Source organism: Bactrocera dorsalis, chromosome 1 (genome assembly GCF_023373825.1).
Source record: "Bactrocera dorsalis isolate Fly_Bdor chromosome 1, ASM2337382v1, whole genome shotgun sequence".
In the NCBI taxonomy this organism is placed as follows: Eukaryota; Metazoa; Arthropoda; class Insecta; order Diptera; family Tephritidae; genus Bactrocera; species Bactrocera dorsalis.
The window spans coordinates 33,133,433-33,205,521 of NC_064303.1; the positions used below are offsets into that span (position 1 = coordinate 33,133,433).

Below are 72,089 nucleotides of genomic sequence, written 5' to 3' on the forward strand. Positions count from 1 at the left end.
GCGCATACCAAGTTCAATTAAGATATCCATATTTTTATTAAAGTTACAGACAGTCACTCGGATTTCAACTTTTCTCGTCATCGTGATCATTTATATATATATATATAATATATATATATTAGGGTGTGTCATTCTGAGGCAACCTTTTTTTTTCAACTGAAAAACAGGCTCAAAACTTTCGAAAATGTGAAAAACAACGTCCCTCAAAAGATGAGCTCTTAATATTAATATTAAGAGGTGCCTCTTTCAAATTTTCTGTTTTCCATATAAATAACATGGGAAAAAAATCATTTTTTTTGTGGTGGTTATTGTGCGGAGGTTATTATATGTGCACGCGATGGTTGCCAGTGGGGATGGTAAACTCGATTCCCATTCTACTCGAGAATCGAGTTTTCTCGTAAAATAATCGATTTTTTGTAATCGAAGTCGATTAAGAATCGATTTTTGACATTCGAAAAATTGATTATTTTACGAGAAAACTCGAATCTCGAGTGTGTAGGCAAAACACACACACGCAGCAAAGGGGGTCAATAGAAACAGATATCATATGTCTGTGCAGAAAACATGTATGTAGTACACTTTAATAAACTAAACAAAGTATAAATACTGTAAATACTCTTGCGTAGTACATGAGTAAATTGTGTACACCACGCCCATTCGACACAAACATACGGTAGTAAACACTTCTAGTTCTAGACTACATACGTAAATCAACGAAACATTCAGAGGATCATTCGTTTAGTTGAACAGCCTAGAAGACTGCTGCACATCCACACATATGTACATGTATCTAGTGAACATAAAGGGAATTCACTTTATCTCTAATTACAATGTTATTTCACAAGCACTAAAGCCGGACTTTGCAAGTGCAAAATTTTTTTATTCGTACCTGTTGGTGGTTACAACCCGCTATACTCTTAAGCTTCGTTTTGGGTAATTTGTTCAGTTCTATCTCGTGCACCATTACCACAGAAGAGTGGAGTTAATTTGATAAAAAAAATTGAGATATCAACATTTAGCTTTATTAATAGCATAATTGTAACCAGACAGTTGAACTTTTATGTATGTGTTTCGCTGGTGCAATATTTTTTTGCTTGGGTGGCAAAATTTTTGGTCTACAACTGTTCGCAAGTAAGTTATGCAGTGGTTTGTTCTTTTAACTCTCTCTTTGTCCGCTTTATGTTTGTTTGGCATGGCTTCTTTCAAATACGAAAACACTAAATTCTTTGTTTTCTTGAAAAAGTTAAATTTTTTTGAACGAAATTCTCGTTGTAAATTATTTTCTATACTATTTTATTTTTTGCTTCGTATTTCGGGCATAAAAGTGCACTGGATGATAACCCATGTTATATTAAGGACTCGAAAAAGTTTTTTCGTATTTCTAAACAAACTTCAACTTATTTTTTTATATATATACCAATAAATAAATAAACAAATGTGTACCATTTTGATCGACCACTTTTTGCCATTTTTCTCCAAGAGACATTATCCCGTCAGTGTAAAGCTTTCATCAGTGTATATCGAAAACTCGAAATTTCCCGGAAGCGAACGAACCGTCTGCGTAAAGTTCACAAATATCATTGGTGGCTTGCGTGGTTGATAGCACTGGAGATATACGACTGCAAAAACATCTATTGGCAAAATACGAAAAGATTTTTCGACTACTTCATATAAAAAAGAGTATATTATAAAAATTCGGAGGTTATCCTTTCCTAATAATAGTATACCTGTATATTAAAAATGGGTTGAATCGGATAAATAATTTCCTTACTTTCTGTATACCTAACAAAAAGAGGTTCGAACTATCGTTTGACTATATACATATGTGGGTTTAAAATTGAAGGAACGTATTTTACTAAAAACAAATTATGTTTGCATGTAAAATGGATGAAATCGGATGATAACCCCACTCACTCCCCATATAAAGGTACTTTTAAAAATTACTAAAAGTACGATAAATGAATAGCAACATACGCCAGATACAATCAATTTTACGGTCAGACAGAACTTTCAAAAAGAGCGTTCGGCGTTCTACCTGTAACTTATTTTAACATAAATGATTTGATCAAGTCACTTTCCTTTTGCATTTTATTTCGAAACCATTAAGCATATTTTGAATTAAAAACTTAGTTTTTCTTTCAGGAAGGCTCAGGTCTCTATAAATACTTATGCATCACACACATATAAGTATAAGTAAGAAATATACGCCCTCAATAAAACTATCGTTGAAATTCGCGCACATTTAGATACGTTCGTTTGCATGGCGGTTGTGCACACATATTCATCCAAAATATCAGCCCGCAGCATTTGCCTTGTGCCACTTGATTTGCTCGTTTAAATTTGACATATTGGTGCGAGAAATGTAACGGTGATGTTGGCGGTGCCCACGATGTTATTGGTGGAAGCAGTACGAGTATTGGCAAAGAGGACATCGGTGGCGGTGCCAATTATATGTTCGTTTAATTTTGCAATCATAATACATGTCTGTTGAATTGGATTGTGCTGAACACTTTTTGGCCTTCCAACATGCTCGATATTGTGTTACTGTGCCCAAATTAGTGGTAAATAAACATAATGTGCTGAATTCTCTGGCTTGCAATTAATGAAGCTATCGCAATTTTCATTAACAAAAATAACAAATGTTGAACATTTCAAAAATTTTTTTAAAGTTGATAAATGTTTAGCCATCTTGATGAATATACATATGTATGTGCGTACTCGTGCTTACGATTACACATTGAGGCAACCGATTCGGTCAAACAGCAGGCGTGGTTTTGATTATATGTGAAAGCTATTTACTCACGAGTGAGCATGAAATCATATTTGCAGCTTTGAAACATTATCGTAAGCCCAGAAAATTGGAGTAGCTTTCATCCAGCGTGAACACCTAAAATTAGGCGACATTTCGAATGTGTTATTTTCTAGTTTTATTGAAAAATTTAGTTGAAAATTTCTTTTTTAACGAGCTAAATGAATCCAATCAAAACCACTTGCTCGCAAAAAACAATTATCTCCGAAGCTCTTTTCCAACATTCTGAATCTTACGGCAACAGATACTTGATTCCGCACACAAAATTGAATATAACTTCTTTTTTGAATAATTTGTCTCGTCGTAAATAACACTTTATGTACTTCAGAAAGACAAGCGTGTACTGAGTATGATTTTGCCGACAAAACCATTTGATCTGTTTTTTTGTTTTTCAAGTCCTGTTTACTTTGGAACACTCCTTGCAAAGGTCTACCAGAGCGAGATGCATTTTTCACATCGAAATTTCCAGAACGGAAGCGAGCGAACCTTTTTTATGCCACTTGAACTGATCGTCTCCGAAACTTCAAAAATTTCATAGGTGGCCTGCGTGATATTCTTCGCTTTTTTATATCAAAATTTCAAAATATAGCGGATTTCTTCATTATTTTCAATAATTTTGGAACAGCTGTAACTTTTTTTTTACCATTCCCGATTTTAATTTTTTGGGTAAGTGAAACTTAAAATCTCACCTTTTCAACACTACATATGTATATGGTATCACATAATGTGATTGGTAGGACTGGAGATATACGACTGCAACGATATCTATTGACAAAATAAGAAAAGAAGTGAACACAATCCAGGCGCTCTATCCCTCTCTTATAAACAAGTAAGTGCTTGGTAGCTTTGCGTACATGTTAACGTTCGACAATAGCAGAAAATGTTAATTTCTATTTTGTCTAGAGCGAAAAAATTCGGGTTTTCTTAAATAATTACCTTAGTGGTGACACTACAACAAGTAGTGCCGACAAATGTTTTGAGTTTTTCGGAAAGGAGGCTCTACTAGCACTCCCTTAATTCATTATTATACCGTGAACAGGGTTTATTAAGTTTGTCACAAAGTTTGTAGCACCCAGACGGAAGCGTCGGAGACCCTATGAAGTATATATGTATATAAATGATCAGTATGTTGAGCTGAGTCGATTTAGCCATGTCCGTCTGTCTGTCTCTCGGTATATATACGATCTAGTCCCTCAGTTTTTAAGATATCGTTTTGAAATTTTGCAAACGTCATTTTTTCTCCAAGAAGCTGCTCATTTGTCAGAACTGCCCATATCGGACCACTATTACACATAGCTCTTATGCAAACTGAACGATCGGAATCAAGTTCTTGTATGGAAAACTTTCGCATTTGACGTGGTATCTTCACGAAATTTGACATGGATTACTGCTTAGGGTAATAACATAATTTCCGAAAAAATTGTTCAGATCGGGTTATTATAGCACATAGCTTCCATACAAGCTGAAAACATAGTTACTAAAAGGAATGCACCTGTGAAGGTTATATTAGCTTCAGTGCAGCCGAAGTTAACGTTTTTTCTTGTTAGTTATATATTTGGCATGGCTGTTTATTATATAAATTAGACCAAAAGTTTCTTTTCAGTAGTATTGTCGTTAAATAAAAAACAAATTATATTATGTAACATTATTAAAACTTTAACAAAACTTAAAACAAGTGACCTCATTATTCTTTCACCAAGCTAGGATTTGCACACAAAGATTTAATACAACGAACTGAATAAACTAAAAAGTAGAAATTAATAATACCTCGCTATAATAAAAATAATTAGTTATAAATTTTGCATTACCATATTGAAAGCCAGAACCAAAAATAAACAGCATCAGCGAACAAAAAATTAATAAGGTTAACTTACATTTGTTAAGTAATAACGCTTGAGTTAGTAGAGCGGACCAAATGCTTAAAAATTACAGAACTTTGTAAAAAATTGCATTTTTAATGCAGGAAAGATAGCACAAATATAAATACATTAATATATTGATAAGAAGAGAGAAGAAAATATTTATACTTATACTTGTATAATATGAATGCCTGTCTGTATGAATCGTAAACTTCCATGGGCATTTTTCAGCATATGCACAAGTAATAAGTATACATGTATATATGCTTTAACATTTTAAACAAGTACACTCGTATATATAGCAGAAATGGCTTAAATGCATTACCGCCTCATTGAATTGTCCGGTATTCCTTTGTGCAGCACTTGGTCGACCAACTGCTTTGAGGTAATGCTATTGCTTCATACTGATTGACCTGGTTAAGCTTCATGTGTATGAGAATACCTGTATATAACGACAGTTGTCGGAGGAGAGGTAGTTTATTGCTCGTTGGAAGCTAGTTATAACTACAAGTATAAGCACATACAGGTCTAAGCTTTTGCTCTGTGTTACGTAGGTAACTTTATAAATGTCGAATTGCGGTATATGAGACATAACTCTGGGTTAGTAGGTTACTTATATTACAGTAGCGTGCTTATACAGAGAACTTTAACATTAAGTACTCGTTTTTATTCTCAACATTCGTGTCATACTCGGCTTTTCAGTTTCTTTTTTGCAGCTCGACCTATATTTACTAAAGTTATACTTTTTACATATAATTTAAAATGAAACAAAGTGGTTAGATAAAGCAACTGTGAAATTGGTGAAATTTGGTAGCGAGCATATTAAAAGTATTTTCACTTTCAAGTACGCTAAGGTTACTGTCCCTGTCTCAAATTACAAAAAATGAAAATTCATAATAGGTTGTTAAAAAAGTCTTGCGGTATTGTTATTGAATTTTCAATTGTTCATAAAATTGGTTACAATAATGCGATTCAAGTCAAATATGCGCCGTTTTGTTTGATGACGCGTTCCCAACGAGATGCCAGCTTCATAATGCCCCTCTCATAGAAGCTCGCTTCCCTATTGACAAAAAACTCGGAGAGCCAATTTTCACAGGACTCTCTTGTGGCCAACTACAGACTACCAAGCGCGTTTGCCATGGACAGAAACAGGTGGTAATCACTTGGTGCGGGATCCGGACTATACGGTGGATGCAAAAGAACCTCCCATCCGAGCTCCCGGAGCTTCTGGCGCGTCACTAAAGATGTGTGTGGCCTGGCGTTGTCATGATGGAAGACAATTCGGCCTCTGTTGATCAAAGATGGCCTCTTCAGCATGAGCGCTGCCTTCAAGCGATCCAGTTGTTGGCAGTACAGGTCCGAATTGAGCGTTTGGCCATAGGGGAGCAGCTCATAGTGGATTATTCCCTGCCAATCCCACCAAACACACAGAAGAACCTTCCTGGCCGTCAATCCAGGCTTGGCCACCGTCTGGGCCGCTTCACCGCTTTTCGACCACGACCGTTTGCGCATTACGTTATCGTAAATGACCCACTTTTCATCGCCAGTCCCCATACGCTTCAAAAACGGGTCGATTTTGTTGCGATTCAGAAGCGATTCGCATGCTTCAATACGGTCAAAGATGTTTTTTGCGTCAATTCGCGTGGCACCCATACATCGAGCTTCTTAGTGACTCCAAGCTTTTTCAAATGGTTTATAACGGTTTGATGACTACTATGTCGGTCTCTTTCGACCAATTCAGCGATTTTATCGCAATTTTCGACGACAGGCCTTCCGGAGCGTGGCGCATCTTCCACCACCTCTACACCAAAACGAAAACGTTGAAACCATCGTTGTGCGGTGGAAATGGAAACTGTATCGGGTCCATAAACTGACCCGATGCGACGAATAAAACTAGAACTACGCGCTTTCAGCGCCAACTAGCGAAAATACCGCAAGACTTTTTTGACAACCTATGTATTATGAATATTCTACGTCAAATGAAATCTTTTTCATTAACTATTGAGTTACATTTATTTTTGTACTTGTACTTTTACTTATACTTATACTTATACTTATACTTATACTTATACTTATACTTATACTTATACTTATACTTATACTTATACTTATACTTATACTTATACTTATACTTATACTTATACTTATACTTATACTTATACTTATACTTATACTTATACTTATACTTATACTTATACTTATACTTATACTTATACTTATACTTATACTTATACTTATACTTATACTTATACTTATACTTATACTTATACTTATACTTATACTTATACTTATACTTATACTTATACTTATACTTATACTTATACTTATACTTATACTTATACTTATACTTATACTTATACTTATACTTATACTTATACTTATACTTATACTTATACTTATACTTATACTTATACTTATACTTATACTTATACTTATACTTATACTTATACTTATACTTAACCTTATACTTATACTTATACTTATACTTATACTTATACTTATACTTATAACTTATACTTATACTTATACTTATACTTATACTTATACTTATACTTATAATTATACTTATACTTATACTTATACTTATACTTATACTTATACTTATACTTATACTTATACTTATACTTATACTTATACTTATACTTATACTTATACTTATACTTATACTTATACTTATACGTATACTTATACTTATACTTATACTTATACTTATACTTATACTTATACTTATTGAAAAGAACACTGATGTGAGCAGATAACTTCACTCTTTGAGCTGGTCGATTCGCCACCAAGATCGTGTGATATCACATCGTTAGACTTTTTCTCTAGGCATACATACATAAAATAAAGTCTAAAATATATGCGGACAATCGCGCTTCCATTCAGGTCTTGGAGCACATCACGCGTGCCATTCTCTAGTTACCAGTCGAAATGTTCGAATTTCTTCTTCTTTACTGACGTAGACACCGCTTACGCGGTTATAGCCGAGTTAGCAACAGCGTGCCAGTCGTTCTTTTTGCAATGTGGCGCCAATTGGATATTCCAAGCGAAGCCAGGTCCTTCTCCACCTGGCCCTTCCAACGAAGCGGAGGTCTTCCTCCTCCTCTGTTTGCCCCGTCTGGTACTCCGTCGAATACTTTCAGAGCTGGAGTGTTTTCGTCTATTCGGACGACATGTCCCAGCCAGCGTAAACGCTGTATTTTAATTCGCTGAACTATGTCAATGTCGTCGTATATCTCATACAGCTCATCGTTGAATCGAATGCAATATTCATCGTCAACGCCCAAAGGACTATAAATCTTTCGAAGAACCTTTCTCTCGAAACTCGCAACGTCGACTCATCAGTTGTTGTTATCGTCCAAGCCTCTGCGCCATATAGCAGGACGGGAATAAAGAGTGACTTATAAAGTTTGGTTTTTGTTCGTAGAGAGAGAACTTTACTTTTAAATTGCCTGCTCAGTCTGAAGTAGCACCTGTTGGCAAGAGTTGTTCTGTGTTGGATTTCCAGGCTGACAATACTGTTGGTGTTCATACTGGTTAGCATATCTGTTTTGTATGTATTATTCTGTCCGTATCTTGTAAAATTATATATGTCAACACACATGCTTTTTCTGCAATGCTTCACATTTCAGGCAATGTTAAGCAAATGCTGTGTTTTTATACTCGCGCAAAACCTAACCTAATGCTACATGACCTTAACTAAGTGAATAAAAAGTAGTTGTCACTTACTCTACTTTTAATATCGAATGCCTTTAGAGTAAAAATCCCATGAGAGTGAGTTCAAAGGGTAAACAGGAAAGAAACACACTCGTACATATAAATAATATTGATACCCTCACACGATTACATTGAACTTGAGACAAATAAAGCGATTCCTCAATCTGTAAATTTTACGCCTTGCTTCCGTGGGGCTTTTAACGATTTGAACACACACACAAACATATTAATGTAGGTCTCGGAAATTTACATATAATTTCTTTAGTTTAAAAATTTGCTTGCTGTTTTTGTGTGTGAGTATGCTTTGATTTACTTTTTGTAAAAAATCGAACGTTTTGATGGCTTTTTTATAGCTTAGAACGTGTGTTTTACCTAAACTTACTTTGCTTAATCCGCTTTCTTTACCTTTTGCCAACTTTATTGTGGAAAATTGAAATTTTATTGCTTATTTAGGCATCTGACACTATAATCTAACCCAACGTAAGCCTTTTTATTCAAAAACTCTTCTAACGGGTGATTTTTTTGAGGTTAGGATTTTCATGCATTAGTATTTGACAGATCACGTGGGATTTCAGACATGGTGTCAAAGAGAAAGATGCTCAGTATGCTTTGACATTTCATCATGAATAGACTTACTAACGAGCAACGCTTGCAAATCATTGAATTTTATTACCAAAATCAGTGTTCGGTTCGAAATGTGTTTTATCGACAAATTTTGTTCAGCGATGAGGCTCATTTCTGGTTGAATGGCTACGTAAATAAGCAAAATTGCCGCATTTGGGGTGAAGAGCAACCAGAAGCCGTTCAAGAACTGCCCATGCATCCCGAAAAATGCACTGTTTGGTGTGGTTTGTACGCTGGTGGAATCATTGGACCGTATTTTTTCAAAGATGCTGTTGGACGCAACGTTACGGTGAATGGCGATCGCTATCGTTCGATGCTAACAAACTTTTTGTTGCCAAAAATGGAAGAACTGAACTTGGTTGACATGTGGTTTCAACAAGATGGCGCTACATGCCACACAGCTCGCGATTCTATGGCCATTTTGAGGGAAAACTTCGAACAACAATTCATCTCAAGAAATGGACCCGTAAGTTGGCCACCAAGATCATGCGATTTAACGCCTTTATACTATTTTTTGTGGGGCTACGTCAAGTCTAAAGTCTACAGAAATAAGCCAGCAACTATTCCAGCTTTGGAAGACAACATTTCCGAAGAAATTCGGGCTATTCCGGCCGAAATGCTCGAAAAAGTTGCCCAAAATTGGACTTTCCGAATGGACCACCTAAGACGCAGCCGCGGTCAACATTTAAATGAAATTATCTTCAAAAAGTAAATGTCATGAACCAATCTAACGTTTCAAATAAAGAACCGATGAGATTTTGCAAATTTTATGCGTTTTTTTTTTAAAAAAAGTTATCAAGCTCTTAAAAAATCACCCTTTATATTATTATGTGAGAACAAATGGAGATAAACATAGAGTTTCATTGAGGTAACTCACATACTATTATCAATATATTTACATATACTGAGTAAAGTCAACTGGTTGTTTGAAAATTCTGATATTGGTTATATGAAGGCAAAAAGATGCGCCGTTATGATAAAAATACTTCCGTATAGTTTTATTAGGGTTGCTGACATATTGGGCGACATATACGGTGTAAAGTTAATCGGAAGTTTGAAAATATTTATATGCTTATTACTGCACTCCAACAGTGTGTTTGAGGAAAATAATTAATGTCTTTTTGGAAAGTACGTTAATAAGAACATTTGTGAACAAGTCCTACAATACTTTTAATTCGTTTCTGTTCTTAGTGACCAACCAATACTTATAGGTATGTATAATCGTATGCATGGACAAACTTGAACGGCTCTTAAAATTTTATTTCCATTAGCACACATACTTTGACGGAAGGGTCAACTATGTTTTCGCATATGAACTCTATGAAAAAATCGAACGTTTTTATGTCTTACTGCTTGGATGCATATAAATAAGCTTTAAACTTTCTTTCACTTTTTACTACCTTTAATTTACCTTCATATACTTTCTTGTAAAAATTGAAATTTTAGTGCTTACTTTACATAATGCTATTACTTCTCCTGCCGTAGACCCATTTATTTACTAAGTGTTTATGTATGTAAAGACGTTTTCATACATACACATATGTACATATATACGTCTTTTTTCTTCCTGTATTATATTGCATATATTTATAAGTACAACGTTTATAAGTGTTATGTTTTTCTCTATTCCCTTATGCTTGTATATTCTAAGTGCTGCCAAGGGACACGTTATTAAGGATATATGCTTAGTTGACATAAAATTTTGGAGTAAAGACAAAATGATAGAAATAAAATATGAGGGTTATAAAAAAATAAATTGAATCAAAAGGTCAAAAGGATTGAAAATGTTATAAATAAACTTTTTTTTACCTTCTGCCTAACTCTATTGTGTCGCTATCGAAGGTTTAGTAATAATCTTGCCCCATCGGATATAAGGCATACGCTTAATTACGAAATATTTTTTGATGACCCCACCGAAAAAAATGTGCCCGCGTTGGCAGTAAAACTCCTTACAGGATCATCGAAAGTGAAAAAATATGTGTTTTTGTTAAAATCTTAACTTAGAACTAGGACGACGAAAGTAAACTGAAAATTGGATTTTGGTAGACAATTTCAGCGAAAACTTTCCGACATTTTTGTTTTCAAATGTAATCGAAAAAAAAATCATTCATTAAAGTGTTTAAGAATTGTACTTCAAAGACCTGTGTAATTGGTTGTAATTGTCTTCAAAAACGCAGCTTCGAAAAAACGGGTTTAAAGACGGCGCACTTAGCCTGGCTAGCCCCGAGCGCACAATTTCCCAAGACTGTATCTTTGAAACTATTACTCGAATGAATTTGAAAATTTAGGACAATATTCTAGAGATGTTGGAGAATATAAGATAATAAAAAATTGATTTTTTTTTTAAGTCCGTAAACCCAGGTAACCCCTAAAACACGTTTATAAAGCGGTCATGTGAATGTTATATTTGTTTGAACATTTAATAAAGAAAATAGCAATGAAATAAAAGCTTTTTTTCTACATTTTGGTAATTATTCCATTTTTTTTTTGAATATTTGGGTGACCAACTCAGTGAGGAATACAAATCACTGTATTTAGATGTTTCGATTTGCACCCGCACTCGCGTTAGCGTTTAAAATGAAAAAACAGTGTATTTAGGCATAGTACAATATATTTGGAATTATCCTATATTTCACATTTATATAAAGTTGTGGTATTATTAAATTAACGTCCAATGTATTGGATCGCTGCAAGTCGGCACGGGCGGAATGCTGTCAATCGGAACCAAGAATAATGTTGACGCGGCGCAGCATCGAATCGAATGTGTGTTAAACAGCGATGATCCTATCCTTTTGATAGTTGACATCTACTATGGTGAAATCCAATGTGTTCCCAGGTGTGGTGTATTGGTGTTGTGTCTAGCTAGGGTGCGCCAGTTTTTCCCGGGTAGAGTGGGTGTAGGCTTAACTCATTTAAAAGAATGAGTCATAATTGCTACTCGTAAATGCAAGATATCCAGGAAAAACTAGCAAGAAATATATAAAATTTTTCTTAGGTCTTAGTAATGACCGTAAAACAGATACTTATCACAAACTCTATTATTCCTTGTAACGGGTGATTTTTTTGAGGTTAGGATTTTCATGCATTAGTATTTGACAGATCACGTGGGATTTCAGACATGGTTTCAAAGAGAAAGATGCTCAGTATGCTTTGACATTTCATCATGAATAGACTTACTAACGAGCAACGCTTGCAAATCATTGAATTTTATTACCAAAATCAGTGTTCGGTTCGAAATGTGTTTCGCGCGCGTGTTTTGTTCAGCGATGAGGCTCATTTCTGGTTGAATGGCTACGTAAATAAGCAAAATTGCCGCATTTGGGGTGAAGAGCAACCAGAAGCCGTTCAAGAACTGCCCATGCATCCCGAAAAATGCACTGTTTGGTGTGGTTTGTACGCTGGTGGAATCATTGGACCGTATTTTTTCAAAGATGCTGTTGGACGCAACGTTACGGTGAATGGCGATCGCTATCGTTCGATGCTAACAAACTTTTTGTTGCCAAAAATGGAAGAACTGAACTTGGTTGACATGTGGTTTCAACAAGATGGCGCTACATGCCACACAGCTCGCGATTCTATGGCCATTTTGAGGGAAAACTTCGGACAACAATTCATCTCAAGAAATGGACCCGTAAGTTGGCCACCAAGATCATGCGATTTAACGCCTTTAGACTATTTTTTGTGGGGCTATGTCAAGTCTAAAGTCTACAGAAATAAGCCAGCAACTATTCCAGCTTTGGAAGACAACATTTCCGAAGAAATTCGGGCTATTCCGGCCGAAATGCTCGAAAAAGTTGCCCAAAATTGGACTTTCCGAATGGACCACCTAAGACGCAGCCGCGGTCAACATTTAAATGAAATTATCTTCAAAAAGTAAATGTCATGAACCAATCTAACGTTTCAAATAAAGAACCGATGAGATTTTGCAAATTTTATGCGTTTTTTTTTTTTTAAAAGTTATCAAGCTCTTAAAAAATCACCCTTTACTACGATTTTTCCTTCTATCTTTATCCCCAACTTCGCTCTCTAATGTTGGTGGGAATCTTGCCTATTCATTTTCAGCTCTTTTTATTATCCTGCATCTTTGCGTTGAAAGTATTTTCTTACTTTAGTTTTGGTCTCTTCTTTGAAACTCATGGAAATCTTGGAAAACACACGCGCCAAAATATATGCAATGCTCAGTTTTGGTTAACCTTTTTGGTCTTATTTCGTACCATAAAATGATTTTTATTTCCCATTGTGGTAACACGCTTTCTGTTTGTTAAATTTTCAACTTTTTTACTTTTAATTCTGAAGTTGTTGCCAAATTAGCGTATTCCTATTATTTTCTGACAATACATTTTAAAACGTTTTATAATCAAACCAATTTATTTTCTTATATTCATTATATCAATAATGAGGAAGCAGTTTACTTAGCACTTTAAAGTGAAATAATCTCTCGTCTTTTTGCAAAAGGCTAATATATTTTGTAGCCACGTGTTAAATTCTGTATTGTATCAATATGAAGTGATTTGTATTTATCTTTGTACCATGTGCGAAAAAAGGCTACTTTCCTTTTTACTTCTGTTAATCTTCATATAAAAATATTGACTAAATATTATTTTTCATAAATTTAAACTTACAGTCCTTTTCAAGATAAACTAGATTTGTTAAAGCTTTAACAACTCATAAATTATGTGTTATCAGATCGATAAAAAATAAAATATGTAATAATGAAGAAAATCTCCAAAGGGTACTTTTTATTGCAGTCCCTCATCATACTCATCATAATGTTATTTTTGCTGACAGTCAAAACATTAACTGAATAATAGGTTGTAGTAAGCCAATAACAGAAAAAAAGGCGAAACCGAATATGTATGTAATGAGAACCTTTATAAACATTACTAAGAAAGAAAGGCTAAAACAATAATAATCCTAACGCTTTAATAAACACCAACAAATATATTATAAATACTAAGTGTCTATGAAAGAATGCTGGAGACACTACATAGTTGCAAGAAATGGAGGAAATACATACAAACTTGGAGTAAAGCATGGTAAAAGAACACAAGTTATAACAAGTAACAAAGGGCTACGTTCAGGTCTAACCGAACATATTATAAACTTGTAACTTATAAGGCTTGAAGCCAGTGGAGTACCTTCAGGTACATAAGGTCTATGAGTTTACCGATTTTACACATAAAAAGCACAAATATACACCTGTGCCAGAAAAACACGATCTCTTAATTTTATTATGATAAGGAAATTATTGACCCGATTCCACCCTTTTGTAGTACACAGAATTTAAAATTGCTTTATATAAGATTGTGTCATTAGTCCGATTTCGCCCATTACCACATTGTAGCATACAAATTTCAGTGGAATATCTCATACCAAACTTGATTGAAATTGGTCGGGAGAGTCTCAATATACCTTATTTCATCTAAAAGTGGGCGGTGTCACGCCTTTCGTACAATTTTTATCCTGGCTCTGACGTACTTAGTTACAGATTTATCGCGCTAGTTATGTGTACACTATCATCCCAACCAGACACCACACAACAAAATATTATAAATTGGACAAAATAAAAGATTAAAGAAAAACAAGTAAACATTACAAAAAATATAAGATAACAAGTAGAGATAAAGAACATAATGCAAATGCATACAAACATGTTTTGGTCCTTATGTTTGACTATAATGATAACCCAAACATTATCGGGTAAACCCCACAGTCATGTTTGTTTGCATTCAATAGAAAATAAGATTACATTTTACAAATATTGTATTTCATAAGAAAATAAACAAAACAAAGAAATAGATTAAGAAAATTGTAATCACTTTAGTAGTTATATAAGCAGAACATAACTTGAAACATCAGAGAATAAAATATAATGTCTTAGAAATAACATCATCGGCATTTTTATTCCTCCGCTCGAACAAACCTAAAACTGGCGCAGTCGGTAAAAACAAAGTTGAGCGATACTAAAAACTGAAGTTTTTAAGTTTCGTAAGCTTTAGCAACGGGAAGCAAATCTTAAGATTAGCTCCCATTTTAAAAAGATCTCTTATATATACAAATATATAAGTCGGTCGGCACAGATAGCCAAGTTTAAGAAATTTAAGTTTCTACACAAGTTATCTGGAACGTCGGAGAGCGACTCCGAGGACTACAATTTGTGAAGGCGAAGAATAGCTTCATTCCGCCCATCAACATTACCAGGAAGAGTGGGATTAAAGATTAATGCCCCACACACAGAAGACGCAGAAAGAGCGAAGTGCACCATACAAAGCAACAACAACAAGTTCAGTTGTAATAAAAGAGGATACATCAGCAATGAATCCAGGCGAGCAGCAACCACTTCAGATGACAGGATCGCAAATTTTGAAGGAAGCTTCAAGAATCATGGACTTTGACGGCAGAGATTTATCATCATTCATCAGGGAAGTTGACATGATCCTTCCTTTATTCAACCCCAACCCATCAATGTTGGAATTTGTAACGCAGCGACACGTCAAAACAAAAATTAAAGGAGAAGCAGCAAGTGTCATCCGGCCTTTGGGACCTACACCAACATGGCAGCAAATGAGAGAAGAACTCATAAAGAATTTTGGAGTAAAGGAGTCGTACCACACCCTTTACAATCAGGCGATTGTACTACGAAACTATAACGTAAGTCAATATTTCCAAAATTTAAAAGATATTTTAGATAAACTAAATTTAAAACATGAATTCGATAGGATAAAGCCTATAGAATTTTCCCCAATTAACAACGAAAGTTTAATTCTAAAAACATTTTTAAATGGGATACACCCCAACTTAAGCAGTGTAGTGATTAGTAGAAATATAAGCACCATTAGAGAGGCTTTTAGCGTTCTTCAAGAGACAGGTTTGCTAATACAATTTGATAAAAGACAAAACAATTATAAAAGAAATAATTATAGAAATTTTTCAAATAGAAATTCTTTGTCTCACAATTTTGGCAATTTCAATAATAACCAGTATATGCAAAATTCCAATAATTTTCAATTTGGACAAAATCAGCCGAGAGAATTTCGTAACAATTCTAACCAAAATGACAATTATCAACAATTTAGCTTTGGACAAAGTAGGCAAAATAATTCACAACAATCTAGAAGATATAATTCAGTCCAAAGGAGACAAAACCCCCCCGAACCGATGGAAATAGATCACGTTCAAGAACAAGCAAATTTTCGGTTGCCAGCCCAAAACAATCGTTACCGATAATAGAAGTGACCATAAAAAATTCCAAAATTAAATGTCTTATTGACACAGGGTCTACAACATCATTATTGAAATATAATGTGTTAAAAGATTATGAATGCATTGAGCTTGATAAACCAATACACTTTAGCACCATTAAGGAAAATTTTTCCCTAAATAAAGAGTTAGTCACCCCAACCCCAAACGAATTCAATGAAAAAAGTTATATACATTGGAAACTAACCAACATAAAAAATAAAAACTTTGATGCAATAATAGGACAAAATATTTTAAAACCTATTAAAGCAATAATTAACTTAGAAAAGGAGTATGTAGAAATAAACGGCAATAAAATTAAATTTATAAACTCATGCCCTTACAATTACGAAGATATTAATATACTTACAGAATGTAAAGAGAATTTGCTAGATATTTTATCAAATAGTGACATGAATGAAGAAGAAAAGCAAAAATTAGAATACATTCTAAAAGCAAATAGCGATTTATTTTTCCAAGAAGGTAAAAACCTTTCTCATACTCATGAAATTCAGCATGAAATAGTTACAAAAACAAGTAGACCAACTTATAATAAAATTTATAGATATCCCCAAATTCATGAAGAAGAAATTATTAGACAGATGAACGAGATGTTGCGCCAAGGTATAATTAAAGAAAGTAATTCCCCGTACAACTCGCCTCTTTGGATTGTACCGAAAAAGCAAGACAATTCAATGAAGAAAAAATGGAGAATAGTTATTGACTACAGGAAGCTAAACGAAGTCACTATAGATGACAAATTTCCAATACCCCATATAGAAACAATACTCAGCAAACTTGGAAGAGCTCAGTATTTTACAACATTAGATCTTGCAAAAGGCTTTCATCAAGTATTAATAAAAGAAGAAGATAGACCAAAAACAGCTTTCTCTACACCCCAAGGACACTTTGAATTTATAAGAATGCCTTTCGGACTAAAGAATGCACCAGCAACTTTCCAACGTTTAATGAATTCAGTTCTTAGGGAATATATCAACAAGATATGTGTAGTTTATTTAGACGACATCTTAATTTTTAGTTCAAGTATTGAAGAACATACCCAAAATATCACCAAAATATTTTCAGCATTAAGAAAACATAATTTAAAGATTCAGGTAGATAAATGCAAATTTTTCGCGAAAACAACTGAATTTCTAGGTCACACTTTAACAACAGAAGGGATACAACCAAATTTAAGCAAAATCGAAAACATACAAAAACTAAAGTTGCCTACTACATCAAAGCAAATTAAATCATTCCTAGGTATAACAGGTTATTATAGAAAATTTGTAAGAGATTACGCTAAAGTAGCACATGGTTTAACAAAATATTTAAAAAAGGATATTAAAATAAACACTCGCGATCCTCAGTACATATCATCCTTTGAAAAACTTAAAAATCTATTAGTAAGCCCACCAATATTGAAATATCCAGACTTTAACAAAAAATTTGGCATTTCAACTGATGCAAGTGACTTTGCAATTGGCGCAGTATTAACCCAGGACAGTCATCCTATAAGCTATGCTAGTCGAACACTTAACAAACACGAAAGAAGTTATTCCACTACAGAAAAAGAACTACTAGCTATTGTCTGGGCAGTGACATATTATAGACCATACATTTATGGCAGAGCATTCGATCTCTTAACCGATCACCAACCACTTAAGTGGCTCCAAATAAAAAACAAGGGAAAAGACATTAACCCAAGATTGCAAAGATGGTTAATTAAACTAGGTGAATACAATATTAATATAAATTACGTGAAAGGAAAGGAAAATAACGTAGCCGATTTTCTAAGTAGAATAGATAGTAACACAGGCGAGATTCATTCATTGGAAGAAGACAACATAAGCACAAATGCTACAATCCACTCTCAAGAGGAAGAACTAAATGATCATTTTCCAATTTTACACACTATTGTAAATCGCTTCAATACACAAATCATTTTAACAAACAAGAAAATTATGGAATCTGAAGAACTAGGCAACACGAAGAAAATTTTTATTAGCGCAGAAGATATAAAAAATAATAATTTCATAGATCTTTGTCGTAAGCACATAAATAGTGGAAAAGTAGGTATTTTTTCTTATTTAACCGATAATCAGTACAATATAGTTCAGCAAAAGCTTATTCAAATATTTAATAGACATGTAAAGTTTTTTAGATGTGAATTCCATGCTAAAGATATGAAAAATGAAGAACAAGTTTATAAACAAATTGCTCAATATCATAAAAATGAAACAGGCCATGCAGGTATTAACGAAAATTATGAAAAATTGAAAAAACTAATATACTGGAAAAATTTGAAAGTTTTGATTCAAAAATATATAAATAATTGCGACGTTTGCAATAGAGCAAAATATGATAGAAAACCTTTAAAACCAAAATTTCAATTAACGAAAACACCATCAGATATAAATGAAATAGTTCACGCGGATATATACATAAATAAAAAATGTTACTTCCTTACTTTTATAGACAAATTTGCGAAATTTGCTATGGCATTTCAGCTAGAAGATAGAAACAGTATAACTATTATAGAAAAGCTTAGATTATTCTTTTCTATCAAAGGTAGACCCAGAATGTTAATATTAGATAATGAATTCAACTCAATTAACATAAAAGATTTTTTTAGGAAAGAAGAAATAGAAGTTCATTTTACAAAACCAAACAGTCATACTGGGAATTCAGATATCGAAAGATTTCATAATACTCTATCCGAAAGAATTAGAGTCCTAGAAATTGAAAAACCAAGCCTTTCGACAGCGGAAAAAGTATTTCAAAGCATAGAATGGTATAACAAATCTTATCATTCTACAATTAAAGCCACACCTCTTGAGGTTATAAATGGAAAAACTGATAAGAATTTGATTAAAGACACTATTCAGAAGACTAAAGAAAAATGCATAGGAAAACTAAATAGAAATAGAGAAGAGTCTAATAACACTCAAAAAGAAGGTTACGTAAAAAATTATAAAGCAGTTCGGCACAAATACGAACCAAGGTATAGAAAATTACCATTAGATAATATTCACCCGACAAATATTAAACGTCCAAACAAATTTTTAGGTCAAATACATCTTCAAAATAACATTGATGATAGCAATTGTAATAATTAGCAATGCAGCCAAACTGGAAGTACATGAAATACATACCGACAATGGATACGCAGAAATCATCACCAACACTAAACAGATTGTTACATCATCTGACCTCGTAATTCACATAATTGACCCTCACGAAATTCTTTACATACTAAATAATATAACAAAAATCTCGCAAACTTATTCACATTTACATTACTACACCCTATCTAATGAAATTGAAATCTTGAGAGGTAAAATCAAAACATTAATCCCAAGAAAAGAAGTTAGTAGAAAAAAGAGAGGGTTAATTAACGGTATAGGTTCTGTACATAAATTTCTATTTGGAACGATGGATGATGGAGATAGAATAGATATTGAACTCACCTTAAGAAAGTAGATGAAAATTTACATAATTCAATTACAGCTCTCGACCACCAAATAAAAATTAATAATTTCTTTTCGAACACGTTTACAAAATTAAAACAAATTATTGAAGACGAAAGAAATAATTCTTTAGTGTATCAAGAGAGAACAGACAAAATATTGATTCTTCATGAACAAACAATAAAGATAAACATTCTCAAAGACGCAGTAAACCAGATTCAGGAAAACATTATTTCAGCAAAAAATGGTATTTTTCACCCAAGCATTTTAACAAATGAAGAAATTTATAATTACAACATAGACCTCAACAAACTTCAATATATAAAATTATGCGCCTTGGAATATAAAGAAAATTTGTTAATGTTCGTAGTCAAAATCCCAAAAGAATTTCAATCGGTACAATTAAAAACTATTATTCCTATACCAAACACAGCAGGTAAAGAAATAACAGCAGAAATCGAAAATGTTTTTGAATACAAAAATGTCACTTATAAATTCGAAGAAGCTAAAACACTCAATGAACTACAAATTTCTAAACATTGCATCTACTTATTAAATTGTGAACTTATCAAAAATAGCATTACAGAAATTTTACAAATTGATGAAGAAACTATTTTAATAAAAAATGCAAATGGCATAGAACTAAACCAGAACTGCGACAACAGAAAAATTAAGTTGAAAAACACTACATTGATTCATTATAATAACTGCACTATTAAGACCCTATACCAAACATTCTCAAATACTAAAATTTCATACAATCAGAGATTCTATTATCCAAACTATGATACTCACAATTTCACTAACAAAATTACAATTAACGACCTTGTATTTAAAAACGAAGAAAATTTAAAAGAAATTAATGAATTAAAATATCACAAAAATATCTCTCATATTGGAATATCAATTTTAAGTATTATTGTGATTATAATAATAATTTTAATATCTTGTAAAATTAAAAAAATGAAAAACAATACTATTCAAACTCAGGAGAGTTTTCCATTAAGGGAGGGAGGAGTTATGTGTACACTATCATCCCAACCAGACACCACACAACAAAATATTATAAATTGGACAAAATAAAAGATTAAAGAAAAACAAGTAAACATTACAAAAAATATAAGATAACAAGTAGAGATAAAGAACATAATGCAAATGCATACAAACATGTTTTGGTCCTTATGTTTGACTATAATGATAACCCAAACATTATCGGGTAAACCCCACAGTCATGTTTGTTTGCATTCAATAGAAAATAAGATTACATTTTACAAATATTGTATTCATAATGCAAATGCATACAAACATGTTTTGGTCCTTATGTTTGACTGTAATGATAACCCAAACATTATCGGGTAAACCCCACAGTCATGTTTGTTTGCATTCAATAGAAAATAAGATTACATTTTACAAATATTGTATTTCATAAGAAAATAAACAAAACAAAGAAATAGATTAAGAAAATTGTAATCACTTTAGTAGTTATATAAGCAGAACATAACTTGAAACATCAGAGAATAAAATATAATGTCTTAGAAATAACATCATCGGCATTTTTATTCCTCCGCTCGAACAAACCTAAAACTCGCTTTTAGCAGTTTATAACATTACCTTTATATAAAGAGAGTGAGCGGGTTCTTATCCGATTTCTTCCATTTTCTCACTACCATGCTGGAAATTGAGAGAATTAAATGGAATTTAAAATTGTGTTATATGGGAAGTAGGCGGTGATTATTTTTACACTGTGATATAAAGATAAAAGAAAAAAGCCATGCAGTAAGTTTAACCGAAATCGGTTGGTCGGGTGCCGATATAAGTGTTTCCACGCAAAAGTGAAAATTACATAAAACCATGACATAACATTTCGAGGATAAAATGTTTAAGAAACAGTGAAGGAAATTTTAGATGTTAATAAAAGGGAATATTGAATGAAGAATATTGTAATCAATAATCTCTGTGGAATTTAAAATTGTTAACGTAAGCAACGTTGTTAATCTAATCTTGCTAAACATATTTTCTTAAACTATTTAAGTTATTTATCAATTCATATGGAGTAAGTATACCTTTAAAATCGTTATCCAAAGTTGCAGGTGTAGATGCTTAAAAATCGGTTTGCCATTAATTTAATTATGAAGAAAAAATTTTCCAGAAAAGAAGGAATCGGAACAGATTCGAAGAGAAGTCTAACCGGGTTTTTTTGCTATATTATTTCTATGGTCACCATACTTTTTTGTGAACCTTCAATATTTTCGTTTGATTTCTTTTTGTACCTTCCTCTGTTTTTCACTTACTTCAATATGTGCAGCAACATAACTGATTAAATTGCAAATGAACAAAGAACGAGTTTTTATGCTTAAAATCAGACATAATAATATTTAGTATTCAAAAATAATCATTAGGACAGATGGATGGAGATTTTAACTTTGGAAAATATTTTCGACTGCATTACAAGATATTGTGATTGCAATGTTATTTTTTGCATTTAATTTTTCCAAATTTTCTTTCTACATCTTCGATTTTAACCATCATTGATGTTCACATAAGCTGCAAAAACAGCCCACCTATGTTTGGACCAAATACATTTTTTTGCTTAAACTTTCAGAAATAGGAGATATTTATGATCGCACAAGTATACGTTTGACTAAGTATTTGTGACTTTATGCCGTTTAATTGCGCTTAAATTTCAAGGAAGCATAAGATACACAAAAAAAAACTGAAAATAGAAAATTAAGTTTTTAGATACAACTTCTTGCTTTCACTTCTACCTCAAAAAGACTCTACACTCGGCCTCACATTACTACGCATTCTTGTTACAATACTTGATATTTTCTGCCACTGCAAAGGCAACAAGGACTACACTCTGCGCAATAGCAACAATTGTTCAGGAAACTTTTCTAATTTAAATCAAGTCCTTGCCTAAATTTCCTTTTTAATTCGTTTTTGTTTTGCAGTTAAAGTTTGAAATTAAAATTAAGAAAAGTAAAGTTTAACGATTTGTTTCAAGGTTTTACGTTACAATAAATAATACAAACAAAGCCTCAGGGACATAGCAAATATGCAAAGAACAAACCAAACATATGTTAAGACCCAGTGACTATCTGTCTATCCGTCCGCCCGACCGTGCAAGCCGTAACTTTGATCAAAAATGAGATATTTAAAAAAAAATTTAGAGTATATGTGCGTATATGAACCACTGTCACGCCCACAGATCGCCATTCAACGAAAACACGTGGTATTAAATTTTACCACCGAGATGGCATGAGGGAGCTTTAGAGCTTTTTGGTGAAATCTTATATCTCGGGACCAGACCAAACAGATTTTGACAAAATTTAGTACATGACAATCCTTTCACATTCTTATGTCACATAGTGAAAATGGATGAAATCGGACAATAACCACGACTATTGCTCACATAGCACAACTTCAAATTCAACTTGATTTCTTCAGTTTCCAGTACACAAATCAAGAAGCAATTCATATAATGGGATACAACTTTGCACGAATGTCTTTAGTGTGTACCACTTCATGACCAAAAATTGGTTAACAGGTTAAGCTCCTAGGTACCGAATATTTAGTCCCCGGTACCTATAGTTGACTTTTGGTCGAATATGTCGATCAATGTGTGATATATATATATAACTGAAATTAAGAGATAAGCATTTTATTTTAATGGTATGTCTGTGCGTCAAAAATGGTTTGAATCGGACCAATACTTCCCTTAGCCCCCATGTACTTATGTAGTATAAAGATTTTCGAACTTCCGTTTGACTTTGTACCATATATATCGATCAATATATAAGTTATTCCAATAAAGATAAGGGAGCGTGTTTTACTCATAACAGTGTATCATTTTGCCTCAAACAGATAAATTTGGCCTATCCCCTATATAACTAATATCAGGATTTTCGAACATTCGGTTTACTTTACTTAACTTTACTCTTTATGATTGATTTTACACCTTAAATTTGATATTTGATTCTGGCAAATTGCAAGAGTATAAAATGTTTGGTTTCACCCAGTGCATTATCGCACTTCTTTGCGCAATAAATTCAGACATAATAAAAATCGAAGAATTCACTTTTAGAGCCTCACATAACGACGCGTATCTCAAATACTAATGAATATTTTGACGAAATTTAGCATACATGTCACTAACAGGACTACCAACTTACAGAAAAAAATACCAATTCGAAAAACACGCGAAGTAAAATTTAGAGGGCTAGCCCCTCCTAATTTTTAAAAATTTGTCGCCCATAGGTTCCCCTTGCTACTGTAATCTTCTGTGTCAGGTAACTGTTCTATATCTTTAGTCCTTATTATGGCTCTGTTTTCGATAAATAGCGTTTTATGGTCGTGGCAGCACAGCTTGCACGGATGAAATGGTGGACGGTCACCCGGATTTCAACTTTTATTGTTTCCCTGATCATTTATATTAATATTATTTTATATTTGTCTCGATTAGTTTTAGGTAATACGTGCAACCGTTAGGTGAACACAACTATAATACTCTGTAGCAACTGGTTGTAAGTGTATAGAAATGGTAGTAGTAATATAAAGCCGCCGATTAATGCGGTTTTTGAATAACTCAAAGAATAATACAATATCAAAGCGTTTAGTCTTCTCGATTTCCGCGTCTTGAATGTTAGTCCGGTTAGTGTTATGCAGCTCTCGCTTGTTTTCCCCACAACGCTTGTTGTTCACACTGCTGACCACCTTCCACGTATCACACCTCAGATATTTACGCGCTCAAATTGTACGTCAGGAGCAGCAGCTTGTAGGCAGACATAAGCGTAACGAGCTGAGGTTATTTATGTAGTGCTTGTATTGATAATCTTCTAATTGAAATTCCTTAACTAACCAACGAGATTCAAAAATATTAATGGCTTCTACTGGTTTTGAAGCAATTCTAATAAGTTTGTGTTTATTTTCTCTGGCACCACGTTGGATATTTATAAAGCAGAAGATATATATGTAGTATTCAACCATTAACCCTTAAATGCATGATTTTTCCTTTTTAAAATTCCAAAGTGTGTATTTGTAAGTGGCGCGCCAAGCTGTCAAATTATTAAAATTAAAAAGTGAAATGACATATCGTGAAAGTGTATATTCAAAAACCAACACAGATATTTTAAGCACCTAATAAAAGTAAAAAGTACTGTGTTTGCTACCGTTTAGAAAATATGTAAGGAAGAAAACACTGATGTATATATACATCATCATGCATTTAAGGGTTAAGGGGGTATTCTAGTCTAGAAGCATGCATTTCAGGTAATTTTTAAAGTGTCGAAAACAAAGCAATTAATATCTTTACTATCCAGTTTTTTACTAGTTAATTGTTAATTTTAGAAGAGTAGCGAAAAAAATTAAAAACTACAAAAAGTAAAAAATTTCAAAAATTATGAGCTGACGAAGTGGGGGGTCTCTAAAAATTTCCACGTGACCATACCCATGATTTCAATCCTCCTAGTTATCTGAAACCAAAAAGGAAAAAAGATTGTTAATCTAGGATAATGTCGCAAGGGTCGGAACTACGGAAAAGTGGGAAAAAAAATTTTTTCAGAAAATGGCGACTGCCTAAAGAAAGTTTTTTTTGGATCACTTTTTCTGACTATTTCGAATTGTTTAAAAATAATAAAAATAAAAATTTGGGGATGGGGATAGTTCCAACCATAGACAAGCCTATAATGAAGACTCTATAAAAATTTCAATTAAATGGGTCCAGTAGAACCTGAGAAATCGTGGGTACCGTTCCGAAAAAGTCAGTTTTGAGAAAAACGCGCTTAAAGTTTCGCGTTCCGGCCGAACCACTTTGGATGCCGGGTCAGAAAAATGCCTATATCTCCGAAAATAATTTGAATTTTGAAAAATCCTCTTGTACACATATTCTTGAATAATTAAACTTTGCAAATATAAAAAAAAATCGATTTTTTAAATTTCTAGACTAGAATACCCCCTTAAAATCATAAACGACTCCGATGTGTTTGTAAATCACTGTTGGCTTTGGCTATACTTAAAATAATTAAGTAAATATTGATACTCAATCAAATTGACAATGCTCGATTGTCAAGTTCTGAGTTCGTTCTGATTCCTAGAAATGGATTTTCGATTTCTTATGCGAAGAAGTTTGTTGAGACATTATATACAAGGTGTGTTTCAAAGTAAACAGGACTTCTTGAATCTTGTGCCCCCTGATGGTGCCATCTATCTCTCGACTGGTGAGTTAGAATCTACTATCCTTATCGATTGTCCATGACATTTCATTGCTTGGAAGTAAAGTAATTACGTTTTAATTGTCAATATGTTTGTGTTATCGGTGCGAAAATGAGCTTTGAACAAAGAGCTAATATTAAGTTTGGTTTTAAAATTGGTAAAACTTTTACCGAAACTTTTCAATTGATGAAAACAATTTATGGCGATGTTTACCTATCTCGTAGCAGAGTGCACGAGTGGTTCTACGTTTTCAAAGTGATCGTGAGGACATAAATGAGGATCAACATGTGGACCGATCAAAATCCGTGATCACCGGAAATTCCTGTGCGTGAATTCATCAAAAATCAGCAGAAATCTTCATTGAAATTAATGGAAATGGAATTAAACGTCTCCAAAACATCGATTTATCGTATTTTGACCGAACATTTGGGCTTACGAAAGGTGCGTGCACGGTTTGTTCGCCACAAATTGACTGACGACCAAAAATTGCTCAGAATCCAACATTCGAAGGACGATTATTTGACAAAAAATCACATTTTAACCATTAACCACTCCCCATACTCACCTGATATGGCACCGTGTGACTTCTTCCTTTTCAGAAAAATGCATTTGCCCATGAAAGGAAAGCTTTATGCAGACGTAGAGGCCATTCAAAAGGCTTGCACTGGCATACTGGCAGCCATACCGGCCAACGAGCTAAAACAATCGTTTGACATGCTTTTGTACAGTGCAAAAAGCTGTATTGAAGCAGAAGGAGACTATTTTGAATAAAATAAATTGATTTTGCTGAAAACCCATTTGTTCTGTTTTTTTTTAAGTCCTGTTTACTTTGGAACGCACCTTGTATGTTGAATTTTACCAAACATATTTCTTGTGCATTCAAAAGTTACTCATACGTCTCGTATGAGCTCCTCTGTTGTGTGGTATATACTTGTTTTTTTGCGTTCCTTGCATTTTGAGTTTTAACCCAAAAAAGAATTCAACGTAATCAATTTCCAACTCAGTATGATTCAACCATTTTCAGTTAATGAACTCGTTCATTTCAACTTCTTAATTTGATTACAGTAGTATGTATAATTTAAATACTGACTTCTTTTGTTCGCATTTTCTGGATAACTTTTTTTCTTTTCGTTACACCAACAATAAAATTTAAAAAATTACATATAATACATAAACAACAATAAGTGGTATACTCTTTTTAATCTCAATACATGCTGAAGGTATTAATTTTATTAAAAATTATCTCTCTAATTAACCAAAAACGCTTATGAAAGCTTAAATGCAAAACTATTTTAATTAGTAGTTCTTCTTAACTATACGCTCTTAATTAAGTAAAGATGATAATAATGGTTTCAAACATTATGCATAAGTAAACATTTTTGTTCTAATCTGGCATATAAATTAATTTAATTATTCGCAAACCGAAATCTTTTGATTTAATTTCTAACACCCGACCTAATAATTAACACATGCTTCAAAGCTAGCCAACCACACAGCAACTTAACTATTGACTTAAGTGCCTATGACTGGCCAACATACGAGTATCTGTACATGATTTCAAAGTAATACTTAAATACCTAAGCGAATGCTTTGTTGCTTATGGTTATGTTGGAGTGTGATAGTATAATACATATGTATGTACACCTTTGTTGAACTCCAACGCAATTAGTGTCATATTAATTAGACGATACTCTTCGGTTGTTGTCAGCTGAGACAAAGTAAAGTTAGCTTAAACTAAACGCCCCAACAAATTCACCAAAATTCACAACATTGTTGTTAAAACTGCAATGGATAAATATTCCCTGTAAAATCATCATTTTGTAATGCATATTTCAAGCTACTAGACTAAAACTTAAGCTAAATGCTACAAAGTATCATATATAAGTAAATATTTAAATAATAAAATATATGATACAATGGTTTCTTATAATATCCTAGAATGAGCGAACATATTCTATTTTGGTATATATTTGTTAGAATGTATTTACGGGAAGCCCGTGGTGAGTCGATTCGGCGCCATTCGCAACAACTCGGACTGAAAAGGCGTACAAAATATAGCTTGTGCAAGAACTAAAACCGCTCGACCTTCTCAAACGACATCGCTTCGCTTTATGGGCTCTTGAAAAGTTCCAAGAATATCGGAGGAAGAAAATTTGGCTCGAAATTTTTTTCACGTGTCATTTGCCAGTTATCAGTCAAAATGCTCCAACGAGTCAGCGAAAACTGGACTCAACGGAGAAACCATCAGAGACGTATCTGCGGCCAACATTTAATAGAGATAATCTTCTAGAAATAAATACTAAAGCATTTTTGTTCGAAATAAACATTCTCCATTATATTTCAAGCTTCTGCGTTTTTTCTTTAAAAAAAAGTAGGGAACCTTGAAGTGGATTACCCTTTACCAGAATCTCCATAAAACGTTCACTGTCTGATTTAAACAAAATTAAAAGATCTACCTTAAGCTGAAAACGTGGTATCTTTGCATAAGCGGAGAAAGCATTATTAACCCTGCCTTCATAACGTCATTTTTAACACTTTCAGTCATAATGATACGTTTGGTAGATGTATTGTTTCTTTTGGCCTTTCAATGGATACCACGAAACTTTATACTTTGATAATTTATTTGTTAAATTAAAATATGCATGCGTTGTGAAAAAAAATGTAGGAGGGAGAGCAAAATGTAAAGAGGTCGTGCGCCTCTTAGACGTACGTTATGAAAGCAGGGTTAAATATGTATATAGTGGCAAAAAATAGGCTGTTGCCTTTGCTTCGGCAACAACTACCAATAGAATGACGAAGAATATATGTATGTATACATATATGTATATAAAACATGAACTTGGATGTGTCATTAATGGCGTTGGAATGGCAAGCAAAATCGGCGATTTTTCACGTCGCTTTCGAACGTTAGCTCGTTAAACTTTTACGCTGCTATGAAATTTCAATTGGCGTATATATATTTTTTTTATCGAGCTTGCCTGCCACATGCTTGAGTTGAAGGCAAATTGGGCAAGGACATAACGTCCGACCTTGCAACCATCCATTTGCCGTGGTATAAGTCAGAGGTTTCACAGTTGTGCTGGTTGACTGACTATGCTGCCTCGTAAGTAAAGGAGCTGAATGGAGTGGAATTTTACTGCATTAAATATCGCTGTGTTTGTTGCTTTTTCTTCTGCACTGCACACTTTTTATTTCAGTTATTTTTTCATATTTTCTATTGTGTTTCAACTGTTTGAGCAGTGTTGAGTAGTTGCTGTGAATTTTCTTTGATGGCAAATATTTTGTGATTTTTTGTTTTTAGTGAAATATGCTTTTTATTTAATTAACCATTCAGGGAAGCGCAAAATAAGGTACTCGCATTTCATGAAAGCCAAATTCCTAAAAATGTCAAATTTAAAAGCTTATAAGCCCATACCTCTTTTAATTATAGTGAGAATTCAAAACAGTTTACCATATAATTCTTATCAAAATCAAATTTTCATCATATTTCGGTGCTCTTTAAATTATACACATAGGTGTTTACTTATTATTATAATTATTAAAAGTTGGATTCAATTTATTAAACGTTATTTAGTATTAATATTTTAAAGCGTATCGAATAATTTTTTTTCTATAATTTGACACCCAACTAACCCATCCAAAATCCGCCGTGCTTAAAAATTCACAGAGTACGATTACAAAACACAACTTAAGCTAAATTTCTGCGTGTATTTAGTTGTAAATTAAATAACTGTTATTACTTTACGTTCAATTTTATAATTATATCCGAAATTTCAATTTTATACATTTTTGCGACTTTCACGAAAATTTGCACAATCCAGTTACCTGGATGTAATCGCCAAATTAAGCCCTGCCAGCCAAAAATAACAATCAAAAGTCAAAACCAGAGAGCTTGGAAACAGAAGCAGAGAAATACAAGAAACACAAAACCTTTTTGATCAACCAATATAAGTTTGGAACTTTATTTACGTAACCATCTACATATATTTATGCATGTGAATGTATTTTATGTTTATTAATAGAAAATTTCAAAAGTTTGATCCTCGTTTCAAATAGCTTGCGCTTTTAGTTCACTCATTTAACATCTTTTATTATAGCCTTCTGTTTTACTGAACCTTCTCACAGATTTTTCTTATATCGACACTCTTTCAATGGTAGCTTAAACAGATTGCCAACATTGCAAAGAAGTTTGCAGGTTTCTTTTCGCATCCCTTCCCACTACTTGGAGTCTGTTTGTGTTTGTGCACCTGCGTTTGGGTTTATTGAGAAATTGGGGAGATGAAGAATTTTCATTATTAAAAATTTATGGATAATTTTTCACTTCATTAAACCCAGCATAAATAAAAACAGAACAAAACAGCAAACTCACTGTTATTTAGCCATCTCCAAGGCTTACTGTTTAAATAACTCTCAATACTTGAAATGTAACTTTGTGTTTTTGGGAAATGAGATTCGTGATAATTTTGGTATACAATTTCATCAACTTTGGCGTCAGCTTAAATGGCAAAATCAATATCAGCAACAAATTCCAACATGTTAGGTTAAGTTGCTTTATTAATAAGTTGTTAGTACACTTCTCAACGCACACTGGCGTAGTTGCAATTATATTATTTAAATTTTCTCATTACTATTTACTTTAAACATGAGTTCGAACACGAGTTTCAATTTTTATACTCTTGCAACCTGTTTCTATAGAGTACTAAGTACTATAAGTGCCATAACTTAGCACTAATTTAAGATGTAAAATTATAATGTGGTACAAGGGATTGCAGTTGCAAGGGATACATGGGAAAAATTAAAAAAAAAAAATGAGCGTAGTCCAGTCATCTAATCAGTTCAATGTACATATCTTCCAAACCAGTAATATGAGAACTCCTGCCGACAGTGTGAAAATGGATAAAATCGAAAAGTATTCCCGCTCACTTCCCACATAATGGAACAGTTAAAACCTACTAAAAGCTGAATAAATCAAAAATATAATACCCAACAGATATTAAATTTTGCCTTCGAGATCGTATGAAAGAGTTTTATGAGAACTGGTGTGAAAATTGGACAAAGGGCTTGGCACCTGCTTCTGACCGAAAATATTGGTCAATTTATGGCAATTTAAGTTCAGAGAGAATCCTTTCCTGATAGTAGTTTGACTGTGTACCACAAATGGGTTGAATCCGGTCAGTACTTTCCTTAGCCGCCATATACCTAATTTAAGGTAATCGAACTTCCGCCTGACTTTATACCGCATATACAACCAATATGTGAGTTATCTTAATAAAATTAAGAGAGCGTGTTTTTCTTACGCTGGACCATTTTTTTGCTTAAAATTAATAAAATCGAGTGAACGCTCGGCTTAGATCCCATATAACTAAGTAGTCTTATGTACATGAAGGTACTTCCTTGGCTTGGCAATAGTATGAAATGCTTGGTTATACCCGAATTTGCTCTTTCTATCTAGTCAAATCTGTGCTTTAAACTATGCAAATGAAATATAAAGGCAATGGTCAATACGTGAAGGATACTTTATTACCTATTCTAAAAGGTATTGTGTTTTACAATGTATTTTTTCTCAAACAATTAATCACATTTCATAACTTCACAAAAGGTCCGCTGCTCTTTTAAATGAAATTTACCGAGTAAGAATAACAATAAAAACTCACACTAGTTTGCTGTCGGTATTTAAAACAGAAAATTACTTCATAAAATTATGTTATAACTTTTCACAACAATATTAAATAGCTACAGTAGAAACTCGATTAACCGGACTAATTGCTATCGATAGGCATTCGGATAATCGAAAATCCGGATAATCGAATGTATGAAGAAAAACAAATAGATATTCATATTCTGCAACGAAAATCAATGTATTAAGAAATGAACACTTACTTATGTATGTATGTACATATTTTCTTTAGATTACACTACATACGTAATACTAAACTGCAGCATTAATCATGAAATACAATAAAATATTAAGGTACGTATGTACGAATAATTTGTCTACAATATGTATTTGGTAATTTGCATTTGGTTATTTCATGATAAGTAGGTAGGTAATAAGTTTAATTTGGTTTAAAATATTTGGTAATTGTCATTTGCCGTAAGCAACTTTTTCTCTTCATTGCTGCTTTATCACGAATTCGTTTCAGTTGTAGTAGACTCACAGTATAACTCTAGGGGTATTCTCTCGCTCTTGCAAACCCCTTGCACGGTGCAAGAATTGCATATCTTTCCTCTCGGTGCACCGGCACGACAACAAACACACGCAGAAAATTATTTGCAAGGGCTGTAAAATATGTCAGACCAAAAACCATGCAAGTCATGGAAAAATATAATTGCAACCCTGTTTTAGCTGACGTTTTACATAAAGTCATATAGCGTCGTTAAATTGTCTCTTACGCTTTGGCAGGTTTAAATATGTAGACGTGACACGCACGTCAGAGCGGAGTCACAATTGCAAATGAACTAAAACAATAATGAAACGCGCGGGGCAGCGGCAGCGACCCCACACTGCGCGAGCGGAATATGCAAGTTCCGACACGTTCATGATTCCATAATTTCTACGTAGGTATATATAAATTGGTCGCGATTGGTAGTCCGGATAATCGCGAATCCGTATAACTGAGAGCCGGATAAACGAGTTTTCTACGGTATTGTCAAATTATATGTACTTTGTAACTCTATCCACAATTTTAATCAAATAAAACTGTGCGGTTATTACGAAAAAGCTAAATCTTCCTGGTGCCGTACCGAGATTGTACCTTTTTAATTGAAAATTTTGCCAAGTAAGTTTGCTACATAATTAAACTCCACCCTAAAAGAACAATCAAAAATTAGAAGTAAAGAACGCGAATATGGAAACAGGAGGAAAGCATATTAAAAAACGTGAAATGTATGTACGTGCATCTCAGTTAATATATAAAGAAATTCAAACTTTTTCGTCTTGTTTGAAACTATTGTACTCAAGCTATTTTGTTCTTCTTCTTCTTTAAGTCTGATGCTTTCGTTCGTGTGACGAGTTGACCGCCATACATAATTACGTTAATTTCTATGACAGCAAACAACAGAAGGACAACAGTCGCTATGCGTTGTTTATATGCTTTAAAAATTTTTGCTTCCGTATTCATTTACTGTTCTTTCAATATTAATACCCGCCATGAGGTGCATGGATTTTAATGTCTTGGGTTTAAAATTTGCCATATATTTTTACTAACATTTTTGAAAACAATTCTTAGAAATCAAACATGAATTTGTGGATTAAATATAATTATGAAAGTTGAATTGAAAATCATAATATAATATTTCATCTTAAAAGTGGTGAGTTAAGGTGATTTTCTACGTCATGACTTGCATAACGATATTGCCACTGAGTTAGCAAATATAATTAACAACTTCCGAATCAGGTTTTAGTCTAAACTACTGTTGATTATCAGTTTGAAAAATGTGTAAACTTTTAAAAGTAATCAGATAATTTGGCTCATTGGGCTATAAAAACAAAGGTTCACAACTCAAAATTAACAATGAATTTTTTCTGTAGTAGAGTAAATATTCTTTGTTTGTTAACTATTAACTTCTTAACTCATAAAGCGATTTTCAGATTATAACGGGTGATTTTTTTGAGGTTAGGATTTCATGCATTAGTATTTGACAGATCACGTGGGATTTCAGACATGGTGTCAAAGAGAAAGATGCTCAGTATGCTTTGACATTTCATCATGAATAGACTTACTAACGAGCAACGCTTGCAAATCATTGAATTTTATTACCAAAATCAGTGTTCGGTTCGAAATGTGTTCGCGCTTTACGTCCGATGAGCGATGAGCGCTCATTTCTGGTTGAATGGCTACGTAATAAGCAAAATTGCCGCATTTGGGGTGAAGAGCAACCAGAAGCCGTTCAAGAACTGCCCATGCATCCCGAAAATCACTGTTTGGTGTGGTTTTGTACGCTGGTGGAATCATTGGACCGTATTTTTTCAAAGATGCTGTGGACGCAACGTTACGGTGAATGGCGATCGCTATCGTTCGATGCTAACAAACTTTTTTGTTGCCAAAAATGGAAGAACTGAACTTGGTTGACGTGTGGTTTCAACAAGATGGCGCTACATGCCACACAGCTCGCGATTCTATGGCCATTTTGAGGGAAAACTTCGGACAACAATTCATCTCAAGAAATGGACCCGTAAGTTGGCCACCAAGATCATGCGATTTAACGCCTTTAGACTATTTTTTTGTGGGCTACGTCAAGTCTAAAGTCTACAGAATAAGCCAGCAACTATTCCAGCTTTGGAAGACAACATTTCCGAAGAAATTCGGGCTATTCCGGCCGAAATGCTCGAAAAAGTTGCCCAAAATTGGACTTTCCGAATGGACCACCTAAGACGCAGCCGCGGTCAACATTTAAATGAAATTATCTTCAAAAAGTAAATGTCATGAACCAATCTAACGTTTCAAATAAAGAACCGATGAGATTTTGCAAATTTTATGCGTTTTTTTTTTTTAAAAAGTTATCAAGCTATTAAAAAAACACCCTATAAACGATAGTTGAAGGCATGCCTTGTACGTATATGCGTTTCCTTATTCGCTGGGTAAGAGTCCAAGTTCTCCTCACTTTGTATGTGTACAACTTAGCTTAAGCACAGCTAAACTATGTAGTACTTTAGTTTCGTTAATGAAAATATTGTGTACTTTTATTAATTCATTTATATTTGCTCCATATCCGCCATTGTTATTATTCACTAATCTACTAAAGCTGTTTCAACTTTTAACTCGGCTATAATCGCGTAAGCGTTGTCTACGCCATTAAAGAAGAAGAAGAAAAAGAAGAATCTACTAAACCATAAATCATTTAGTGTATCAACGCCTCCCCCTTTTTGAGAAATTAATGACAAATGTATTTTGCGTGAAACTCAACAATCTGGGAAGAACACACTTTCTACAATCTGCTTTCCACGCTCTTTCCTGCTACATACTATATACATATGTATGTATATAATCAACTGAACATATATTCAAACATTAACTACAAATAATCGAATAAATCTTTCTTTGAGGCCAAACTGAATGTTTGTTAAAACAACACTGCCAGGCAATAGGTTCACTATCTTCATACTAATCACGCGACGAAAGTACAGGAGAAACGTTATGATTTATTGGTGAATATAAGGTGGAGATTGGCATGGGAGTATAAAGCTTCAGTGTGTGGGGCATACTGGAGAACGGAGGTAAATAAAGGCATCAAATGTGGCAATAGAAAGACGTAATTCCATGTTTTTAACTCCATGAACTCTCTTAACTTGGCACATATGGCTTGCGTATGACAGTTTCATGTTATCAGATATCTGTAAATAGTGAGTGCCTCAAATTTCAGAAAGATATACTTATTTATGAGGTTATATAGATTTTGCATCTTCACAAACAAAAATAGGTTTGCAATAAAAATTTGTTACAAAGAGAAGGAAACATCTGAGATCTTATGAAATATATTTTCAAATGCTCTGCGTTACGAGATGAGTCGTTTCAGCCATGTCCGTCTGTCTCTGTACACACAAATTAGTCTCTCAAAAAGCTGCTAATATGCCAGAACCGCCGATATCGGACCACTAATTGTGAATTCATAGAATCGTAGGTTTGTCCTTTATATACTCATACGCAACGTTGAATGTGCGTTTACGTAAATAAGCCTATTTTGTTTATATTAGGGCAAAAAATAAATTGTTATTAAAGAATGTGCTTACGAATACTTATACGAGGGCTGCTATATATATTTCTGGTCTAATAATGAAAATAGGCATATATATCACCGAAAGTGCTTATGAAAAGTGTTTTGAGAACTGCAAATAACTACAAAACCAATATTGATGTTTAATTAAATATTTTGCGTTTTATTTACAATTCACGGGGACTTTTTGACACAATATATATTATGTAAAATATCTGATTGGTACCGATTTCCACCTTTTAGACCAGAAGTTAATTTCTTCTAGTAAATATCAGAGCTCGCATGACTTGTAGACGAAACAGTGCAATAATTTACAAAAAAACTAGTATCAATCAGAACCTGCAAAAAAATTTTGTTAGACACAATTGCGGACTAGAACTTTATTATGACGTATTCAATAAAAAATGCTTACTGGATTTTCCAAATTCACCCAATCTGCTCTACGTATATTATAAGCAAAAAGCATGTGTTTTGAGACGATATTATGTTATTTATGTTTAAAGGGTTTACAAATTTGGGTTGGCTCAAAACTTTCCGGTATATTTTAATTGATGTGCATGTACATATCATCTAACAATTTATTCAAAGTCGTGATGGTTAGTACTAAATGAAAATCAAATGGAAAGTTTTAGTTATGCCATCTACGTGTCATCATATTAAAACTTTCCATATGAATTTCGTTTAGTACTAACCATCACGACCATGATAGGGGTATAAATTTATCATTTTCTGATTAATTCTTTAGTGATCGCATTTTGTGTTTAGTGTATGTAGGTGCGCCTAAGCTGACATTCGACCAAAAACAAGAATGAATTGATGCTTGCAATGGTGTTTGACACTGTTTACCCGCTTTAAAATCGTCGATATGTGACAATGAATGAAATTTGGCAGTGCACGAATCGAATATAAAGCGAGCAGAGAAGACATAACATGATGAAATCTATATTTTGAATTACAAATGGAATAATATTCATCGAAAATATGCACAACAGAACCACCGTCAACAGCGATTATTACACTTATGTACAAATTTTGCCTCCATATATTAAGAGTTATTGAGTGATTGATTTTACGTCGAGGTCTTAAATTGAAAGCGTACAACATACTGCTAGTGCAAGAACTGAAACCGCTCGATCTTTTCAAGCAACATCGTTTCGCTCTATGAGCTCTTGAAAAATTCCAAGGAGATCCGCTGGTTTCGAGTCAAATTTTGTTCAGCGATGCGGCCTATTTCTGGCTCAATGGGAATGTAAAGAAGGAAAAAGGAGCTTTGTCATTTTATTCAGAAAAAACAGTGGGTCTCGGCGACATTTGGTTTCAATAAGACGACGTCACTTCCACACATAGCATTAATCATTGGGTTTATTGAGAAAACACATCGTTGAGTAAAGTAAAGTAAAGGATATTGTAACAAAACGGCGATTATTTGTAACGAATTTATAGTTAATAGTTTTAATAGTTTAAGGATCACTGTGAATTATTAGTTTAAGCACATTATTGTGAATTATCGCAGTGTCCTTTCCTCCCGACGTTCGTTTTCGGTGTCCATACTGTTGGAACTCCGATTATAAATCACTCAATTTCCGAACGCCGAAGAGATAGGCTGAGACACTGCGGTAAGTTGATCTTGCAGATCATTGCATATTTGTAATAACCTTTTCTTTATAGAAATAAATTGCTGTTGTTGTTATTGCTCTTGTATTTGTTACCGTATGCACGTGTACGAAATGTATGTGCGCATATATGGGCATTCAATGACACAATTAAATTCGCCAGCCAACGGAATTGAGACATCTTTATTTCGCATGGTCTTATTTGCGATCTTTATTTCGCAGATCTTTATTTCGCAGTCTTACTTGCGATCTTTATTTCGCATGGTGTTATTTGCGATCTTTATTTCGCAAGATCTTCATTTCGCAAACTTTATTTACGCATCTTATTCGCAGTATCCTGTAATTGCGTGAGCTTTACTTCGCATCATCTTTATCACGCAAGACTATGCATTCATTTATACTGTCGCCAAATTGAGTGCCAACAGCCAATTCTTGCTGTGCCGTCACTCCCGTGCCAGGGGAGTATATAATTTATATTGTGAAGCTTTATGGGATAACTGATTAGTTACGAGCCGCCATCGTGACACAACTTGTTAACGTGTCTACCGCCAAACGGGACGCCTTCCCGCTATCCGCCGTTACGTCGCCAAACGGGAAGCCATCCCGCTATTTGCCGCCACGTCGTAACCGTTACGTCGTCAAACGGGAAGCCATCCCGCTATTTGCCGCCAACGTCGTAGCCGTTACGTCGCCAAACGGGAAGCCATCCCGCTATTTGCCGCCACGTCGTAACCGTTACGTCGCCAAACGGGAAGCCATCCCGCAGTTCTTAGTCACCATCGTCATAGGTATTATATTGCCACTGGGAAGCCATCCCGCTATTCGCCGCCAATTCGTAGCCACCACGTCGCCAAACGGGAAGCCATCCCGCAATTCTCCGTCAACGTCATAACGTTTTATATTGCCAAACGGGACACCTTCCCGCTTATTAGTCGCCATCGTCATAGGTATTGTATTGCCACTGGGAAGCCATCCCTCTATTCGCCGCCAAAATCGTAGTCGCCAAGCGAGTCGCCGATTCTATTCATCGCTAACATTATAACGTTTATATTGTCAAATTGCCGATCATATTTTTCTGTAACATTTTCCTTCAAGCCAAAGTATATTAACAATGGAAAACTCAACTAGAAAGAGTATGCGAATTCAACAACAAGAGAGCCTTAGTAAGTCAGTTTCAATTGAAGATCAAAGATTGGATAACAATGATGTGGATAACGGATCCGATCATCAAGGTAGTGCGTCCACTAACTCTAGCGCATCTACTAAAGTTACAGTAGAAAGTCAGCAACAAATGCTCGTTGCCATGCAAAAGCAGATCAATGCCCTGAGTAACCAGCTGCGAGGTACCCAGGTAAAGTTGAAGGAAAGTGAACGTCAGTGTGAACTTTTGAAGTCCACGATACGCGTAGAGGACGGATCAAGGTCAAATTCCATTGCGACCTCTGTGGATCCCGTTGTAGATGCCGCTATACAACCTACAGCAGTCTCAACGCAGACAACAGCGAACTCGCAGAATAGTTCGAACAATTCTATGCAGTCTACGTCAACGTATACAGCCGCCACGCATACGTATACTCAGTGCCCTTACGAAGGTACTACATCGCCGATCTTCACAGCCACCGCCTCTTCGATAGGAACTATGCCTTCAACCTCATTACAGTCGCAGCCATTTATTAACGTTACACCAGACAGTTCATATCTGCTTACACTACCGAGAAAAATTCAAGATTTGCCAGATTTCGACGGACGCGCAGAAGACTGGCCTATGTTCGCCGCCGCCTTTGCACAGTCAACTGCATCATACAATTACTCGAATTTTGAAAACAATCAACGTCTACAAAGATGTTTAAAGGGTGAGGCCAGAGAGACAGTGCACTCACTCCTAATCCATCCGGATAACGTTCCTGCCGTTATGGACACTTTGCGATTTCGATTCGGTCGTCCAGAATTACTTATCAAATGTCAGCTGCGCCAAGTACGGGAGATGCCATACATATCAGAATCCGCCATCGACAAAATGATTCCTTTCTCAGTCAAAGTAAAAAACCTAGCCGTGTTCCTACAATCAGTAAATGGTCAGCAGCACTTGTGTAACCCAACGTTGTTGGAGGAGCTTGTGGGTAAGCTACCCATGAGCAAGAAACTCGATTGGGCAAAAACCTCATCGACGATACAGCCATATCCTACAATCAAAGATTTCAGTACTTGGCTTAGTGGAGTGGCCGATCTAATATGCACAGTACAAGATAGTGGGCGGACTCATTCGACCGAACCAAAGCGCCGCGTTCTTCTTCAAACCGCAAACAACGCCAGAGAAATCCTATGTCCACTGTGCCATGTTGGACACCACATCTTCGATTGTGACACGTTCAAGTCGCTAAGCATCCGTGACAGATGGAGCAAAGCCAAGCTCCTTCGCTTATGTTTCTCTTGTCTTCAGGGTGGTCATACCACAAGAGATTGTCGCCGACGGAAAACCTGCAGAACGAACGGTTGTCAAAGAGTACATAACAAACTGTTACACGAGCCACCGAGGAGCTTGTCAAAGATGCAACGGGTTGAGATTCCATCTAGACCAACCACAGCCGATGCAGTACTCAGTTGTACAGACAGTGGAATGAAAAAACAAAAAGTGTTGTTTAGAATAGTTCCAGTTATAGTGCATAGCCACAAAGCTCGTATCAAGACCTTCGCTCTACTGGATGAAGGATCATCGATAACTATGGCCGATTCTTCTTTGATTGAGCAGCTCGGAGTAAAGGGTCACCAAAGCCGAGTATCCTTACAATGGTTGGGTGGAAGAGCTGCTACTGATAATGCAACTATCGTCGACATCGAGATTAGTGGTTCCAGTTCAGGCCAGAAATATAAGTTGCATCATGTCTACGGCATCCAGGATTTACAACTTCCGATACAAAGTTTACAGAAAGCTGACGTAGATGAAGCTTGCTTGAAAAGGTTGTCGATTCAAACATACGACAACGCCGTTCCAAAGTTGCTTATTGGATTAGACCACAGTCACTTGGGAATCCCTAGTGAAATCGAAACCCTACAATATAAGGGTCCTTATGCCGCACGTACTAAGTTAGGTTGGGTCGTCTTCGGGCCGACTGATAACTTTAATCAAGGGAAGACGTCGTGTTTGCATATGTCCGTCTCGGAAGATAAATATCTGCATGATGTGGTGGCCGATTACTTTAGTGTCGAGAGCTTCGGTGTACGTCCAGCACCACTCGTCGAGCCCGATGATGATAAAAGAGCGCGCCAGATACTCGAGTCCACGGTCACGAAGATTAACGGACGTTTCCAAGCCGGTCTCCTGTGGAAACGAGATGATGTTCAGCTCCCCGACAGCTACTCCATGGCCGAGAGAAGATTGGTCGGAATCGAGCGTAAGATGAGACGAGACGAAACATTTGCCCGAGAGTATCGTGCTATCATTCGGGATTACGTTAATAAAAATTATGCCAGAAGGTTGAGCCCGGAAGAAGCTGCAATTACTTGTCCAAGAACGTGGTACCTTCCACACTTCGGTGTGATGAATGTCAATAAGCCTGGTAAACTGCGCCTAGTGTTTGATGCCGCCGCAACCGTCAACGGTTGTTCACTAAACAGTTACCTGCTAAAGGGTCCTCAACAATATCAACCAATGCCGACAGTACTCTTTAATTTTCGTGTTGGCGCAATTGCCATCGCCGCCGATATTAAAGAGATGTTTCACCAAATTTCTATAAGAGCAGAAGATAGAAGTGCCCAAAGGTTTCTTTGGAGGGACGGTAACGAGAAGATTCGTCCGGACGTATACGAAATGCTGGTGATGACATTTGGAGCCGCATGCTCGCCTTGCACGGCCCAGTATGTTAAAAATATTAACGCATTTGAGCACCGCGAAAGCTGTCCAAGAGCCTACGACTCTATCACAAAGCATCACTATGTTGATGACTTCGTGGATAGTTTCGACAACGTTAAAGAAGCCATTGAAATAGCCAATGAAGTCAGACGTATTCACAAGAATGCCGGGTTTGAACTACGCAACTTTTCTTCGAATTCTCTAGAAGCCAAAATCGCACTGAATGGTTATGAACCGGAACAACTGACAAATAGCCTAGTCACATTAGCAGTAGAACGCGTGCTTGGAATGTATTGGCAACCAAGTAGCGACGTATTTAGTTACACACTCAAATTTAACAACGTGGACGCTGAAGTCATCAGTGGACACAAACGGCCGTCGAAAAGGGAGCTACTAAGCATAGTCATGTCAGTATTTGATCCGCTTGGGTTTTTATCCAAATTTATGGTCAACGCAAAATTGTTGGTGCGCGAATCGTGGCGTTACGAATTGCGGTGGGATGAGCCTCTGCCTGAACCTATATGTAAAGAGTGGGACAAGTGGCGCCGTCAGTTGAAAAATGTATTGAATTTTCGAGTCCCTCGCCACTATTTTGCCCGTGGACCACCTGTCGAAGTGCAACTTCACATCTTCGTAGATGCCAGTGAGGATGTATTTGCAGCTGTAGCCTACTGGAGAGCAACATATGCAGATAGCAAAGTTTGCGTCGTACTCGTATGTGCCAAAACGAGGTGTGCTCCGCTGAAACCAATGACTATTCCACGCCTTGAATTGCAGGCAGCCGTCTTAGGAACTCGACTGCTAGAGACTATCGCCAAAGATCATTCAGTTGAAATCAAAAAACGCGTGATGTGGAGCGATTCCAAAACAGTTCTGAGTTGGATTAAATCGGGAACACGTCGCTACAAGCCATTCGTAGCACATCGTGTGGCAGAAATTCTCGCCGCTACCGATGCTAACGACTGGCGTTGGATACCGTCAGAGGAGAACGTTGCTGATGAAGCAACAAGACCAAGTACGACATTCGACAGTCATCCGACATCACGATGGTTAAATGGACCGTCATTTTTAACGGAAGAAGAAGAAGCCTGGCCTACTTTTGAAGGAATCCCTGATCTGTTTGAAGAGTGTGAAGAGCTCCGCCCGAAATTTGTAATGTTAGCCACGCCGTCATGTGTTATAGACATGACAAGATTTTCAAGTTTAACTAAGCTAAAGCGAACGGTCGCCTGGGTCATCCGATTTATAGATTTGTGTCGTCACAAGAAAGTGGAAGAGTGCCTGACCGCCGAGGAATTGAAAGTAGCCGAAATTTTCTTATGCCGCCTTGCCCAATCTGCCTCGTACTCACTTGAGATTAATCAATTGAAAGAAGGTGGAAATGTAGTGAAGGGGTCTGAGTTATACACACTCTCCCCGTTTATCGACACAGAAGGTGTTATGCGTGTTAGCGGACGTATCGATGCTGCCAGCTGGCTTCCGTATGATACCACGCGACCTATTATCCTAGCACCAAATCATGATCTCACTCGCTTGATCTTGCTGGACTGTCATAATCGGATGAAACATCAGAACGTGGAGGCGACGATATGTGAGGTTCGGCAAAGATACTGGGTGCCGAACATAAGACGTGCTATGAAGAAGATCATATCGACATGTCTTATTTGTAAAATTTCCAAGTGCATACCCTCACAGCCTATGATGGGTCAATTACCAAAGGATCGACTAACGCCATTCGTGAGGCCATTTTCTTACACGGGTATTGATTACTTTGGTCCTCTCAACGTAACGGTTGGTCGGCGTAAGGAGAAAAGATGGGTGGCGTTGTTCACTTGTCTAACAACGCGAGCGATTCACCTGGAAGTTGCTGCCGATCTTTCGACTGATGCATGCATTCTTGCAATTCGAAACTTTATCAATCGTCGCGGAATGCCGGTAAGGATTCGTAGCGACAACGGTAAGAATTTCGTAGGAGCCAACAATGAAGGAAAACGATTTTCCGAGGTATTTGATTGTCATCGCATTCAGGACGATCTTGCTGTGAAAGGAATCGAATGGATATTCAATTGTCCGAACAATCCTGCAGAAGGTGGCATATGGGAGCGTATGGTAAGGTGTGTTAAGCGCGTCCTCAATGTAACTTTAAAGGAAGTTGCACCTCGCGAACACACGTTACAGAGCTTGTTAATTGAAGCCGAGAACATCGTCAACTCCAGGCCACTTACACATTTGCCGCTATCATCAGATCAGGATGAACCGCTCACTCCGAATCATTTCTTGCTTGGTACTGCCAATACTTCGCAAACGCCAGCAGTCAATGATGTCGTCACGAAACCCTGCGCACTTGGTAAACAGTGGCGCATTGCCCGACAGTTGAGAGACACGTTCTGGAGACGATGGATTCTTGAGTATTTGCCGACACTTACGCGTCGAATGAAGTGGTGCGAAAGACCAAAACCAATTCAGGTTGGTGATCTGGTATTTGTATGCGACGTTAACATGCCGCGGAAGCAATGGTGCCGTGGTCGGGTAGAAGCGGTACAGCGTGGATCTGATGGCGTTATCAGGAGAGCTGATGTACGCACCAGCAGTGGAATCCTTCGTCGCCCCGTGTCAAAGTTAGCCGTTTTGGACGTGGAGTAAGTGAATCGGATCGATTCACGGAGAGGGGGATGTAACAAAACGGCGATTATTTGTAACGAATTTATAGTTAATAGTTTTAATAGTTTAAGGATCACTGTGAATTATTAGTTTAAGCACATTATTGTGAATTATCGCAGTGTCCTTTCCTCCCGACGTTCGTTTTCGGTGTCCATACTGTTGGAACTCCGATTATAAATCACTCAATTTCCGAACGCCGAAGAGATAGGCTGAGACACTGCGGTAAGTTGATCTTGCAGATCATTGCATATTTGTAATAACCTTTTCTTTATAGAAATAAATTGCTGTTGTTGTTATTGCTCTTGTATTTGTTACCGTATGCACGTGTACGAAATGTACGTGCGCATATATGGGCATTCAATGACACAATTAAATTCGCCAGCCAACGGAATTGAGACAATATGGATGAACAACAATTTTTTGCCTATACAAAAATTCCGTGGAATTTCTATGGTACTTTTTTGAATTAATGGTAGCTTCACTGAGTTCAAAGGACAAATTCATGCTGAAAACCGTTTATCCCTTACACTTCTGTAAGCTTTTGTGATTTTTGCACCACTTTATATTTCTTTTAAAAAGCATGGGTTGCTAAAAACACTTTTACAGCCATTACCGTAAGAGCTTATGGAATCCAGAGTGATGGAGGCATGCAACGAGTTTTGGCGACAATCGATATTATCAATTTTTAAGAAGCGAAGCACATCATCTTATTAAAACCCCTTGTATCCACACTAAACTCTTTTTGCGGCGCTACCTCTTAGAAGCGCATACCTCCCGGAAAGTTTTCAATGTGCCCAGTCAAATAGTGTGTACCTCGTCGAGCTGTCCACTTGATCTAATTTAATAACTTTCTTCAAGTTTATGTTTTGTAGCATTTTACAATACCCTGACTTATTTTAGACACACCGAAACTAATAGCTAATTTCTCAAATATTATAGCTTTTGTTTATTTTTTTTTAATTGCCTATTATCCAGGATTGTGCTTTCATCTGCTAAGCCATAAATCTTATTAACTATCAACACTTCCCACTGTTTGCAGCTAGTGACAGATGGGAGTTTCGTAAAACTCACCAATCTGCGCATAATAAGCTTACAAGCTTCTACGAGATACACGCCCAAAATATTGCAAATGTAATATAAAACTGACTGTAGTTACACATATGTATATATGTACATATATGCACAGTTAAATACATGAATGTAAGGTTTTGCTAATGCAATAAATCAAGATCCATGCTGGATATCGTTGATTTGATACTAAATAATATACATATATGTAGTGCATATGAAATATAATTTCCAAAAATATATTTGTAATGTCAAATTTTATTTAATAACATGTCAATAACCAACACAAAAAAAACTATCATAAAATCCTTATAAGACCAGTTTATAACTAGTTGCGCTTTTCTCGAGTTTCACTCAATTTCTCAAATTCTTAATATACAAACATACTTCCACACTATTACATATTATATAGCAACAATTTGACATATGGTCAGTGATTAACTACAAATGTTCAAATAAATCATCCGTTGAGGCCAAACTGTATAGTTGCTATAACAACACTGGTGGGCGGTAGGATCATTATCGACATACTAATCACGCGAAGGAAGTGCTGATGAAACGCCATGATTTATTAGTTAGATTAGATATGAAGTGGAGTCAACATATGCACTTAAGAGCTTGTGTTGAAGGATTCTGGGAAAAGGGCGGTAAGTAAATACATCAAACTATCTTTGGTGGTCAATCGTAGGCGCTATGAAAATATTTCAAATGTATTAACTCTATTCACTTGACTTATATTACAGCAATAAACGAAGTTTGAGCATGCTTTAGGAAAAGATAGAGACGGAGAGTAATATAACCTACGAAGAGGATCACCTATTATCATTAAAAAGTACTAGGGACTAAATGCTTGAATAGGGTTCATTTGATATCGTATAACTCAATATAAAATAATCAAATTTAGGATTTTTACTATTGCTGTGGGAATACTTAATATCGAGAAGTTATTGGATAATAGATTGCGAGAATAAAACAAAGTTTAGTTCATATTGACTTTAAGAATTATTTTAATTATTTTGGCTTCTTATGTAAATAAATGTTTTCCCCTTCACGAGGTTATGAGATTTTGATTTGTTTTAGATCAAAATTAAAAATCGAAAAATATTTAAGGTAAAATTTATAAAATGCAATTGAACTTCTTAACAAACAGAAAACATAAAAATTAATAAAAAATTTTAAATTTTATTATAACGCTAACAGATCACACAATTTGCAATTCCACTTAGTGGAAGAGAAGCTCATATACACAACGAGAGGTGAACATCGAAGTTTTTATATTATTCGCATTCAATTCCACACACGACCGCTTCGTAAGGAGCCAACTGGTCGGGTGATCAGTCCAGGTACTTTTTCAGATCGCTTTTTGACAGATCGCGCATTAGTAGCGTCAAGGTGTTATGTTATTTTTATTCAATTTTGGTTGACATTCCATCATGGAAAGACTTACGCTTGAAATATTACGAAAACTCACGATCTGTAAAGAATATGTTTTGCGCGCTTCGCTCAACCTATGGTGAATATAATACACATCTTGAAACCCAGGATCCATTATTGGGTAACATTTGGATAACCATTAATCTGGGAAAAAATATAGGATCCATAGCTAAGAGTGTACACTAGGGTGGGTCGATTCCGGACTTTTTTCGATTCGGTATTTCTAATAGTGCGGAAAAGTTGCCTTAGTACTTCCTGATTCCTATGCAACTTTTTGTTTTGAGATCGGATTGCATCTTCAACCCGAACCTCGGCCTTGAAATTTCGGAAATTCGCCTAAAATCGTGAAATTGTCTACCTAGCACCTGAAATACGCATCTCATGGCAAAATGTATAAAACAAAAGTTATTTGTCACGTCATTTGCTACCGAAATGGTATATGTGATCATGGCCGTAGGACGAACCGTTCCCGAGATACGAGCGAAAAGGCGGCGCGCCACAGCGCAAGGTGAAAATCGGCTTGCGGCCACACTTTTTGACGTTGATTTCGCCGAGTGGTATCACTCACATTCATTCACCTACGCCAAAGGACACGTTCGGATAGGTCTCCACACAAATATTTTTTCATCGAGTTCCTTCACTCTTGTCGGTGATTTCGCCGAGTTCTATCACTTACATTCATTTCCCTGCGCCATACGACACGTTCGGACTGGTCTCCACATAAATATTTTTTCATCTAGTTCCTTCACTCTTGTCGTTGATTTCGCCAGGTGCTATCACTTATATTCTCTCAACAAAACACAGAACTCAAAATGTCTGTATCTAAATTTAAATTTAGACAGAAATGTCCTGTGTTTGGCATATATCCGTACAATCTCTCTGAGTCCCAGTTACCTACTTACCAGGATGTTCTTTTGTGTTATCAGTTTGAAAGATTTGGTATAGGGCGACTCCGAGGCGACAACTATGAACCTAGGAGTAAAGAGGTTACAGAAATAGTTGCAAAAAAGGTTGAAAATACTTTCAAAAAGTCATCTATTCCGATAGTTTCACACACCAGAGTTGTACAAATGCTCACCACATACCATAAGAAATTTCTGACTCTTAAAAAAATGTTTTTAAGGAACCCAATAGGTTTGAGCTCTAAAAGAGACGACTTTGTCTCTTCTGCCGGAAAATTATTTGACATCGCTGCTTGTAAATGCATTTATTTTTCTTCTTGCACTTGTCCAAAGGAAAGGAAAGTTCCTATCAATGAACAACCATTTCTCTTGGACCAGAGAACCACAATAATTGGTCGCATTGGAAGTGTTGATCTACAAGACAATACACTTACACAAGTCAGCGAAGGTGAAAAGTACTACCGCGACACTGTCAAAGAGGAACATATTTCTCTTATAGCGGAACCTGGTTGTCATTACTTTGGCCACGTCACTTCTCCTTCCGGGTCAGCTGAGGATGAGACGCAAGCTATATGGCAACATTTACAAGACAATTCAGTTGATGTGGAACATCTAGAAGTTGTCGGTGCTGATGGCACCAACACGAACACAGGTTGGAAAGGTGGAATCATTCGGAAACTAGAAGAAAGAATAGGTAGGCCATTACAGTGGGTTGTTTGTTTTCTACATTTCAACGAACTTCCATTCCGTGCTCTTTTCGAACACATAGATGGTGTCTCAAAGAGTCCAAATACATTCTCTGGCGACATAGATAAACTGCTCCCTTATTGTAGTAGAAGTTGCCTGTTGTCAAATTTGAAAGTTTTCCATCCTGCCAATTACCTTCTGAGGTTATTAATCCGACCCAACTTAGCACAGACCAAGCTTATCTCTATAAAATATCAGAAGCTGTTATTTCCAGTCAATGTTCCTCGGATTTAGCGTCGATGCATCCAGGTAACATGTGCAAATCTCGCTGGCTCACCTGTGCAAATAGAATTCTGAGATCATACATTTCTACTGACAAACCAACAAAGGAAATAAAGATTTTGGTTAAGTACATACTTGCAGTTTACTCACCTTTGTGGTTCTCAATAAGATTCAACAGTTCAATCAAAGATGGCTCGCGCCATCTCTATGCTCCAATTCAAAGGTCGAGATACTTACCTGCTAAACTGCGCAAGGTTGTCGATTCATCCATTCAACAGAATGCTTTCTTTGCTCTTCCAGAAAACATTCTCCTTAGTATGATGACTGACGAACGGATAGAAGTCAGAAAGTTGGCCCTTGACCGTCTTCTGGCAGCCAGAGAAGCAGAGTCTGACACCATAAATGGAAGAGTTAGATGTAATAAAATGCCAAAGCTGAATTTCAAAGCTAATACTTATTACGATATGATTAACTGGAAGACTATTACCTTGACTGTTCCACCAGTTCTTTGTTCAGTTTCTAACGAAGAACTCATAAAAGGGCTGTCGGGAGACACTGCAGAGGTATGGAAATTTAGTGAATTCCCCTCTCACACCGTGGCAGTCGAGAGAATCGTCAAACTGGTGACAGAGGCATCTTCTAAAGTTATTGGCCCCTAATCTCATGATCTTTTTATACGCTCTACACTGAAATCTAGGCAACAAGTGCCAAAGTTTAGTACAAAATCTGATTTTATCAATAAATTTGACACAGATTCAGACTATAACAAGCCTGACATATGGTTGGTTGGTTGGGTTGGGCTTGGGAGGAACCCGAAGAGCAGCTACCTCCACGCGGTGGGTTCTGGGTGACCAATACAGGTTAGCTGAGAGCTGCAACAATTTTGACCTTGCGCTGTGGCGTGCCGCCTTTTCGCTCGTATCTCGGGAACGGTTCGTCCTACGGCCATGATATACCATTTCGGTAGCAACTGACGTGACAAATAACTTTTGTTTTATACATTTTGCCATGAGATGCGTATTTCAGGTGCTAGGTAGACAATTTCACGATTTTAGGCGAATTTCCGAAATTTCAAGGCCGAGGTTCGGGTTGAAGATGCAATCCGATCTCAAAACAAAAAGTTGCATTGGAATCAGGAAGTACTAAGGCAACTTTTCCGCACTATTAGAAATACCGAATCGAAAAAATTCCGGAATCGACCCACCCTAGTGTACACGAAGACCGTGAAGAGTCAATTCGGAACCGTTCGCTGCACCTCGAACTGAAGTATGGAACTACTTGGCGCGTTTCAACTGAAAACGTATAAAATACATCTTGTGAAGCTGCTCGAACTTCCTAAGCGGCAACACTTCACTCTGTGGGCTCTTGAAAAGTTCTAAGAAGATCCGACGTTTTCGAGTAAAATCTTGTTCAGCGATGAGGCCCATTTCTGGCTCAATGGGTATGTAACCCAGCAGTAAAGACACATTTTGGACGAAGAGCAACCTAAAGAGATTCAAAATCTATATTTTCATTCAGGAAAAATAACGGTTTGCCTGCGAAATTCTCTAACGAGTCATCAAGAATTGGACTCAATGGAAGCACCATCTGAGAGGGAGCCGTGGGCACCATATGAAAGAGATAATATTTATAAAATATATACAAAAGAATGATTCCTCGAATGATAGTAAACATTCCCCATTAAATTTGAAGTTTCTGTGGGTTTTCTTTTAAAAACTGGAAATCATCACCCGTTATAGTCAATATAATATTCAATGCACATGCGATGTAAAGAATTTTCTAATCCAGTTTTTACATCTTGCGTTACATTATTGGCTTTTTGGTAGAATCCCTAACTTTTGTGAAAATATAGCATCGCCTATGTTCACTGTAGAGACCATAGCTATCAAATAGTGATTTTTTTCATATGTTGTTTCGGAACCTCTTCAATTCAGAAAACGAACAATCAAATATTTTCTCTTTAACATAATTGCATAAAGGTTAAGTATTCTCAATATCTAACACTCTGCCGTTCAAAGGATATATGTACATATGTATATCACCAAATATATTTTGAAAAAAGTTCCGAAATTTAAAAAAATATAATCCGAAATAAATTCGTTCGAGCAAGAAAACTTATTGCAATTACAGTACGATAACTACTTGTACATCCGTGCGTACAAACAAATATTTTATTGTAACTATAGAAGCACATTTATCTTTTAGAGAAAATTATGACCAAATCCACTTTTAGGTCTATTTTAGTTTTTTATAATAATTTCCCACTATTTAATTTATTATTATTATAACACATGCGTGCTTTATAGTAGTGCCCCAAACTCGGCATTTATTACAGTAACTGCTAAGTGGCCTGTGCTTCTCTGAAGCTACAACATCTGTACCACATAAATCATCATAAAATTAAGTGCTTTCACCAAACTGCACGCAAGTTAAGACATTATTATGCCATGCCACAATGCGTGACGCGAAATTACGCCTCTGCGAATTAGTGTTATCCAACTTCCTTTAATTTTTCGTGTTATATGTGTTAGCACTTATTGAATTATAAGTAATCCGATTGATTAATGCCGAGCATTTGGTTCTTCATTCGTGCACATAATTTGGAAGGCATCGTACGAGTATGTTTGACCCCTAGATGAGACTACTATTGAACTACCGCGTTGCTCATGCGCCTTGTAACACATGAGTTTACGTAAAGAATAATATTTTTTTATCTTAGAGCATAAAAACGCGTGTTACCAGAGGCAAAATATATTTTGCGTAATACCTTGTAATTTTGTTTATCTGCTTAATATAAGTTCGTAGTCTTGTATATATTGTGTACATGGTATTTCAGCACATCATTCATCTAAATGTTCTTAAGTTACACCCACTTATACTTATTCACGATATTCCAGCCTAAAATGTTTGTATCTATTTGCTTATGCCCTTGCCGGAGTGAAGGTGTGGCATACAATTTTCTCATTATGAGATTATAATTAATTACTTTTCCTCTTATGCATTGCGCACTTTACTTTAACTTCCAAAGAAGTTAATTTATACATAGGCTGCTATATATATTTCTGGACTAGGCAACACTAAGTGTTGTCAGGTGCAACCTGACATTTCCATTGGAAAGTTTGACATTTTTTAGCATAACATCAGTTAGAACGTTTTGTCATTTAATCGTGAATTGTTTTATTCACAGGGAACTAAAAAATTCATCTCGGCCAAAAAATGGAATTAACTCGAGAACATTTTCGTGCGATCATTTTTCACAACTTTCGACGTAGATTATCACGACAAAAGTGCATCGATGAACTAAAATCTTTGTATGGCTATGAAGCACCATTCTATAGCACTGTGAAAAACTGTTACAACGAATTCAATCGTGGCCGACGCTCGCTTAAAGACGAATTCCGTGAAGGTCGTCCAAAAACAGCCGTTGTGCCAGAAAACATCGATGCCGTACGTGAACTGATAATGCAAGACCGTCATGTAATATACCTTCAGATAGAGGCATGCCTATGCATTTCTCCCACCAGCATGAACACTTGGCCGTAAAAAAGGTTTGTTCTCGTTGGATCCCGCACAATTTGACAATCGCTCAAAAAAAGGCTCGTGTGGATTGGTGTAAAGAAATGCTGAAAAATAGGATCGCGGTACTTCAAAAGACGTTTATAAGATCGTCACAGGTGACGAATCATGGATCTATGCGTATGAGCCCGAAACAAAACAGCAATCGACCATGTGGGTCTTCCAAGACGAGCCAAGTCCAACAAAAAAAAAAAAAACATTTTCGTTGATAAATATGCCTATTTTCATTATTAGGCCAGAAATATGTATAGCAGCCCACGTATGGTTCCAGAAGCTTATATGTATGTAAGTTTGTTATTCCCCTCATGTTGTTTTGCTTTTTCCGTCATGTCACTTTATCAAACAATTATTGGTAGTCTGAAATATCGATCGCTCTGCTGTGTCCAATACTAAAACAGACAGCAGCACGCCTTCACTGCAGTATTTTGCAATTGTCGCAAGTTTGTGTGCCGACGATTACTGGCAGCTGTAGTCGTGCCACTAATATAGGAACTGTAAAATTATTCAAAACTTTAACAAGTCTAATGTCTAAGTCCGTACAACTCACAATGTTTACGGTGTTTGAATGGCTTCAGTTCTTGCGCGAGAATAAGCTTTTCCAGAAATCACAAAATCTGCCAGGTTGCGGTTTGATATACACCCAGATCTTGGGATCGTCTCAGAATCGACAAACTGCGGTCTTCAGCAATACTTGCCTGAACGGCAGCAATATTTTCAAACTTCGAGCGGTCCTTTGTCTAATTGGCACTTCAACATTATGTAAAGAAAACGGACGCTCGAAATTTTCAACACTTGCACGAATGGCAAGGATAGCGATTAAATATGTGCTAGCTATTTTTCAGATTGCTGAAAATTTAGGTTTTCTTTACGGTTTTTTTACGGCCATAAAATGGCAAAAGGATATAGGTTATAATAAGAGAATGATTCTTACTATTCATTGGGGGTGTTTTTTTACGTGGCATGTCCTAAACCTAGCGCATAACCCTATACAGGGGATATTTTGCCTTCTCACTTTAGCTCGCCTTTAAAGTGATATTCTTAGGCTACCCAGAAGATACTTGGTCAAAGACCGGAAGTCGTGAACTGCTTGAGTCATATGTAAAAGTGTCATTTCTGGCCACTCCCAAGTGAATGGCGATCAGAGAACTTTCATCACTTGCGTGAACTTCTACACATGACTCCATGCTCCAATGATTATTTAGACAATAAAATTGAAAAAGTTGTAAAGGTTGTTCTTGCGTATATCCTTCCATCATGAATGAAATGAAAATTGTATTGTGTACTGAATACAATGATATAAAAATTACAGATCATGGCATATTAAAAATTACCGAAAAAACAATTAGAAATCATATTATCCTTTTAAAGGCGACTTAGGCGACTTAAAGGGTTAAAAGAATAATTTTAAATTTGTCTTATTTAAAAAAATAACTCATCCCGGTTAGGTTAGGCAAGATGGCTGATCTAGAGCGCCCACGGGATAGCGTTTATAGGATGCCTTTTCTTGGTAGCTTATAAACTTTACAGTTTCCTGCTATTCCGTTGTGGTCTGGCGCCCATACCAGTCTTATCAGAAGGATTCTATTGATAGAGTGGGTACACTTTTTTGACCAACCCTGAACCAATGAGTTCAATGCTAGCATTGCCGCTCTGCTATCTGAGTGGGTGGTCACTTCTCTGCAGGAGGCTGCACTCCGGAGCAGTAGCACTTCTGCTACTTTAATGGCTAAAACCTCGGCTTGGAAGACGCTGCAACAGTCAAGAAGTCTGTAACTGGATTTAATAGAGAGGGCCTCACAGTAAGTAACCACTGGTAGAACCAGTATATTATCCTGACAGTGATATTTCCATGAACAATAAAACGGCAAGAACCAAGTACATATTATAGGTTTTTGTCTGATTTTTTTACGTCAGCCGTAACAGCAAACAACAAAAATCCTATTTATTGCATACTCAAAACTAGTTGTATTTTTATTAATGTTGTTTTTAAATATCTATGGAATAGATAGTTCTTCATTCCTAATTCTTCAGTTCTTTCTTAATAAGACATCACTTAGTGCTGTGGGTTGCTATATGATGAATCAGAATATGTTTTTTGATACGCATAAAATAATAATCGTATATGTAAATAAATTTCCCAAACTCTCACCACTGTACAATAATTATTCTTGAGCATATATATGCTTTTCAATTGTACACACAATAACGAATTTATTTTATTTACTGTACATAATCTAAAATTCTTGTACATTGTTCTGTGTATATCCAATATCACCAATTGCCACTAGAACAGCCATCTTCCTGCACAAGTTGCAAAACGTAATCAGCAATATAAAGGGAAGTACATAACGTTTACCTTCCAGATACTTTTAAATGGTAAGGCAAATACCATTCTGACGCCTGTTGACCGTCATTTCCTGTTGCTTACGCTCAGTTGGCAAGCCTATATGAGTAGGTTTCTTTCTACTAATTATAATAGTTACTACTTTTGCTAAAATAATTAACATAAACGGCAGATGGTGTTCTCCCACTTGCTTTCCTTGTTCTTATTTATTTGCTATTTTGTGGTTTACCAATTACACTACTCATGCACTTCTACCTCGTTATTTAGCTAATCACATCCTCAATATACGAGTATTTTCATTACAGACACATACATATTTGTCAATGATTACGCTGTTTCAATAACAATAATAATAGCAGGAAGACCACTGAGAAATTAGAAGAGGAACAAAACTTTATAAAAATGGTTCGTTTATTGTTTAATTATGCATATGTATGTAATGGTACTATAGTCATATCAGGATTATAAGAAGAATTTAAAGACCAAATAAAATCTTAATACCTGAACCTGAAAAACTAGAAATTACTGCATGGAAAGCAAGCTAACAAATTGTTATACGTCTTTCTAAGGAAAAAAGTACCAGGAATTATTAAAATGTATTGAGGGATCGTTGAAAACATGCCTCGTTCTGGACGACCTTCAACCTCTTCAACTGGTGAAAATATTAAAAGAGTTAATGATATGATGCTTGCAAATCATCAAGCAAGTGCTAGAGGAATGGTAGGAAAGTTCGACATATCTTGAGAGTTCGTTCGAATGATTTTGTTGGATATTTTGGGTATGGGTTCCTGCTCGTCCCGATAAAATTGATTTTTTTCAAAAAGAGTACCGTAAACAGGGCTGTTTGGACATGAGTGATCGTCCGAATTCCGTTCCAACATTTATAGATACTATTATAACTGCCGATGAAACATGGGTTTCTGCATTAAACATGTAATCAAGTCAACAATCAATTCTAGAATTGTTGAAAACAGAATGCAAATGAAATAAATAATGTAATGATGAGGGGATAACAGTAAACTTTGTTCGTCGAAAATATGTGGTTTTTTATTTAATGAATAGTAATTAAATTTTAAATTTTACAGATTTTGATTCAAATCCTTCGAAATAAGAATTTGTATGAGCAATGGATAAATTACTCAATAGAACTATTTTTCAGGGCACAAGATATTTTAATAAATTTTGGTAAATGAAGAATAATTATTTGAATATTAAAATATAAATATCGTAAATAGAGCCAAAAAGCCATGTAAAGTGTAAAATAAAATGGATGGACGGTTGTAGTATATCATAATGTAAGAGCAAATCGAGCGATAGCAGATGTAGACTTTTGAAATATTTCAAGTAAAACATTGGTTTCATCATTTAAATATTTTATGAAAGCGATAATAGGTTTTCCCTGCAGAATATTTAACTAAAGCAGTGTATCTGTTAATAAATTTGGCAAATTTTCAGCAACAGATGTTTGCTTTTTATTAACTAGATAATACGAGTATCACAGCGGGTTAAGATATTAAAATATGTGGCAGAATAAGTAAATTGAATGATTATTATGGCAGTATATGGCAAAGACTAATTTACTAGTCTTTTTTGACAATTTGCTAGATATATCTTGTTGGTTAGTATGTTTTAACTCAAATGCGTTTTGTGTTTTCCCTCAGGAGTTACAGAAGCTTTAAAAATCCAACATTTTCTACAGAACTGACACATTAATAAAAGTTCCTTCCAGTGAGCTGGTGCGTATAAGTGACATTTTAGCTCTATTGACGGATAAGCGATATATTTTGACTGAATAGAAAACTTGACTTTCATTTATCAAAGTGAATAAAAAGAAATTTGTCTTGGCAAATTACATTTAAATCATTTTTTTTTTGTTTTTTAATTATAATATAGTACATGTATACTTTCAGTATTTCTTAGTTATTTCTTAATTAAATTTTCATTTCCTTTGAGTGTGTTTTCTACAAATTTTTAACCTCAATTAAATTTCTGAATTTAAACAAATTATAAAAATAATTATTTCTTTTAAATTTGCGAAAATACGTTTATAGTTATTAGTAAAAATACAGATACTTGTCTTAAAATATTTTTTACTATATTAGTTATTTATGACATTTCAAAATATATTGATGAACAAAAATTTTATATAACGCTTATACAATATGTATTTTGTGGTATGCAAGTATACACACATTATGCTAAGAACTTGAAGTTTTTATAAAGATAGAAAATAATTCATACAGCAACATTACTACCATGTACAATTACCATTAAAATTCGACTCATGGCTTTTCGCACTGTAGGCGCGCTGCAAAATAAATATATTTACGAAATTCCTGACTCCATTTGCAGATTTGCGTAAATATTTTTACGTGTTCACAGTCGACCAAAAAATAATAAAGTAAAAACACGGCCCAGAGAGGGGAACCCGTACCGGTGGGGGGTAATTAAGTGCGGGAATACGTGCATGTAGACATGCAAGCAAATAAATATACATATATAAATATATATAAATATAGACAAACAACAAAGGCTATGTGAATATTGTTTGTGATTACAAACTTTTTGGCAATTTTTCGTTTGGCGCCTTTGTAGAAGTCATGCTGCGAATAGTAAGTGAAAATATTTGTTGAATATATGTATATGAAAGAATTCTGCGGTAATAGGGCGAATAAGTATCAAAGTACGAGTATATAAACATTTAAGCACATATGTATATATTTTTCTTCTTCTCTATTGGCCAAGACGCCACTTTAGCCGAGTTAACAACAGCGCACCAGTCGTTCTTTCTTTTCGCTGTTTGGTGCCAATTACAGATTCTAAGTGTATTCAGGTCCTTCTCCACCTGGTCTTTGCAACGGAGTAGAGGTCCGCTCTGCTTTGTTGTTCATCAGACGGCTAATTACTATTCGAACTTCTTCGTGTTGGTCAGTGGAGCGTTTGATCCAGCGTCATCAATTGGGGAATTGCGTTAACTATCTTCTGGTGTTATGCTTACTCTGCCATTCAGCAAGCTCGGGAAGCCTTCCATTCATAATTTCAGTATGCTCTGGGCATGATAATGAGATAATGGTGGTAGCAATGAGAAATCAACTGTTCATTGGTTATTTAGAATGTCGCCAAGCACAGAGCTTTTAACATCAAGTAAATCCAATTCTTCCGAAGTAGTACTTATCTGTCATTTATAAATTAGTACTACTTCTAATAAATAAAAAAGATGCATGTGAAGATTTTTAATAGAATCATTAGTAGACTAAATAAATTAGTCGTATAGGAACATGTTTGATGTTGGCGCAAAAACAATAATACTAATCATGTAACCACGTACTAAGTCAGATATAATAACTGGATATCTTCCTTTAAGAATGCTTGTCAAAGTTATAACACGGCAGACCAGGCCAGGCAGGTGAATCGATATCTAATTCTTATTCAGTTTTATCAAAGCTTTTATTTATAATAATTACTTATGATTTGCATACTGACGCAGGACTGACTAAATATTAAGATTTTGCTGTCGTAAGCTATTGCTAAAATAATCAGATTGGCTTTCCAGATCCGTTTTCAATTATGCCGCTACTTAATTCAAAAGAAGAGAAAATAGAGATAGGATCTTTTAGAAAACAGATTTCTTTCGATTACGGAAAAAAATTAACATTATTTAGTATTAATGAAAATATTTATTTGAAAAGTAACTATAGCTGATCTCCGGGAGCTCCTATCGAAAAATATATTTTGCTGTGACCACTACATCTCTCAACTGGATCCTCTGAAATTAAAAAACCAAAAAGCTTTCGTAAAAGTAATGTTAAATCTAGTAATTAATCGAAGGATAAATTTTAAAAATTTATAAAATTTTTTGACAAAATGGTGGTTGCTCAAAAAATTGATTTTTGACCAAAATTTTCGGTCTTAAATTGTTTACAAAAATATTTTTATCAGTGATAAAAAATCTTCGTTTAATTACTAAAATAATATTTTTGTTTTCATTCCTAGGAGGTGTCAAAGGTAAATTTTTGTTCAGTTTTTAAATTTGCTTTGTTTTCTGTGCAATAAGATACTAAATGTGAACTAAGTAAAAGAAAACATCCATATAAGCCGCACGCCACCATCCATTTTTTACATACAACTCGGACAACAACAAGAGAGACTCGGATAACAAAAAGAGTTGTATGTAAAAAATGGTCGGTAGCGTGCGGCTTATACCGAGTATTTAGATCTCGGTACCTATAGTAGATTTTTGATCGAAAATGTCGGTCAATGCGTAACATATATAACTGATGGTTATAATGGTTTGTCCGTATGTCAAAAATGGGATAAATCGGAATAACATTTCACTTAGCCCTCTTATACTTAATATACAAATTTTCCAACTTCGAGGTGACTTTGTATCGAATATATTGGCCAATATGTGAGTTATCTTAATGAAAATAAGAGAGAGTGTTTTACTCAAAACAGTGTATGTTTGTGCAGAAATTAGATAATTTTGAGCGAAAACTTGGCCCAGCCTCGATATAAGTAATATCAGGATTTTCGAACATCCGGCTGACATTACTCTTTATGATTGGTTTTTCATCTTAAAGTATTTCCCTGATTTCGATTCTTGCAAGTTGCAAGAGTATAATTTATTCGGTTGCACCCGAACTTAGCCCTTTCTTACTTGTTTGTTTTGTTAATTTGTTAAATTGTTTAACTTAACACCAAAAAGGCAATCTTGTTATGCCATACTAGATTTTTAATGAGCCATTTCTTGATATAAACTAAATTGATAGTTTCAACGTACTGTCTCCAAATAATAATCCAAAATCTACAAATAAATAATCCTCCAAACAATTTAAACTTTTTCAGGGTCATATGGCCGACGCTGTTATTTTTTCTATGATATACAATATCAAAATACAGCAAAATTAACAACAATTCGTGTGCACTTGAACAATGACCTTTTATTGTAGTCACAGCAGTAACCAAAGTCACTGCTTTTACATGATTTATGTCAGCAATGATTTCTGCTTTGACAGTTACAAAAGAGTTTTGCAACACATGACAGGCTTACAATAGCTGTCTCCACCAAGCATTATTCACCAGCGAATAGAACAAACTACTCGTATACCAGATGCTCAAACAAATACAAACCACTTGTGGTGCAAAATGTGTTTTAGGTGCCTTCTGACATGAGAAATTGTTTTTTTATTATCAAAAAAATGTTACTAACCCTTTATTTTATTTTCCTTAAATTATTTTAATTTATTTTTTTGTCAAGAGAGCAGAAGCGAGCGAAGAGATTACTAATCAAAGGCAGCTAATTTTACATTTAAAAGAACTATGTATTTTAGGCAAAGCGCACTCATTTTTATCCGTTATTAAGATTCCATTCACCATCTCGTTTGGTGCCCATTCACTCATATTGTTCCGGAGCAAGTCTGTATGAAATAAAATCAAAGTGAGTATAAATCAAGTAACACCTGTCAAAAAGACCAATTGCGACAAAATATTGTCTAATTGAGAATCACTCGTTTGAAAAATCACCTTTATTCGCCCTAAAAAAATTCGCACTTTTCATTTTTAAATGACACGACACTTAATTTAAAATTATTTTCCACACTTTTTCCTAAAGCAGTTATACCATTATTCTCTTTGTTACAATGGACGGTCACACTTTTAATAATCTTTGCTTTTTTGGCATCAATCAATATTCTTCCTTTCTTTGTTGATGTAACGTCGACTCTCAGATCTTGTCATCTTCATCTGTATCATATAGCATGACAGGGATGAGGTGTGACTTGTAGAATTTGGTCTTTGTTCGTCGAGAGAGGACATTACTTCTCAATTACCTACTTAGTCCGAAATAGCGCCTGTTAGCAAGAGTTATTCTGTGTTGGATTTTGTGGGTGATGTTGTTGTTGGTGTTAATGCTGGTTCCAAGATAGACCAAATTACCTACTACTTCACAGTTATGACTTCCAACAATGACGTGAGCGAAGTCGCGAGTGCGACGAATGTTTCCTTGATGACAGAAAATGTTTCTTCTTGCCCTCGTTAGCTATCAACCCGAAGGTCCTTCCCGATCCAGACAGATCTTTTGGTTTGCTCAACGTCAGTTTACACAGCCGTTTTAGTTTTGCGGGGATACCAAATTCAGACACAGCGGAATAAAATATCAAAACCAGGTTTGAAATCGACGAAAAGGTGGGGTGTGTCGATTCTTTTTTCAAGGGACGTTTCGCCTTCTTCCTTTGACTCGCCTTCAAGCGGATGTTCTTTGGCTACCCAGAGGATACTTGGTCTAAGTTGTAAGCTGCATGAGCATTAAAATAACCATTTCTGGCAACTCCCAAGTGAATGGCGTTCAAAAAACTTTCCTCACTTCCGTTAACTTTTACACATGACTCCATCATCATCACTACACTTCCTCGCCGTCTGCAATTATGAGTTAATAAATATATCACGCTCTTTTCGCTTGGGCTAAAAATAATTTTTATAAACGTGTGCTATCGCTTTATAAATTGACTTTTACCCCATTAAATTGAAATATGCTGGTGCGACGGAATTTAATATTTATCATAAAACCCTTTTTCATAAATTTAAAAAAATAAATTCAAATTCATGATATTTATGTCGACCTTTATTTTTTTATTTTTTATGTAGATGTGTACACTGAAAATGAAACCAACATTTTCTCTCATCACATTTACTAGGTTTGTTGGCTATTATTACTGCATTGAATACGCCGATAAATCACTTATACGCAGTGTGTGCCATAAATAAACAACTGAATACATGGGTGTTGGGGTGATTGTTTGCCGTTATTTTTCCATTAAAGTATGTGTATACAAGATTTTGCAAGTTATTTGAAGCTGTATTTTTTAACGTATATGTATGACGTTGCAACTGATGCTCGAGTTGATTATAAAAATTTCAGTTCTCTGGTATAGACATCATTACACATAAAAGACAACTACTATTTTAGTTTCAAAAATATAAAATTTAATTTCTAGTAATTGAGTTTTTCAATTTTATAAAAATTATCAATATGGTAATGTTCGGGTGAATATGTATCAATTTCATCATCTTGCATATTTTATGTTCCAAAGGTATAATGTATGCTATATTTTTTACTTGAATTGGAAACAATTTGAACACTATTACCCCATAAATAAAATTATATGAACATGCTTTGTTCATATTCAAATTATTTTGATATTTATGTTTTCTAACACATTACCCAAGGTAGAGCTGTGCCGAACAAGGAATATAGTGAAAGTGTTTATTTATTAGTTAGCCAAACAGCTTATATGCCACGCAGATATGCCGACGTTGATTTAAATATATATTTTTAGTGGAAGTTCTTTAGAATAACATTTTCCTATAAATAGTTAAAACGATGTTTTTGAAAATGCTGAGGCTATCGTGCACACTCCGATTAAGTACAGCTAATGAGATATATTCTTTGTATAGTAGACCATGGACTTGAGTCATGAAAATGTGTTGTAAATTTCGCATATTCAGTTATCATCGTAACGTTAATTAGTATATTTAGTACTAATTTTTGGATAACTCGTATGCTCCTCGAAAACTGTGTTTTTAACTACACATGACTAAATAAAATCGAACAAGCTGAAAAAGAAAATATTTTTGGAAATGCTTTATTATCTGATCGACAATATATTTAATTAGAAAATCATAAAATATTCACCAATGCCAAATATGCCTAATGTACTCGCATGTTCATCATACGCCAAGTGGTACCGCCTTCTGTATTATGTTGCAATTAAAATAATTAAAATACAGTTAGTAAAAGTTTTTTAAAGCCATTATGATTTTTAGAAGTCCAGATTCTGGAGAATATCATAAAGCAACAATAATGCCTATATATACTCTTTGGAAAAGGCTACATAGTTAGACAATTTTACATACTGCAAATAACACTTAATTTGAAATGTTTCTTTTTTCTGTTAATTCAAATATCACTGTCTTCACTATTATACGTAGCAATGAATTTTCTTACTTATCAGCGCCACCCACTTTTTTGCGGTTAATAATGAATGTGATTTTCGCTAAGCTCACAATTCTGCAAGCAACTATTCGTAACAGTGTCTGCCATCAAAAAAACGTTGCTAATTAATTGAAATAAACCTTGATGTTTAAATAAAATGTATTTAAGAATGATTATGGAAATGGTTAAAAATGTTGTATTTAATAGAAAGTGCTATGTTTCTCTGTATTTGCCATTAGGTATATGTGTAATGACTTTACTAATTGCCAAATTTCAGTTTAACTACTATAGCTTATTTTCTTAAGCTTAATTAAATGTTAATAGCTTGCACTTAAAGACTAGTTTTGCCAACGAAATCTGTTGAGAGAAAGGTATGTTTTATTAGTGGATATTAAATTATGATTACTATAGGTACTAAAGGTAGCAGTGAAATGAGGTTAATGGACGGTTAGTAAAGACGTCGAACTGTTGACCTGCAATCGTAATGCAATGTTTTCAGTTTCATCTACCTCCATAATTCAGCACATGTGGCTGGCGTATTCAATATATAGTGCATAGGGTTTGATATGTATCATCAAACATTGACCTCAAAAAAGAATCAATAAGTTCTTACTGCTGGTGGGGGAAAAATAAAGATCTTTGTTTGAGTGAGAATATATTCATTTTAATTTTTATTTGATATTTTCATTGCTTGAATACTATTTTAGAAAACTATCTTAAATAACCAAAGATATGTGTTTGTGTACATGTTTGTATGTATTGCACACTACATGGGGTTGTTTTTAACTATACAATTTAATACATGTGCGTGTGTGTATTTAATGTTATCTGATATGTAAATTTATGACTTTTCTTTACCCAAGCATTTTTATTATTACGAGTATTTGATGCTCATTGCATGTCAATGCAATTTTTGAATTTTTTTTCAACTCTTACCTCCTTTAATATTAGTGATTGGTAAACAAAAAATCCTCCGTCAAGCCAGGCGCTGTAGCTTAACTCTAAGGGGTCGCTACTTTTTTTAGGTACCCATACATTTTACATCGTTTTTTCATTCAAACTAAAATTTCAACAACTAACTTTCGTTATTCAAAAATAACCACCACATATTCAGAAAGTTCACAATTCAAACTTCTTTGGTATCTTTAGTTGCCTTTTGGTGGAAAATATCGGTCAATGTTTGGGAAATACAAATATAATTCAGAGAAAATCCTATAGTGATAGTAGCATCGCGGTGTATTAAAAATGATTTAAGTCAGGTTAATACTTTCCTGAGCCCTTATACAACTAATTTACAGATTTTCGAACTTCCGGATGGCTTTATACCGCGTACTTCGTCTAATATGTGAGTTATGTCAATGAAAATGAGAGAGCGTGTTTTTTTCATAACAGTGTATCTTTGTGCCTTAAATGGATAAAATTGGGCTTAACTTGATCTCGCCCCCAACTAATATTATTAGGATTTTCGAACATCCAGCTGACTTTTCTCCATATGACTGATACTTGCATGTGAGGTACCCTAATGAAACTCAGGGAACATTTTTTTAGTATGTGGTATATTAATAGCATGTGTTGCTAGCAAAAATAGATCAATCCGAGTCAATACTACCTTCAACTATTATATTTTTCTGTTGGAGCTTCACTGACTATAAATCTTGCAAGTTCGGTTAAATACAAACCTATTCCTTCCTTACTTGTTAGAAATATATTTTGCCTTTAATGAAAGCGGTTAAGAGGGCAATAATTTTAAAAAATTTCTATCAACTGGGAAAAACTCTAAATATAAGTTGTGGTCCCAACGCAGTTTGGTTTAGGACATTTTTTTTTAATATTTTAATTAGTTTTTAAAATTTACTTTCTAATTATGACTCTCACATACGATAAAGTTGGCAGCTGAAAGCTATGTGGGAACCATAAATCAAAGTACATATCCTAAACCACGTTGAGCTATTGTAATCCTTTAACCGCCAACGCGATTGGAGTTCATACGTAGCGGATTCGGTTAGCCAACAATATAGTGACGAAGACATGTAAGATTTATTTCCATATTTCACAATTTTTGTGCAAAAATTCATCCAACGTGCGTTAGTTTGTAACGAAAATTTTTTTTTGATTATTGCGGTTTATTCTTCAGTGACCGAAATTCATGTTTTCTGATATGCCTATTTTCCAACGTGTTTGTAAATATATTCAATTATATCGACAAAGCTTAACTGTGTGACTGTTTATTATGGGAGCCGGCCACAAACATATATTTGTTATGATAACTAACAATTTTTGTGCTCGTGGAACAGTATATTTAGCCATAACTTTATATTTTCCAACTACAGTGACAACAAAATATTAGATACTACTGAGATCAAATTGAAAGGTTGTTTTCAATTTATACTTCGCGTGGTTTTCGAATCGGTAAAGTGACATCATTAGTATTTGAGATACGCGTCGTTTTGTGAGGCTCTAAAAGTTAATTCTTCTCTACTGTGTCTGAATTTATTGAACAAAGAAGTGCGATAATGCACCATCTCATACTGCATTGGTTATTCGTAATAATTTCACCACATTTTCAACTGATATCGTGCGGCGTCCACTGACCACCCAAGGACACTCAATTGAGGATATAAAAGCCGAATCGAAAAAGGTTCTGATGGCCATCACGACGGAAGATTTTTCCAAGTGCTATTATGACTGGAAAATTCGTTGGTATAAGTGTCTTGTAGCGGGAGAGGATTACTTTGAAGAAAATAAAATGGACAAAATTGACCTTTCATTTGATCACAGTAGTATCTTAAGGAACTTTGGTTATTTTTGGCTTGTACGGTTTGAGACATATGACCATTAAATCTCTTAGAGGCTCCACGCCCGACAAATGCGAAATTACATTTTGGTTTTGGCACATTATACAGTTTCCTTTAATAACGTTTTGTGGGCATGGCGCTAGTCCGAATACACCCATCCACGAACACCTGCTTACATTTATCAAAAAGGGGGATGGACAGGCAGTCATCCGAATTTCAACTCGTCATTCTGATCATTTTTATGTTTAACTCTATATCTATCTCGATTAGTTTTAGCTGATACGTGCAACCGTAAGGTGAACGAAACAATTATATTCGGTACAACATGCAAGAGCATGAAAACTAACTTGGTTGATCATTTGAAACCACTGTAACCACGTTGGGGTGCGAAGCCGTCGCAAGGACTTCTACATGAAGTTTTAGCCTCCTGATTATTGTTGCTTCGTTGTTAGTGTTGTTGCTTATGTTGTTACCTGTTAGTTGCAATGTATTTGTGTTTTGGCGCGTAATTTGCGCCCACTAGCTACAGCAGCGTGTGAAAATTTTCAAACCCGCTGGGGCAAAACCATAAACGAAAATGAAGCCGTTGGCACTGCCAGTGGTTTTGAGTGTACGCGGCTGTTGTTGCGCTTCATGGTTTGTGGTTACGCTACAGGAAGTTTGTCGCAAACTAGAGTGTAACTATAAAAGCACACATCAGTGTACAAACGTTTGCGTAAATATGCATACAGAGATGGATTTGAGTAAATGTATATATATTTGTGCAACGCTGCACATTTATTTGTGCGGAGTTTGTGTTTTAATGAGCGCAAAATTATTTCACACTCGTTGGCAATTTATATGCCGCTACAAAGTGGTTACTTATATTGCTTCACAACCTTTCCTATGGCTATGGAGATTACTGAATTGCCAGCCGAGATAGGGGCTGAGCCACACAGAGTCAGCACCTTTCCATAGCCATAGTTTTAGACGTTTTTAAAAATAAAAGTTCGGATTTTAACGGAATTAACTGGTACGATGTGAAAAAATGCAGCGTTTCTTAAGTAAGCTTACGTTGTCAGTAAGCCTCATATATAGTAGTAGACGAGGTTGTTTGAGCTGAAGTGTAATATTCCTACTGAACCCAATCGAAATCTGATCGAAAAGATAATCCTTCTGCATCACTTTTTGCCTACAAAGTTTATCTTATTCAAGTTATTATTATCTGCACACAAACATACAAGCATGTATGTTGTATTCAACAAATTTCGTTGTTTCTACCGAGTTTCTTCTCTGTATAAAGGGACTTCTAAAATTATCACAAGATTTAAATTTACGTTGCTTTTGAGGTGAAATGTAAAAAAAACTCTAAAAAGATTAATCAATAGCTGAAAAGTTAAGCTTACTGAAGCGATATAAGAACCCGTCAACATTGCGATACCTTAAATAAATCAGCGTTGATCGAAATCAGCTTAATGCTCGGCACAACTTTCAGCGTATACTCTGCAGCACCCTAATAAATTCAAATAAATTTCAATGCTCACTACGCCAAAATTGCTTCCTTGAATATGGTATGACAACCACTTAGAACAGAGTATATTAATTTTACATCGATGACTACAATGCCGGTCTCTTTCGACCGACTCAGCGATTTTATCGCAATTTTCGACGACAGGCCTTCCGGAGCGTGGCGCATCTTCGACCACCTCTACACCATAACGAAAACGTTGAAACCATCGTTGTGTGGTGGAATTGGAAACTGTATCGGGTCCATAAACTGCACAAATTTTATTGGCGGCTTGAGATGCATTTTTGCCTTTATCGTAGTAGTACTGTAAAATATGCCGTATTTTCTTTTTATTTTGGTCCATGTTTGCGACGCTATAACTCACGAACGACTTAAAAGAAGCGACAATCAATCAAAAACACGTGTTAGCGCGAGAAATGAGCTTTCCAAAAAAGTATAGCATGACCCGATGCGACGAATAAAACCAGAACTACGCGCTTACAGCGCCATTATATAGTAGTATACTGAAATCCTTCGAAAACTAAGGGTAAAATATTAAACATTAGGGCCAAAATAATTTCCGAGTTCGGGAAAAGGAAGGTCAAGGGCATGGTTGCATTTTTGAGAGTTAAGAATGATATGATGAATATATATTTTTTCACATAACCTTAAAATTTATGTGAAAGAATAAAATAACCAAGTTCTTGGGTATTTTATTTTTATCTTGTACACAATTTTTGTTTCTCCATATATTATCGAAATATCAAAAATTAAAATTTTTACAAAAAAAAAAAAATATCTCTCAAAGCTGAAAGAAAAACCCGAAGTCCATAGAAAAGGATACATTTGTATGCACTCATATCTCCAAACGCTTCCCAAATGTGTTTTTCAACGATAACACGTAGCGTGACTTATATAACATATTTGGCAGCGGTGGGAGTGGTACAGAAGTTCAAATCAGAATGCACGTACCAAAAGTAAACACAATTTTATCGCGTGACCTCACACATTGTACAAATAACTCAAAAGATTTTTTTTTTCAATAATCATAACTAAAAACAAATGTACATATGTATATTACATTAGAGTGTTTCTTTTTATTGAACTATTACTTTTTTTCAGTCCCGTCAAGAACTTAAAAAGCAGAATAATTCGAGAAGTATTAATGATGGCGATTTTGATCTCTGATCTTTTTTCAAAGTAAATAAAATTTTCTACAAATTTGTCATTTAAAGTTTTTTTATAGCTCCTGTCATTTACGAGATACATATATACAAAAATAAAAAATTTTCGAACGAACACTGATTTTGGTAATAAAATTATTTACAAGCGTTGCTCGTTAGTAGTCTATTCATGATGAAATGTCAAAGCATACTGAGCATCTTTCTCTTTGACACCAGGGAAATTTCGTGATGGGTACAGAATGTACAAATAACTCAAAAGATTTTTTTTTTCAATAATCATAACTAAAAACAAATGTACATATGTATATTATATATATTTGTATGCGTATAATTGTGATATTTGTAGAGCGTGGTTACTCCGCAAAATTTATATCTGAAATGACTTTACCACTACATTTAGTTATATGAATTGCATTTTATGCAAGATTTGTGTTTTTGTGTGAAGGAGAATGTGCATAATATCAGAAAAAACTGTGCATGGCATAGAAATACGCTGTGGCAAAAGGCACTAGGAAATTGTCGTATAAATTCCCCGGGTAAACGATATTCCAAAAAGGTGTATAATGCTAAGTTGGTAGGACCGTTCCTTATTACTGTGAGAAATATGACTGCGATTTGCCAAAAAGGTTGTTTACAGCAGCAGCTTAATTCGGTAGACTTCAGTAGTTCGTTGCGATTTCTACAATAGATAAAAATATCGATCAAACAATTTATTTATGAAATTTTGAATTTCAAACCAAATTTCGTGTGCGGAATCATTGCGACTGTTGGAAGAACTTGTGTGATTCAGTTTTATCAAAAGCACAGCCTTCAAATACTATCAAGAGATTGTTGAAGACCTCTTCAACTTATGAAAATATTAAAGAACTGAAAAACTTAAAAATCGTCAGGCAAGTGTTAGACAGATGGCAGAAGAAGAACTCGACATCTCTTGCGAGTCCCTTCGAAGGATTTTAATACTTATTTTGGGTATGAAACGCGTTTCTGGTGTCACGCGTGGCTCGACTCGTCCCAACATGGCTGTCTTTTTTTCGAAAAGAGTACCATAAATAGGTCTCTTCGGACAAGCTTGATCACGGAAAGTATACAAATTACCGACGATATATGGCTTTATGAGTTTAACCACATTAAATATGTTGCGTTTTATTTACAATTTCCGGGTAGTTTTTTCACACAATATATATTCATAATAAATACTTTGAGAAAAATATACAAATTTAATATAGTAACATGCTACTAAGGTGTTAACATGGGTGTAATAAGATAGCTTAGCCTTTGAACAAATTTGCTTTCGTATGCCGTAACAATACTTTTTTTGCGTTGGAATAAAGCTTTAGGAAATTCAATACCGACTACAAGGCTCTTATTAAATCGAAGCTGCGTTATTTCTTAATGACCCGGCGGGTTCCATATTGATTCCGTTTTCATATAATATCCTATATTGTATAGAGTTATTTTTTTTTCATAATTATCAAAATTACTAGCAAATATGAAATTAGTTGTATTATATTTAGTGTTACATTGAAATATAATACTTGTTTATAATTGTAACATAATAATACTAGTAGCATTTAACATAATTGAACTCTTTTCACTCTATGCTTTTCGAACTGCACACTCTTATAATATCGCTACTCAAAATATTTAAATACATTGCATTAGTGCACATTTTCTTTTACAGATATCTGTATTACCACTTCCACTTGCAACAATTTGTTTTCATTACAGGGATACTAATAAAGCCAAAAAAACTGGAATACTTAGAAAATAGTTCGCATTCTATTTCGCATTCTACGCAGTTTACAGAAGACAGTACAATACTTACGTACTCTGTTTTCTAATTTGCACCTCTGAATAATTTAATTCAATGTTTTGCGTGCAAATGACATTGGACCTATGTAAATGTGGTACTATTTAAATGCGTCCAGAAATAAAAGAGGAAAAATAAAAGATATATAAATGTGACTTCTATACAGTACAATATTCAAATGTATTAAAAACTGCTAGAAATTTGTATAAATACGAATGTTTCATACACCTGTATGTATGTATTCCTTGCAATCCAAAAGAAATAAGTGAGTGTTGCCTTAAGTTAAAACTGTGCTAATGTAGAGTTGCCCGCAAGTGAATATTAATTTAAAATATTTTACTAAATCACTTAACTTTGAAAATATTATTTTAGTACGATTTTTAAGAATAGCATTATTCGTTTCATTGATAATTGTTACGGTTTTGAATTACCGGAATTTGAAATCATTGATCAAAATAATCGGAGTACAGAAATTATAAAAATATACTTATGTATACTTCAAATTTGATGATCTCAATGACATAAAATTACATTTTACATTTCTATATTTTTCACAATTTTCGCAATGATATACATAAGATGTATTACTAAATGCTAAGTACGCTTACAACTGTAGGCAATAAATACTAAAACTTTTTAATTAAAATTTCGCGCAAATACCCATTCGTCGAAATCATTGCCGTCATCACATATTGGCCGTGATATCTGTGCCAATGTTATATCAATACAGTCATTAGTGTGTGGTATTCGCTTCTCTTTCTGACGAACATAGTGCATTTGGCGATTTGTATGATGGTTGAAATTATTCAATGCGTAGTATCAAATTTCTGGTAACGAAACAATAATAAAGTTGGAAATGGCTCGGTGATAAGTTTTTGTCGCGAGCAAGTGTTTTTGATTGGGAAAAATTATTCAAGATGGTCGCGTTGACGACGGAACTTGTTCAATGTCAACTAACGATAAACACGTCAACAAAATAAAAAAAATGGTGCTAGACAATCGACAATTAACAGACGAAGATCATGGAGATCATACTGGAATTGGTAAAATGTCGGAAGAATTAGTGAAAACCATTGTAAAAGTCCATTTGGGCCTAAGAAAAAAAAAGCACGATTGATTCCAAAATCAGTCAATTTTTTCGAAAAACAGCGTCCCTTTAATGTCAGTAAAACAATACTTTCCGACTACCAAGGTGTCATGAAAATGAAACGTATTATTACAGACGATGTGTTTCGGATCTATGCACACGACCTGAAAACATATAATCAATCGGCCGATTATCGTGCCAAAGCTGAGTCTCAATTTCAAGTGTGGGCTATGAAAAGTACTTGGTTAGCTGTTGAAATAGCCGGAGGTGTGTTTCATTTGCTGTGGCATTTTAGAAGTAGTTTGGATTTAGTTTTATTTCCATTTCGACCATAAAGTGGTTACGGTGCAGAAAATTTGTCGTACAACCACAATATGTCTATAAAAGTGCATATTTGTGCGTGCATAGATGTTACTTTTCGTATATAGTATACCTATTTAAATATATTTATTGAGTTTGTGTTTTAATGAGCCCAAAATTAGGTATTTCACACTTCACACAATTTATTTGTCAACAACGAGAAGGCGTGTTTATATTGCTTAACAGTTTTAGGTCCGACCAAATGTATCCATATACAAGGACTGTCGCAAAAGAAACAGGACTGTTAAAAAAAACAACAATAATATTTTTCAGAAGTTATATTTGTTTATTCAAAGTAGTTTCCCGGTCAATTAGCATTTCAAATTAGTGTTTAAGGTCATTTTTCAGAATGTTCTTGAGAATATCGGTCGTCGCCTTTTGGATAGCTGAAATGCCCTGAAACCAGTGTCCTTTCATGGGCAAATGAAGTTTTCCAAATAGGTAAAAATCACAGGGTGCCAGATCAGGTGAGTAGGATGATTTTGTCAAAAAATCAGTTACAAGCGTCGACCAATGACACGGCGCATTATCGTGCAACAGGCGCCAGGACCCTACCTCACGGTATTGTGGTCGAGCACGACGAATGCGTGACAAAAGGCGCTTCGTAACACCAAAGTGAAATACAGCATTAATCGTTTGGCCAGGTGGGACGAATTCTCGGTGTACAATACCCTCGGAATCGTAAAAACAAATCAGCATTGCCTTTACATGCATTTATATGCATTTTACGATCGATGACCAAAAGCTGCTGTCCACTCCGTTGGAGAATTCACATGAAGAAAGATATGGCTGCACTTTATATCTCAAATTGGCGCCAATTGCGAAGAGAACTTAAGGAAGAAAATAAAAAAATTTAAAAATATGGCTTCTGAAATTGTAACATATGCCCAATGTACAATCAAAAAACTAGGATTGAGAGGGTTGTGGTTGTTTTCTGCAAAATGGCGTTATATAAATTAGGATACTATAAAGCCCTCTCATACTATCTCGAATTTATGCAGTGCTGGTAAGGGTGCCATTGTTTTTGAAAATTTTTCGAAAAAATCGTTATGGAACTTTTTTGAAGAGCATTCAACTACAAAGTCCAGAAATCGTAATTAAATTTTCAAGTATTTGAAAGCAAGATAAAGGCTCATACTAAGAAGCGTATATTAACCGATTTTCCAAAGATTTAAACGAAAACTTGCCGTTGACCGTGTCATTAATTGGTTTGGCTTGACAAACAAAAATGGCACCTTCCGCGTCACTTAGGTAAATACATTGGCATTGGGTAGGTGCCCGAGGTCTTGCATATACTTATGTTGGCTGACTGGTGCTT

The 72,089-nt window shown here is 35.1% G+C and overlaps 2 protein-coding genes across 2 annotated transcripts; both read left to right on the plus strand.

The window, feature by feature from the left end:
• Positions 1-15,131: 15,131 nt before the first annotated feature.
• On the plus strand, positions 15,132-22,373 carry LOC125777436 (uncharacterized). Its single transcript, XM_049452336.1, has 3 exons — positions 15,132-15,660; positions 19,318-19,585; positions 22,321-22,373. The coding sequence occupies exons 1-3, from the start codon at positions 15,232-15,234 to the stop codon at positions 22,371-22,373; spliced, it is 750 nt and encodes a 249-aa protein (XP_049308293.1). The 5' UTR covers positions 15,132-15,231.
• Positions 22,374-38,343: 15,970 nt separating this feature from the next.
• Positions 38,344-44,174, plus strand: LOC125777139 (uncharacterized). The gene is made up of 2 exons (XM_049451386.1): positions 38,344-43,988; positions 44,041-44,174. The coding sequence occupies exon 1, from the start codon at positions 38,367-38,369 to the stop codon at positions 43,746-43,748; it is 5,382 nt and encodes a 1,793-aa protein (XP_049307343.1). The 5' UTR covers positions 38,344-38,366; the 3' UTR covers positions 43,749-43,988; positions 44,041-44,174.
• The last annotated feature ends 27,915 nt before the right edge of the window (positions 44,175-72,089 follow it).

Bases quoted from the DNA above. Each gene is read 5' to 3' on its own strand.
- LOC125777436 (XM_049452336.1), top strand. From the start codon at position 15,232: ATGCCCCACACACAGAAGACGCAGAAAGAGCGAAGTGCACCATACAAA. The intron at 15,661-19,317 runs GTAAGTCAATAT...ACAAATTTTTAG, and splicing joins TTGTACTACGAAACTATAAC to GTCAAATACATCTTCAAAAT. The intron at 19,586-22,320 runs GTAAAATCAAAA...TTAAACTTTCAG, and splicing joins TGAAATTGAAATCTTGAGAG to AAATAGGAGATATTTATGAT.
- LOC125777139 (XM_049451386.1), top strand. From the start codon at position 38,367: ATGGAAAACTCAACTAGAAAGAGTATGCGAATTCAACAACAAGAGAGC.